The 68,317-nt window shown below is 40.4% G+C and overlaps 1 long non-coding RNA gene across 1 annotated transcript; it reads right to left on the reverse strand.

The window, feature by feature from the left end:
* Window positions 1-28,398: 28,398 nt before the first annotated feature.
* Window positions 28,399-54,230, reverse strand: LOC122457822. The gene is made up of 6 exons (XR_006277497.1): window positions 54,218-54,230; window positions 42,998-43,000; window positions 42,589-42,597; window positions 30,282-30,425; window positions 29,947-29,949; window positions 28,399-28,409 (listed from the first exon to the last, which is right to left on the reverse strand). It is a non-coding gene; the product is annotated as an uncharacterized LOC122457822 (long non-coding RNA).
* Window positions 54,231-68,317: the final 14,087 nt, after the last annotated feature.

Below are 68,317 nucleotides of genomic sequence, written 5' to 3' on the forward strand. Positions count from 1 at the left end.
GGACCAAGTCCCAGTTAAATCATCCTAGCCAGGGCTTTGTCAAGCCTGACCTTAAAAACCTCTAAGGAAGGAGATTCTACCACCTCCCTAGGTAACGCATTCCAGTGTTTCACCACCCTCTTAGTGAAAAAGTTTTTCCTAATATCCAATCTAAACCTCCCCCATTGCAACTTGAGACCATTACTCCTCGTTCTGTCATCTGCTACCATTGAGAACAGTCTAGAGCCATCCTCTTTGAAACCCCCTTTCAGGTAGTTGAAAGCAGCTATCAAATCCCCCCTCATTCTTCTCTTCTGCAGACTAAACAATCCCAGCTCCCTCAGCCTCTCCTCATAAGTCATGTGCTCTAGACCCCTAATCATTTTTGTTGCCCTTCGCTGTACTCTTTCCAATTTATCCACATCCTTCTTGTAGTGTGGGGCCCAAAACTGGACACAGTACTCCAGATGAGGCCTCACCAGTGTCGAATAGAGGGGAACGATCACGTCCCTCGATCTGCTCGCTATGCCCCTACTTATACATCCCAAAATGCCATTGGCCTTCTTGGCAACAAGGGCACACTGCTGACTCATATCCAGCTTCTCGTCCACTGTCACCCCTAGGTCCTTTTCCGCAGAACTGCTGCCGAGCCATTCGGTCCCTAGTCTGTAGCGGTGCATTGGATTCTTCCATCCTAAGTGCAGGACCCTGCACTTATCCTTATTGAACCTCATTAGATTTCTTTTGGCCCAATCTTCCAATTTGTCTAGGTCCTTCTGTATCCTATCCCTCCCCTCCAGCGTATCTACCACTCCTCCCAGTTTAGTATCATCCGCAAATTTGCTGAGAGTGCAATCCACACCATCCTCCAGATCATTTATGAAGATATTGAACAAAACGGGCCCCAGGACCGACCCCTGGGGCACTCCACTTGACACCGGCTGCCAACTAGACATGGAGCCATTGATCACTACCCGTTGAGCCCGACAATCTAGCCAGCTTTCTACCCACCTTATAGTGCATTCATCCAGCCCATACTTCCTTAACTTGCTGACAAGAATGCTGTGGGAGACCGTGTCAAAAGCTTTGCTAAAGTCAAGAAACAATACATCCACTGCTTTCCCTTCATCCACAGAACCAGTAATCTCATCATAAAAGGCGATTAGATTAGTCAGGCATGACCTTCCCTTGGTGAATCCATGCTGACTGTTCCTGATCACTTTCCTCTCCTCTAAGTGCTTCAGGATTGATTCTTTGAGGACCTGCTCCATGATTTTTCCAGGGACTGAGGTGAGGCTGACCGGCCTGTAGTTCCCAGGATCCTCCTTCTTCCCTTTTTTAAAGATGGGCACTACATTAGCCTTTTTCCAGTCATCCGGGACTTCCCCCGTTCGCCACGAGTTTTCAAAGATAATGGCCAAGGGCTCTGCAATCACAGCCGCCAATTCCCTCAGCACTCTCGGATGCAATTCGTCCGGCCCCATGGACTTGTGCACGTCCAGCTTTTCTAAATAGTCCCTAACCACCTCTATCTCTACAGAGGGCTGGCCATCTCTTCCCCATTTTGTGATGCCCAGCACAGCAGTCTGGGAGCTGACCTTGTTAGTGAAAACAGAGGCAAAAAAAGCATTGAGTACATTAGCTTTTTCCACATCCTCTGTCACTAGCTTGCCTCCCTCATTCAGTAAGGGGCCCACACTTTCCTTGGCTTTCTTCTTGTTGCCAACATACCTGAAGAAACCCTTCTTGTTACTCTTGACATCTCTTGCTAGCTGCAGCTCCAGGTGCGATTTGGCCCTCCTGATATCTTTCCTACATGCCCGAGCAATATTTTTATACTCTTCCCTGGTCATATGTCCAACCTTCCACTTCTTGTAAGCTTCTTTTTTATGTTTAAGATCCGCTAGGATTTCACCATTAAGCCAAGCTGGTCGCCTGCCATATTTACTATTCTTTCGACTCATCGGGATGGTTTGTCCCTGTAACCTCAACAGGGATTCCTTGAAATACAGCCAGCTCTCCTGGACTCCCTTCCCTTTCATGTTAGTCCCCCAGGGGATCCTGGCCATCTGTTCCCTGAGGGAGTCAAAGTCTGCTTTCCTGAAGTCCAGGGTCCGTATCCTGCTGCTTACCTTTCTTCCCTGCGTCAGGATCCTGAACTCAACCAACTCATGGTCACTGCCTCCCAGATTCCCATCCACTTTTGCTTCCCCCACTAATTCTACCCGGTTTGTGAGCAGCAGGTCAAGAAAAGCGCTCCCCCTAGTTGGCTCCCCTAGCACTTGCACCAGGAAATTGTCCCCTACGCTTTCCAAAAACTTCCTGGATTGTCTATGCACCGCTGTATTGCTCTCCCAGCAGATATCAGGAAAATTAAAGTCACCCATGAGAATCAGGGCATGCGATCTAGTAGCTTCCGTGAGTTGCCGGAAGAAAGCCTCATCCACCTCATCCCCCTGGTCCGGTGGTCTATAGCAGACTCCCACCATGACATCACTCTTGTTGCACACACTTCTAAACTTAATCCAGAGACACTCAGGTTTTTCCACAGTTTCGTACCGGAGCTCTGAGCAGTCATACTGCTCCCTTACATACAGTGCTACTCCCCCACCTTTTCTGCCCTGCCTGTCCTTCCTGAACAGTTTATAACCATGGTTATAAACCATGGTTTATAACCATCCATGACTGTACTCCAGTCATGTGAGTTATCCCACCAAGTCTCTGTTATTCCAATCACGTCATAATTCCTTGACATCACCAGGACCTCCAGTTCTCCCTGCTTGTTTCCAAGGCTTTGTGCATTTGTATATAAGCACTTGAGATAACCTGTTGATCGCCCCATAAGTGTTAGCAAAGCAGTGATATCTGACATCCTGAAACAAGGGTTCTGAGAGGTGTGAACTGAATCATGTATTACCACGTGGGATGTTAACACTAACATGGGAAGGTGGAAGGTGGCTGATACCACCCCAGTGGAAGATTTTGGGTGGCGAAGAATGTAGTGGTTCCTACCTAAACAGATACGCCCTAGTTGTTGGGATAAGTACTGGGAGCCCATCTGCTGCCATTCCTGTCTATCCAGCAGAAGGAGAGGTCCTCTGCTGTGCCAAGTGGCTTGTGACACCCTAATGCAGATATGGAGCTACAAAAATGATTTGAGGACTGGGAAAAAGACTTAAAGAGCTTCATCTATTTAGTTCATCAAAAAGAAAATTGAGGGGTGGCTTGATCCATGCAAAATACCTTCATTGGGCAAAAATACTGGTACTAAAGGGCTCTTCAGTCTAGTGGAGAAAGGAATAACAAGAACAAATAACTGGAAACCAAAGGCAGACAAATTCAAATTGAAAATAAGACCCACATTCACATTGGAACAAACTGCCAAGAGAAGTGGTGGATTTACCATTCATGGAGGTCCTCCAAGCAAGACTGAAAGATGTGCTTCAGCCAAATACAAGCTTTGGGCTCAATACAGGGGTAATTCTCTGGCTTCTGATATACAGGAGATCAGACTGGATGACCTCATGATCCCTTCTGGCCTTAAATTCCATGAATTTTATTAGTGCAACTTGTGACATGAAAACATAAGCCTTTTGCACCTGCAGCTTCAAGCAAATAGGCAAATTGTCAGTAACTGCTTCTAAACTTTACACACAACTGCTTGTTCATGCAAAATTATCATTTTCAAATGTAGCTGGTGCTAGGGTTGCCAGGCATCTGGTTTTCGATGTTGAAAAGGGACCCTGGCATCTCTGGTCAGCACTGCTGACTGGATTGTTAAAAGTCCAGTCAGTGGCATAGCGCAGCTAAGGCAGGCTCCCTGTGGCTCCCGGAATCAGCGGCATGTCCCCACTCCGGCTCCTCAGCATAGGGGCAGTAAGGGGGCTCTGCACACTGCCCCCGCCCCAACCGCCAGCTCTGCAGCTCCTATTGGCGGGGAACCATGGCTAACGGGAGCTTGGGGGTGGTTCCTGTGGATGGGGCAGCACGTAGAGCCACCTGGCCATGCTTCTGCATAGGAGCCGGAGTGGGGACATGCCGCTGCTTCTGGGAGCCTCCTGAGGTAAGCGCCACCTGGAGCCTGCACCTCTCACCCCCCTATTGTGCTCCAACCACCTGCCCCAGCCTTGATAGAATCATAGAAGATTAGGATTAGAAGAGACCTCAGGAGGTCATCTAGTCCAACCCTATGCTCAAAGCAGGACCAACCCCAACTAAATTATCCCAGGCAAGACTTTGTCAAGCTGGGCCTTAAAAACCTGTAAGGATGGAGATTCCACCACCTCCCTAGGTAACCCATTCCAGTGCTTCACCACTCTCCTTGTGAAATAGTTTTTCCTAATATCCAGCCTAGACTTTTCCCACTGCAACTTGAGATCATTGCTGCTTGTTCTGTCTTCTGCCACCACTGAGAACAGCCTAGCGCCATCCTCTTTGGAACCCCCCTGAAGGCTGATATCAAATTCCCCCTCACTCTTCTCTTCTGCAGACTAAATAAGCCTAGTTCCCTCAGCCTCTCCTTGTAAATTATGTGTCCCAGCCCCCCTAATAATTTTTCTTGCCCTCCGCTGGACTATCTCAAATTTGTCCACATCCATTCTGTAGTGGGAGGCCCAAAACTGGATGCAATACTCCAGATGTGGCTCACCAGTGCCAAATAGAGGGGAATAATCACTTCCTTCAATCTGCTGGCAGTGTTCCTACAAATGCAGCCCAATATCCCATTAGTCTTCTTGGCAACAAAGGCACAATGTTGACTCATATCCAGCTTCTTGTCCACTGTAATTCCCAGATCCTTTTCTGCAGAACTGCCACTTAGCCAGTCAGTCCCCAGCCCGTAGCAGTGCAAGAGATTCCTCCATCCTAAGTGCAGGACTCTGCACTTGTCCTTGTTCAACCTCATCAGATTTCTTTTGGCCCAATCCTCCAAATGTTTAGGTCACTCTGGATCATATCCCTACCCTCCAGCATATCTACATCTCCCCCCAGCTTAGTGTCATCCATGAACTTGCTGAGGGTGCAATCCATCTCATCACCCAGATCATTAATGAAGATATTGAACAAAACCGGCCCCAGGACCGACCTTTGGGGCACTCCGCTTGATACCAGCTGCCAACTAGACATTGAGCAGTTGTTCACTACCTGTTGAGCCTGATGATCTAGCCAGCTTTCTACCCACTTTATAGTCCATTCATCCAATCCAGACTTCTTTAACTTGCTGGCAAGAATATTGTGGGAGACCTGATCAAAAGCTTTGCTAAAGTCAAGGTATATCACATCCACCGCTTTCCCCATAGCCACAGAACCAGTTATCAGGTTGGTCAGGCATGACTTGCCCTTGGTGAATCCATGTTGACGGTTCCTGATCACCTTCCTCTCTTCCAAGTGCTTCAAAATGGAATCCCTGAGGACTTGCTCCATGATTTTTCCAGGGACTGAGGTGAGGCTGACCAGTCTGTAGTTCCCCACATTCTCCTTCTTCCTTTTTAAAAGATGGGCACTAAATTTATCTTTTCCCAATTGTCCGGGACCTCTCCTGATCGCCATGAGTTTTTAAAGATCCCCTGCCCGCCTTTTGAACCCCTTAGCTCCAGCTCGGAGCACCCTCCTGCACCCCAAAGCCCTCATCCCGAGCCCCACCATGGAACACACACTCCCAGCCCAGAGCTCGTACACCCTCCCAACCCCCTGCCTCAGCCAGGAGCTCACTCCCATACTCCAAGCCCCTCGGCTCCACCCACAGCCCAGAGCCCCCTCCTGCATCCCAAAGCCCTCATCCCCAGCCCCATCCCAGAGCCCGCACCCTCAGCTCGAACCCTCCCTCCCTCCCGCACCCCAGCCCCCTGAGCTAGCCCAGTGAAAATGAATGCGAAGAGCAAGTGACAGAGTGGGGTGGGGGGATGGAGTGAGTGGGGGCGGAACCTTGGAGAAGGGGCGGGGCAGGGGTATTCAGTTTTGGTGCGAACTCTAGCTGGTGCTCAGGTAGCTGACTCACGTGCAAATGTTGGTGTGCATGCTAGACTTAAACATAAATATATAGGAATTTGAGACAGAAAAACTGGCCAAAATCATCACTTATTAATCATAAAACAGCCAGTTAGCACATAGATCAGATATGTCCTTTAATAAGGACTTGGAATCAGCCTGTGATGTGTGCATTATGTGACTCGGACACAGTTAGTTAGAGGTTAAATACTGATTAAGTTAACCCTTCCTGCTCTTGCATCCAGAACTGGCAAATGCTACATTCTCCAGCTGAAATCACTCCTTTTCTAATAATCTCTGAAAGGCCTATATCCTGCCTTCTTCTTTACAATCATATTTGCAGTGTTGCTCCATCTCCAATTTACCATGGAAAAATCCTTTATCTGTTTTGAAATTGAAAAAAACAATGCTTGTGAACTAAGAAATTAGTATTGCCAAATAGCAGCTTTTGCAATTGAAAGTGATCTCTTGCCCTTCATTTTTAAGTAGTACTTTTGATTTTAGTCTAAAATAAAGGATAGCCTAAAATGAAATACTTCCTGTAACAGAAGAATGTAGTTATTCTTAACATAAGGAAAATGTCAGGCCTATACTCCAGTGACCTTGGGGATCACATCTAATAGATGGAAAGCGAAGTCAGTAACTCAGAAATTAGGCGGTTGTCTGAGGTAGCCATGCTCCTTGTACTATTGCAGGCCTCCTGATTCACAATGGTTTAACTGAGGGGAATTACCAGACAAGAATGATGTACTATTTTGTTCATAGCCACATAGCCAGATTCACAGGATGGTGCCCTTCTAATCTTTTTACTCCTTCGCTGTTCTTACTAGTTTTTGATTATTCCATCTTATCTGTTCATAGTCAATAGCTGAATAATATAATTGTTGTGTTAGGCATAATAGCCCTACTGGTGTGTGTGAGTGAGATAAAGGCACTTTTAAAAAGGGGTCACAACCTTCATCATGGACTGAGTCTTCTATATTTTTTCAAATTGCATTTAGTCTTGTCCTTAAACCCTTCTGGGCTGCACCCTCAACTGATATAAGTCAGTATAGTGCCATTCACTTTGGAGCTAGACTGATCTATCCCTAATGAGGATCTGTCCCTTTGTCTGAATAACAGGCTATGGGTATATCAATCAGCAGCAGTGTCTCAAAGGATACATCTTGTTTTCTTTTGGATTAGTGACACCAAGCAGTCACATTAGTTATCTGGGTTCTGTTTCCAGTTCTACCACCAAATTCCTAGTGACCTTCACAAGCCATTTAACCTCTATGACCTCACCTGGGAAATGGGGGTAACACTATATCTCTTAGAGCCATGGTGAAGGCACAGTGCATCTGCATTGAAGAGGCTGTCCATTCTGTAAATTCCTTGGTCAGTGCAAAACTCAAGAGTTGGGAGATCTCCCTTCTATAGGGAGGGCAAAACCCCATCATACTAGAAGAATATGGAGAAAATTCAGAGACTTCCACCATTGGGAAAGATATTCTGGTGGATAGAAGGAAACTGGTCCGACCATCTTTCTATCTTTGATTATAATCTTACAGTAAAGTTAGGCAAATCTCAGTCTGCTGGTAAAGAGAAGAATAGCATATCTTGACCATAAAATAAAATAAAGATAAAGCATGTGTAAAATAAGACATGCACTAATAACCCTTGTTAAAGGGGTGCTGTCCCAAATATGGGAAGCTGCAAGCAACACTCACATTAATGTACTTAAGGAAAACAGGCTAAATGTTTGGATGCAACATTTTTCAGCTGCTCAAAATATGGTCACACGTAGTCTTGACAAATAGCTCAGTGAAACTACAGGCAGTTATAACACACACAAATAGAAAATATTTACTGTGTGTGAAATTGAGATAGTGTAACTCAGTCACACTAAATGTTCTCTTTCAAGACTGTTGAGCCAATTGAGAATTTTGGATATTTTTGTGGAGACTGTATTGGAAAAGGTTTCAGAGTAGCAGCCGTGTTAGTCTGTATTCGCAAAAAGAAAAGGAGTACTTGTGGCACCTTAGAGACTAACCAATTTATTAGAGCATAAGCTTTCGTGAGCTACAGCTCACTTAAAGGATAATGGGGGTATTTGGATTTGTTCAAAAATAGAATAATCAGGCAGTCTTATATATGTCCCTTGAAGGATTTATTATCTCTGTTTTCTTTATTACAAATAAGCTCTCTGATGTGATAATTCTTAATATTAATAATTTATCAAATTTGGAAACTAACTCAGTCCTCAATTTTTTCAGCATCTTCTCATACTCTTATGAAATTCCCCTGCAGCTTACCAACCAGAAATTATTTATTTTTATAGCTATAGGTGTGCATAGTCCTTTACCAACAAACTATGGTACAGAGAGGAATGCTTCATAACATGTATGGCACATCCAAAGGAGTTATTAATTGATTTTAATGCTGCTTTACTAATGGACTCTTCAAACAGCTATCTTTTCATAATGATGGGGGGAGGGAGGGAATCAATAAAAAAATAAATAAATGGACGAGAAATAGAACAAATTAGTTTCCTCTTGCCACAAAAGGAAGCAGTGCTTCATATGTTTTCACTTGTAATAGTATACTAAAAGGCACAAAGAAAAGGAGTACTTGTGGCACCTTAGACACTAACAAATTTATTTGAGCATAAGCTTTCGTGAGCTACAGCTCACTTCATCGGATGCATTTAGTGGAAAATACAGTGGGAAGATTTATATACATAGAGAACATGAAACAATGGGTGTTACCATACACACTGTAATGAGAGTGATCACTTAAGGTGAGCTATTACCAGCAGGAGAGTGGCAGGGGGCGAGGGGGGAATCTTTTGTAGTGATAATCAAGGTGGGCCATTTCCAGCAGTTGACAAGAACGTCTGAGGAACAGTGGGGGGTGGGGGTGGGAAATAAACCTGGGGAAATAGTTTTACCTTGTGTAATGACCCATCCACTCCCAGTCTCTATTAAAGCCTAAGTTAATTGTATCCAGTTTGCAAATTAATTCCAATTCAGCAGTCTCTCGTTGGAGTCTGTTTTTGAAGTTTTTTTGTTGAAGAAGCAACTAATCGAGTGACCAAAGAGATTGAAGCGTTCTCCAACTGATTTTTGAATGTTATAATTCTTGATGTCCGATTTGTGTCCATTTATTCTTTTACATAGAGACTGTCCAGTTTGACCAATGTACATGGCAGAGGGGCATTGCTGACATATGATGGCATATATCACATTGGTAGATGTGCAGGTGAACGAGCTTCTGATAGTGTGGCTGACAATATTTCACACTAATAAATTACATTTTGGTGCTGCTGTAAAATAGAAATATTTCTGATTGTTTCAGCCTGGAATGTGCATTGTGACAGAACTGTAGCTGCTCAGAGAAAATGTTCTTTTGTACTAAAGAAACCATTTTTAACATTTCTCTTAACTTTGTTAAAAACAATAACACATCACTGTTTCTCCAAACACTGATTCATAACTTAAAGACCAACAGTGACCTCTAGTGGGATAAGTAAAATTATGTTAAGGAGGACTTGTGGCACCTTAGAGATTAACAAATTTATTTGAGCATAAGCTTTCATGAGCTACAGCTCACTTCATCGGATGCACCGGAGCTGTAGCTCACAAAAGCTTATGCTCAAATAAATTTGTTAGTTTCTAAGGTGCCACAAGTCCTCCTTTCTTTTTTGCGGATACAGACTAACACGGCTGCTACTCTGAAAACTAAAATTATGTTACTTCCCAGACAAAGAAGGTTGATGTCCTGTAGCCTTGGGAGTCACAAAAGAAACTATCCAACAAAAATTGGGTAGCACCTGTACGTTTCCAGTGCCCCCCAAAAAGGAGAGATGGCATTTAGTAATGAAGTACATTATTGAAATGTGTGTGTACATGTAAAAGACAAACAAGTCCAATTTTAATATAACTTAGTGTTTCTCCTCTAGAATGTTGTTCAAAGAGCAAAGCAGTTTCAATGCTAGAACAAGGTTTAGGCTATAAAAAGGAACTACATAATGCAGCTGAAGACAAAAGTCTTCAGAATAAGGTTTGGAAAAATGATAAACAGATATGATCAGTATATGATGAATGTTGTGTGTTTAACTTTCCCATTTGACTTACTATTGATGTGCTTACACGTAACATTCATTTAAGTGCTTTTGTTGGATTGCGGCCAGCATGAGTATTTTGCTGGATCAAGCAGGCTGGAGCAAAGACAAGCAGTGCTGCAGGTGCAGCTACATTGTGGAGCGGGGTGGGAAAGGGAGATCCAAGACCTAGCTGGAGTTACACAGTTCTACCTCTGCATGGAGGAGAATGAGAGAGTCCTTCTCTGGACACAACAGGACTCATGAGGTTCCCCCCAAGCCACATGAGCTTGGGGATAAAAATTATTGGGAGTGATCATCCAGAACTGAGCCAGCAGGAACAGAGACGGGGAACTACTACATAGACTCTTGGACACTGAGGTCATTGGACTTGACTTGAAATCAGACGAAGGTTTTTAACCATCAGAGGAGTGAAGTTTTGGAATAGCCTTCCAAGGGAAGCAGTGGGGGCAAAAGATCTATCTGGTTTTAAGATTCTACTTGATAAGTTTATGGAGGAGATGGTATGATGGGATAATGGGATTTTGATAAGTAATTGATCTTTAAATATTCAGGGTAAATAGGACTAATCCCCTGAGATGGGATATTAGATGGATGGGATCTGAGTTACCCAGGAAAGAATTTTCTGTAGTATCTGGCTGGTGAATCTTGCCCATATGCTCAGGGTTTAGCTGATCGCCATATGGTGTCGGGAAGGAATTTTTCTCCAGGGCAGATTGGAGAGGCCCTGGAGGTTTTTCGCCTTCCTCTGTAGCATGGGGCATGGGTGACTTGAGGGAGGCTTCTCTGCTCCTTGAAGTCTTTAAACCATGATTTAAGGACTTCAAAAGCTCAGACATAGGTGAGGTTTTTCGTAGGAGTGGGTGGGTGAGATTCTGTGGCCTGCGCTGTGCAGGAGGTCGGACTAGATGATCAGATGACTAGACTAGATGGTCCCTTCTGATCTTAGTATCTATGAATCTATGAATCTATGACAGCTTGAAGACAGTCTCTCCGCTGTTCATTCAGATGCCCCCCCATCCTCCTCCCACAGTCTCTTCACTTCTGTCAACCTGCCTTTTTCTTTCCCTCTCCTTTTTCCCTTCTCTCCTTTCAGCTAAATTCTTCTCAGCAAAACCCCACTCAAACAAAACAAGGAATGAGAAACTAACAAAGAAATCACAGAACTAGCGTTACTTTTGCAAACCATCACATCTGTATGTATGTTATATCCCTTCCTACCCAACCCTCTGTCTTGTCTGCTTAGACTGTAATCTCATGAGGCAGGGTCTGTCTTACGCTACCTGGATGGTGTCATGCACGGAGGAGGCCTCAGTCCTGGTTGTGGTCTCTAGTTATGTCTGTAAAACAAATAATAAAAATAGCAATTTGATACAGAAACAATTCTGATCTGACACAGCATTGCCATAATATTAAGCATTCTTGCTTTCTTTGCTATTTATTTTGGACACATTTCTGCTTGGATCCACATGACAGTTCTTAATTTTGGTATTCTGTTCCCTTTACATGCATATGAACTGTAATCGACAGCAGCAGGAGTAGGGAGCATGTAAATCTAAGCAATATGTATAGGATTCAGAGCCTACTCTACAGATCTAAGTGCTGCTCTTTATGATGAGCCAGCACAAGCACTAAGAGCAAAACTCTCCTTATGTCCTCTCAGTGAATCTTGCTGTCAGTATTATGCTCTCTAAGTGTGTGTAACTCCCATTCCCAGTTCTGCATGTGTACAAAGAGCAGGATGCTGGATTGCACATTTGCTGGGCAAGTTTTTATCTATAGTATTAAATAACTGTTTGCATTCCTCACCTGTGGTCGCAGCTAGTGTAACAGCTGCAGATTTGACTGAGACTCCATAAGATTTATCAAGACTCAAGACCATGGATTAAGGGAGTGTTTCCTCTGTGGAAAGCCTTGTGCTCCATTGACCAACCAAGATTATTTGGTATTGGCATTTACAAAGCCCAGTTAAAAGAAGTGTGTGATTTAGCTTAGGTATGTCTGACACTCCATTAATGCAGTATCTGAGAGCCTACCAGTCTTTAATGTAGTTATCCTCAACACCCTTGGGAAGTATGGTTGTTCTTGGGTCTTCCAACAGTTATTTTTAGTTAGCATGTTGGGTCTTGCAGGCCAGCACCCTAACCGCTAGACTATCCTATCCTTATGTATGACAGCTTTGCTACTGATATATTTAGACTGAAGAAGTTGCATAAAGAATATGTACAAATACCAGCTACAACTGGCTGCTATGTAAGAAAAGGAAGAAAATGAGTTCAGATGTTATTAGCTTTCTGGCTCTTAAATTCAGACATCCTTTGCTGGTCAAAGCTAATAACTGTCAAGAGAGTGAAAGTTTTCACCTGTTTAATAATGAATTAGAATCCAGATTACTAGTGTTAACATTTGAAATAAATCTATGAATGTTACCAACTTCCTGCTTTACTAATTATGGTGTAGTTTAGTGATTGCAAGACTACTTACTTATGGAAGCAACTATATATTTCACTTTGCATCACAGATGAAAGTCTGCATCATGGTATCTATATAGATAGATGTTTTGGAGGAGGTTTTTAATGTTTTTTGCCTTGTATATTGTAGTTATACTTAAATTGGTCATGAACATTTCCAGAGGTGTTAGCAAAGCTCTTTTCTCAAGTTATGCATTTGGTATGGAAACTAATTCAATGTACCTTTTCCAGAAATTGTAGCAGGTGGTCAATTACAATTTTCAACTAAAGTTCTCATGGTTAATAGAAATTTTAAGGAGAACCACTAGTGGGTAACTTACACTGTGGCAAGTACTACCTCATATGCAACCCTAATTTGTGTAACTTACATGCGCATTGCATAGCGTTATTGTATATTTAAAACCCATTTACTAAAACGAACAAATCCCATATGAAGTACTCTACATACAATACTAAATAACTTTCTCTGTAAATGAAATCCACTGTCATTTTCAACTATAAGGAAGTCTATAATAAATCCTGCCCCCCAAGAAGTCCCCAAATGTATAATTCATATGCATAAGTATCAAATAAATCAATGGGCAGAGCTGCTGGAGGAAAAGCAAGAGCTGGTTTTGCAGTGAAGACTAGGTAGGAGGCTGCAGGAATGGGAAAAGGACAACAATAGGATGGCCAGAGGAGCAGCACATGTGGAAGGAACAGCCAAAGCGAGAAAGGGGATGCTGTTGGTATACAGAAGAGTAGAAGGTGAGCCCTCCCAGGGCATGAATCTAGAGTTTATCTCTAGGTGTTACATACTTTAAAAAGGAGGGTGCGCATCTGTGTTTCAACTATGGCAATTTAATCCCAGTTAGGGAGGTTGAGTATTTTAACTGCTCAAGTTTGATACTAGTCACTAAAACAACTGGATCTGACTCTGACATCTTTATCTATCTATTCTGGATAGAGGTGTGTATGCTAATTATTATCTACACCCTATAAATACCAATACATGTAACAAAGGAAGACCTGGGCACTGTACAAAATGCCACCATTACTAAAAGTGTCTCTACAAAATGGGGAAAATTTCAGATAGTCTAAGACTCCCTTTTCCCTTCCTATGAATCCTCACTATCCCATGTTAGAGGGCTTATCCCTTCACCTTCCCATGCCCTTGGCCTTATCACATGAACAGAGAGCAGCAATTCCCAAAGTCCGAAGGTGCAAACAATTTGATGTTTATTGGGGTGAACTTCCAGCAAGCAATAATTCCAATTTCCTTCCTCAGTGTCCCCCTTCCCAGCTCTGATGCCACAGAGCCTTGCCTGTGTCCCTGTTCCCATTCCCCTACCACCTTGGCAAAACATGATTCCAATCCCCCCCCCCACCCCTTTTACTTCCTGATTGACTGCAGAATATATAGTAAAACTTGAGTTCTGCTTAGCTATACCTTAACCAATCATTTTCCTGAAATTTAGCTAACCTATTGTAACATGATTATGTAACCAATTATATCCCACCACCTTAATTGGTTTACACCCAACAAAATTAATTATACAGCAGACAGAAACAATCACAGAACCAGACAGAGATTATACAGACAAACAACAGGGAAATGGGGACTACAGTGACAGAACAACAAAGAAATGAGGATTTCACACCCCAGCTATTGATAAGTGAGTTCTTGCCAGACAGGATGCTGTCAAACTAAGTTTCCTTTTACAGGTTCTTTATCCAGTGGTGATAGGCATTATCAGGACAGGATTGTATCCTAACAGCCCAATAGCACCTGATTTCAATGTGACTAGTGTGAGGATGTGACCAGTCGCTTCCAAGCTTATGGCTGCCTCTGCTGCTTAACTTAAGAACAGGGCCTCAGACTGTCACAGCGAGAGAAGGCCCTTACATAAGCAGACAGTGATTTTGATTCTTTCTTTTATCTCTCTATAACTAGCTAAATGATAAACATATACCTAAATTCTTAAAGTATAGGCCTTTACAGGCAAGCCTGAATATCTATTTCCTAACATCCCAGTTAAAAAAACATTAAAATAATATGGTGAAGGACCCCTTCCACACCAACTACCTACACACCCTCCTACCATCCGATGAAGTGAGCTGTAGCTCACGAAAGCTTATGCTCTAATAAATTTGTTAGTCTCTAAGGTGCCACAAGTACTCCTTTTCTTTTTACCTAGACGTAGAGGCAGGTCCTCTTGTGGTATTTGCCTTTCCTTTCACTAGAGGCCATAGCCTCTGCCTCTGGCAAGAAGCCTCTTCAGAAGGCCAGATGGGTGGCCTTCAGCTATCCCTTTATTTTCTTTTCCTTCCTCCCACCCTTTTGTTGTTCAAATGGACAGAGTAATTGCGTGGCATGTGGGTGCTTTCCATTCTGCTTTTTTTCTTTATCCAGGGCCAAGATTATGAGCAGATTCCATCCACTTCCGTTTTGAGCTACCATTTGCGCTGGTTGGGTGTTGTCTGGATGGTGATATATTGTTGTGACGCTTCCCAGAGCTACCCAGCATGGGGAGGCACCTTGCCACCACCTGCGTTTAGCATGAGGAAGCCTTGTCTGTGAGTGCTGGGTATCAGCTCCCCTCTTAGCAATACAAGCACTACCCTCTTAGCCTACCCAGGTTCTCCTGTCCTTCTGCAGGTAAGTAATAGGCACACTCTGACCCCCAAGCACTCTAAGCATCACCCTGAAGTGTCCAGCTGTTCCACTGGACACTCACAGGATTCACAGATTTGCTGCTCCCAAAGGAACAGTACCCCCCAGTTGAGCAGTTACACCTTGATCATAGCCCAGCTTAACACTCAATACTTAGATGTGTTTATAGTGAAAACAAGTGAAGGTTAATTTGACAGAGTAGAGATTCTAATGAAAGGAAGTAGAACTGTTGGAAACAATATGGTTATATAAAAAACAAAATCATAAGGTTCATTCTATCACCTAGACATAATTAACAAGATACTTTCCTGTGTGACGTTTTGCTCACCCAAAGTCTTTGCAGCATTTTCCAGCCAGGTTGGCTGAGGCTCTCATTTCAAAAGATAGAACACACTGACAGTTCATCTCCTCGGTGTCCTTGGCTCCTCATTACCCTGAGTTATACCCCCAAAATCCATTCTCTTTACATGTAAACAGGATACCCCTCTGCTGTTTTTTTTTTTTACTGCAGCTCTTCTATCTTGTGATTTCACAATCTCTTGATTAATATTAGGCTCAGTGGTGCAAATAGGCCTGAATTGTGATACATACAATGCAAAGTACGCACTTGACCAGACAGAGAGAAATGAGCATCTCGTACCCCCTGCCAGAACAGAATCTATCCAAGGCCTGTCACCTCCTGGTGACCTGCTTTTAATATCAAGGCTTTAAGAACGTAATTTCCAGTATAGTTACATAATTTCTTACAAAATGTATGTATGGATAATATTTAACGACTATGTTGACCAATAAGCTACTGGCTCTCAGTAGATACCATACATACCACCTTTTGGTGAATTACCATGCATAGACTTGACCCAAGGGATTGCTGTAAAATCCTATGCATCCTTTCTGTGTCCTGAGTCTGTTGGCATCAAGAGATCCCTGGATCTCGTCTCAGTTATACTACTGTCTCCTTGGACATCCACAGCCTCTCTCACCAGGTACCCTTCCATAGAGGACAATTTTAGGCAATTGGTACAAAGTCTTTCTAGTAACATGGCCACCCTTTGAGTGTAGTCACACCAGGCATTTCCAGTCTTCTACATATGTCTTCATTTCTTAATCTATCTAGCCTTCGCCTGCCTAAGAAATGGCACAGGCACCTCATTTCATCTGTTTGCAGCTTTTGCTCAAGATGCTTTCTCAATGCCCATGTTTTGCAACTGTAAGGTAATGTCAGTACAATGAGCATTGTATGTAATCTGATTTTAGCAGTCCTGCACACCGATTTAAGTTTCCAAACATCTATAGTAAGGCATGTAAACATTCTGCTGACAGTAGTTGTCTACTTGCCAATATTACCTTCATAGAGGTTGTCATATGGTAGGACCCAAAGTAGCAGAACTGTTTACTTCTTCAATGTGTAAACTGTTAATGACTGGTTTCTTGGGATTTTTTTTTGTTACCATTAGTTTGGTCTTTTGTTCATTTATTTTTAATCGCCGTTCTCTGGCTGCTAGTTGCTGCTGCTGCTTGCTTGTATTCCTATATAGGCATTATCCATACAATATCATCTGCAAAGGCAAGGTGATTGATAATTTGTCCTGATGTCATGCAGCCCCCATCAATATTACTAAAGGAGTTGGACCAAATGTTTTCCATTGCCTGCTATTGACACATCGGTCTGGGTATGTGGCCTGCTGTCCTAGAAATGCTGTGAAATGCAGTGAGGAAAGGATTTGTCTGCTTCTTCCACCAAAGATTGAAGATGGGAGACTTGGTCAGCTGGTCAATCCAAAGAAGTCAGGATAGGCAGTGGTTACAGTAGACTGAAACAGAAGGTGAGCTCTCCCTGCACCAGCAGAGGGAGAGCTATGTGGGACCAATACTTACCCAAGCCAGGAGGTGGGTGACCAAAGCTGGTTATTACTCATAATTACAATTCTCAGGGTAAGAAATTGTGAAGAATATATCTTTCAGTTTAATATAAAATTGCAGATTCTGACACCAGTATCAACCCTCTGCTGAGCAGTAGCAGAGGTCCAGGGCTTTGCAAGTGTAATCGAAACATACCACACTGTATTTACACACATACACTGGAACAGAGGGGGTCAAACAGCATTCAGGCTATCCCTTCTTCAAGGAATCATGGCCCAACATCAATGCTTAGTACTCTGGGAGTAACTTTGCCTGAAGAATTAACTTTAATTGGAGACCAAGGCAAAGACAGCTCTCCAGCAGCTTTCAACTTCTATTCCCAGCTCAGCCATTGGCCTGCTGGATGACATTAGACAGGTAACATCTTTGTGCCTCAGATTCCTCATCTATAAAATGGAAGTAATGATACGGACTGCCTTTTGTGAAGCACATTAAGATCTATGTAATTATGAAAAGCACTGTAGAAGAACTATTATTTATTACAGAAAACCTTGCATAGCAACTAACACAGCATCTTTGGCTATGACTGAACACTTGCTCACACACTAAGAAAAAACTTGGACGACTGTAACTGATGATCCCTGCCATCACAATACCACACATGTTGTAACTTATGGTGTGCACATGTGCCTACCTATATATTAGGGATGGATTAACCTTGTGTTGGTCTAAGTGGGTCTACACTTAGTTCAGATCTCTAACCCTTTTATAATGTAGCCTATCTTTGAAGGATGGTTTGGCCTACAAAATCCCTGTTAAGGGTTAAACACTGTACTGGTATCCTTGCTTCAGGGGAATCTTCCTGTAGCTTTTGTCAAGTATGATGCCATTTCTCACAGGCATCTGTGGGAGAACTTCCCTTCTTTCCACTGTAACAGAGCCCATTGCCGTGTATGCAGTGTTTGGCTGCCTATATTATATGTATATATTTGCCCAGACAGATGCCAGACTAATGTGTGAATTCCACATAATTATATCCTTAATGGAATTTTAAACACTACAAGATTTACAAAACTGTCTGAAAACAAATATGCACAATATGTTCCACAAATAGAGCAATCTCCCTGATAAACCTTTACAGCAACTTTTGCCTGCCTAATTGACACAAACTTAGGGAGAGAATTCTAACATTGCCAGAAAACCTTTGAAATACGCTTTTTTTTTCTTTGCTTTAACGGGTTGGTAGAGATGTTACAGTTAATGGTTCCTGAGTGTGTTTGAAAATTTCCAGTCATTCCATTTACACTATAAACATAGCAAGGATTGCATGTTTACATTAAAATATTATATCTGGGCCAGTTGTGATTATAGTTAAGAGGCTGTCAGCATTTCCATTATAAACCCAATTTAAATTTCCTGGCCTCTGTCAGTTTAAAGAATGTCATTAAGGGTACTACTTAAATATAACCTGCCATAATTAAATACAAAAACTAACTTGAAACCTAACTGGCAATTGCTTTTTTTAATACTTTCCCCAAAATATCTAACTTCCCCACTTATGCACATACTCCTGTTTTGGACTATCCATGTATTCTGAAGACTCTCTTTAATTTGGTGTCAGAAGTAATAGTTTAAGTAGTTTTTTGGGGGCGGGGGGTTATACTTTAAGAAGAGGACAAACTCATATGATCAATGCACCCATCCAAACACTGTCAATTCCAATCTCACCTTCCTTTAGCACTTGGCCTTCTCTCCTGAAGCAAGTTGAGATAAATGATTTATATAACTTGTTTAAATTCAGTTGTCTTAATGCCTGTTCTTGGAAAAGTCACAAGATCTTCTCTGCTCTTCTGTGTGGTATAGCACTGCTAGCCATGGATATCATGGTAACTCCATCTAATTACTTGTAGCTCTAGGCCTACAGCATGCTGAGATTGGCTGCTCAGCAATGCACACCGGAAGTAGCCAGCAAATTGCTTTGCAGCAGACAGGCAACCTGATAAGATTTCCACCAAAATGGTGGAATATAAAGGTAGTCCCCAGCAGTAATCCTTGAAGGTAAATTGAAGAGTATGTCTACACAGCAACTGGACACCTGCAGCTGACCTGTGCGAGCCAACTTGGGCTTGTGGGGCTTGGGCTGTGGGTCTGTTCCATTGCTGTGTAGACATACTCTAGGACCCTGTGTGTGGGAGGGTCCTGGAGCTTGGGCTCCAGCCCAAGCCTTGAAGTCCACATAGCAATGGAACAGCCCCACAGCCCGAGCCCCATGAACCCAAGTTGGCTGGCATGGGCCAGCAGCAGGTGTCTAGTTCCTGTGTAGATATACCGTAAGTGGACAGACTCCTCCTCCACTTGTCCAATCAAACCAGATGAGTGGATGGCATTTTACAATGACTGCTCCATAAAGGGTCTCTTCCTCTACATCCAAGATTTTTCTTAAATAACTTGTGTTGGTTGTCCACAAGGAGTGGGGGGTTTTAATGCTGATGCTCAGCATTTTCTGAAAATCTGGACTCTCTAAGGTGTCACAAGTTGGGCACCAAAAATTACTTAAAATCTTGGTCTGCCAGCTCAGCCATGGAGCAAGAGACACAAGCTCGCAACCCACTTATGTAGAAGAGAGGTTGGGGAAGGTTGCAAATAGTTCTGGCTGTGGGAGCGAAAGGGGTAAGGGTGATAGAAGAAACTGGTCAGTTATGGCTGAGGCTTGGTTCATTCAAACCCCCAAATCAAAGCCAAACTTGAGCAGTCCAATTGTGTGCAAAAAACTAATGTTCTCATAGCTGTACTCCCAGCCCCCAGGTGGGAGGGTGCATAGCTGTCCTGGGCCTGGGGCAAAGATTGATTAGACTAGTGTAAGGTTGCCCCTTAGACTCGTGTTCTGTAAATAACCCCTCTAAAATCTCATTATACACTCTCTTCCAACACACATTTCATTGTAACATGTAAAATAGATTGTAAAGTGACTTGTATTTTTTTAAGAACCTAAAGACACTAGTCTTTAGTATATTGACTGTGAAATTACAGTTTAAGCAGCAGAACCTCTTTAAAGTTAGGACTGTAAAGAAGCAGCCAAACAAATAGGTTTTTATTTCTTAGGAAACAGTAAAAACAGCTGAAATTTTCTTTCAAATTTTGACCAGCATTTAGACTAAAGACCCAAAGGAGTAAATCAGATTATCAATTCCTGACAAAGATTACAGTGATGTATCCATGCTGATCCCAAGATATTAGAGAGAATACAATGCTTACTTATAATATTGTTTCTGCAACTTTAGATAGAGAATTTGCTATCACTAATTTTAAAAGGCTTCAGTATTTATGCTGTAATCTTTTTTTTAGCAAGAGAAGGTGGGTGAGGTAATATCTTTACTGGACCAACTTCTGCTGGTGAAAGAGACATGCTTTGCTTTGGACAGGTAGCTATACACATATAGTTCAAAAGCTTGTTTCATTCACCAACAGACGTTGATCCAGTAAAAGATATTATCTCACCCACCTTCTATCTCTACTCACTGGCTAGATTTAGAGCTTACAGTCATAGCCCCTTACTTTCTTTTGGGGTTTACTTCAACCTAAAATTGTAAAGTGAAATAAATAAAGACACTCAAAATCCCTTGATGAGTTTCTTGATTTTTTTCAATATAAAACTAACTAAATTTCCTTCTTTCACACAACCCACCTTTTCTACTTTTTTTGTATATTTTTGGGATCCACTACTAATAAGCAAAGTAGGAAGGAAGCCTGCTCCCTTAAAGACCTTTTACCTTAGATTTGAGATTACCAGCCTTCTTGATTCCCTCCTCACCCCACCCACCACCTTCCCATGGGAAATGAAGGCCAGTTTAGCTACTCACTGAAATCCAGGAGGAGGGATTTTCAAGTCACAGAGGCCTCCTTTTCTCAGAAAACATGACTGATAAATGTGTGGCAGTAGAAGCTGAGGACAGCTAGGGTAGAGGAAGATTGAATGGAAAAGGCGGGAACAGTCCCAGTTGACCCAAAGCCCGGTGACGTCTATAGAACTAAAGTGGTATTATGGAACCCCAGTTATGGATCAGGACCTCATTGTGCTAGGCAGAGCTGGGGGAGCAGGGAGGGAAACCAGATTTTTCACTTTGATTTTTGAACTAACAACATTCTCCACAATCAATAAATGAAAATTTCCTCAAAAATAAATCCCCGAAACAATTTCATTTTGGGTCTGACAGTGCTTTTTGTTCTGATTTTTGTTTTAATTTATTTTAAGTTACATTACAAAAAGTTGTTTCAAAATGGAAAATCAAAACATTCCATTCCAAAAAGGACGTTTTAACCTTTTCAACTTTTTTTTTTCCAATTTTTCTTTTGAAACAAACTATAGTCAAAGTAGACTTGTTTCCACAAAATGTATTGCTTCCGTTGAGTTGCCGTTTTCCAATTGAGGAAAAACATTGTTGGAGAAATGTCTTACCAGCTTACGTGCTAGGCTCTATACGGACAAGTAACAACAACGTATTACAAAACAAAACAGGCTTTTCAGTAACAGAAAACCAGACTAGGAGAATGTCACATGGATTGTGGTCTTCTTCTGAACGTTTCATACAGGTTCACTACGGTCAAGGCTCATTCAGCTGCACTATGCACAATGCTGCAGTCAGCTATTGCTTGTTTGCCTCTTTTCTTTTTTTGTCTCTATTTGGTCTCCTCATTATAGAATCCATTGTTAATTATTTGTATTACAGTTGTTCCCATTATGAAGGGCCTGTCTGCTGCACAAGGTACAAATATCAAATAAGACATCCTTTATCACAAAGACTAAGTCCAGGAGACAGCAGGAGGGAGAAGGGGAACAAACTCTGAGGGTAACCCTAGGACTACATGTTTATCTGAGCTTTTTAGTGCCCAGCATAATTTCTGATCCAACTGAAACCTTTTCATTTCAACTTAAATTAAACCCATTTCATTTAAATTTACCTCAGCCTGTTTCCAATGGCTTTTTTTAACCAGTTTTTTCCCCCTAGTGCACTACTGCCTGTGAAGGATAAAAAAAGCATCCGATGAAGTGTGCTGTAGCTCACGAAAGCTTATGCTCAAATAAATTTGTTAGTCTCTAAGGTGCCACAAGTACTCCTTTTCTTTTTGCAAAAAGCAAAATTTTTTCTTTTGCCAAAGACATGTTCATGGCAGGGTGGTTTCTGGCTCCCTGAATGTGAGGATAAGCCCCAGTTCTGGTGCTACAGAGGGTATGCCTACACTGCAGTCGAAGGTGTAATTGTAGCACATGTAGACCCGAGCTAGCTTCAATCTAGTAAGCACTAGTACCAATAGCAGTGAAGCTGTGGTAGCACAGGCTGTCAATGCCCGCCCTGGGTATTTGGACAGCTAGCCTATACTGAAGTCCATGATGCTTCAGCTTCACTGCTTTTGGTACTAGTGCAAGCCAGATTACACGCGCTGCATTCACACCTGCATTTGTAGGGTAGCTATACCCTTAGATCTGTTTCTGGGCAGTCAAGGCATGTCAAATGTGTGAACACTATGCCGGGTTTTTCTAGAAGCTGATGTGTAAAGTGTCTGCCCATTAATTTTTAGGGACATTTAGAAGAATTTGAGGCTTTTTAAGTATCAGAGCATTATAGAAAGTAAAACTATCTGTTCAGAAAAAAAGCCTAGATTGATCAACTAATTGATCACTGAGAATGATTGGTAATAAGCAATTCAAAACACAAGTTATTCCAAAGATGAGAGTTATTACTGGTTTTACTCTAGACTTTGATAACTTTACTGTTCTCCTTAATCAGTTACTGAATCTGTACAGAAAGAAAAAACTTACAGACTGCAGCATGAAGAAAAGGAGTACTTGTGGCACCTTAGAGACTAACAAATTTATTAGAGCATAAGCTTTCGTGAGCTACAGCTCACTTCATTGGATGCATTTGGTGGAAAAAACAGAGGAGAGATTTATATACACACACAGAGAACATGAAACAATGGGTTTATCATACACACTTGTAAGGAGAGTGATCACTTAAGATAAGCCATCACCAACAGCCGGGGGGGGGGGGGGAGGAAAACCTTTCATGGTGACAAGCAAGGTAGGCTAATTCCAGCAGTTAACAAGAATATCAGAGGAACAGTGGGGGGTGGGGTGGGAGGGAGAAATACCATGGGGAAATAGTTTTACTTTGTGTAATGACTCATCCATTCCCAGTCTCTATTCAAGCCTAAGTTAATTGTATCCAGTTTGCAAATTAATTCCAATTCAGCAGTCTCTCGTTGGAGTCTGTTTTTGAAGCTTTTTTGTTGAAGTATAGCCACTCTTAGGTCTGTGATCGAGTGACCAGAGAGATTGAAGTGTTCTCCAACTGGTTTTTGAATGTTATAATTCTTGACGTCTGATTTGTGTCCATTCATTCTTTTACGTAGAGACTGTCCAGTTTGGCCAATGTACATGGCAGAGGGGCATTGCTGGCACATGATGGCATATATCACATTGGTAGATGCGCAGGTGAACGAGCCTCTGATAGTGTGGCTGATGTGATTAGGCCCTATGATGGTATCCCCTGAATAGATATGTGGACAGAGTTGGCAACGGGCTTTGTTGCAAGGATAGGTTCCTGGGTTAGTGGTTCTGTTGTGTGGTGTGTGGTTGCTGGTGAGTATTTGCTTCAGATTGGGGGGCTGTCTGTAAGCAAGGACTGGTCTGTCTCCCAAGATCTGTGAGAGCGATGGCTCGTCCTTCAGGATAGGTTGTAGATCCTTGATGATGCGTTGGAGAGGTTTTAGTTGGGGGCTGAAGGTGATGGCTAGTGGCGTTCCGTTGTTTTCTTTGTTGGGCCTGTCCTGTAGTAGGTGACTTCTGGGTACTCTTCTGGCTCTGTCAATCTGCAATATGTATGTGATAAGGTCCTTGAAGTGAATGGCTGAAGTTTGTGTTCAGTCAGTGGCTATGTCTACACCAGAGATGGAAAGTGTAATTTCCAGTGTCAATAGAAGTGCATAGAATAGAAGTGTAGATGTGATGGCTCAAGCAGCAGGATGAGCTAACTGCCTGAGTATGTACCTAGAGTCTTGGACTTGAGACAGCTAGCCTGTCCCACCACTTGGGCCATCATGTCTACACTTCTACTCAAGCTGGAAATCTCACCTGACATGTTAAGTGCAGACATAGCCACTCATTGAATGTGAATTGACGACTGGTTGAAGTCTGTCCATACTGGACATGATCTTCAACTTGAGTAGATGTGTATAGAATGGAAGTGAAGTTGTGGTGGCCCAAGCAGTGGGATGGGTTAGCTGCCCCAAGTATGATCCCATCTGAGGCCCTATGTATGTATTCAGGTGGCTAGCCTGTCAGACTGCTCGCACTGCTCTGGCTACATTTCAGCTAGTATGGACATGGCTCCTCGAATTGGAATTTACTCCTTCCAGCTCCAGATATACCCTTATATTCCATAGGGTTCTTGACAAAAACCTTTAGGAACATCGAAGTCCAAAAAGAAATGGATAGTGTGGTTTTTTCATGTCAGTCATGGATCATAAGCATTAGAATGATCGATCACAAACAGTGTTTTTAAATAAGAGCTAATAACATCCAGATAAGCTATCACTAAAAAGTCCCTTCTGGCCTGAAACTCTGACATTTGTCATGCTTTCCTTTTTCAAACTGGCCAGAGGGAAAGTTTGAATGACAGAGGTATGAGTTTTCATGATAAAAATGAAATATTTAATTGTTTTTCTACAGAATAAAAACAGTGGCAGCCGACTTTAGTCCACCTTAACATAAAGACAAGTGTTTCTGTCTTCATTTGTACAAATGGTGATTTCTATTGCATACACAAGAATTATTCCCATTCAGCAAAAGCGTTACCCAATATCATAGAATCATAGAAATGGAAGGGACCTCAAGAGGTAATCTAGTCCAGTCCACTGCCTTCAAGGCAGGACTAATTATTATCTAGACCATCCCTGACAGGTGTTTGTCCAGTCTGCTCTTAAATATCCCCAATGATGGAGATTTCACAGTCTCCCTAGGCAATTTATTACAGTGCTTAACTACTCTGATACGAAGTTTTTCCTAATGTCCAACCTAAACCATCTTTCCTACAATTTAAGCCCATTGTTTCTTGTCCTATCCTCAGAGGTTAAGAAGAACAATTTTTCTCCCTCCTCCTTGTAGCAACGTTTTATGTACTTGAAAATTGTTATCATGTCCCCTCTCAGTCTTCAATTCTCCAGACTAAACAAACCCATTTTTTTTCAATCTTCCCTCATAAGTCATGTTTTTTAGACCTTTAATTATTTTCAGAGGTAGGAGAAAAGGAATTCTGATTTTATTTTTAAAAAAGAAATGGGCTTGACCATATGTGGGGGACAGGGCAGTGCTTATACTTGGTGAAGTGCTTAAGGTAATCAAGGAACAGTTGATGCTGTTTGGAATTAACTGGGTTTTTTAAAGCAGATTTTCTAGTAAATTGCAACCTCTGTGTGGCCTTCAGGAGATGTAAAAGGGCCAAAATCTGGCCATAAGTGCCCAGCAGAGAATTCCCCAGACACAGGGAAATTTCCTGCTGGTACAACTGAGTCACTGCTGGAATCTCTGTGGTTCTCACCAAATTGCGGACTTGTTTTATCTCTATTTGTTTAAAGAACCCTTCCTATGTATATGTCACAGATAAGACATCTCTCAGATAGAATTGGTATGCCTATCCCAAAAGGAGGTCTGCTGCACTTTAATGATTTACGGAAGTGGCATCACACTCTCTGTAGCAGGGGACTGACTTCCTTATTTAATTATGGGCTGTGTGTCAGGGTATACATTTAGGACAACATAATACACTCAGACCACTGTCAATCTCTCACAGTCAATGGGAGGCTTGCACAAAACATCAAGGGTAGAATACGGCCTCCTTTATAGTAAAAAACCACTTAAATCCTGAGGTTGTCTAAATGGCAGAGCGCCACTAACTTGAAGAATTATCATTTGTGCCGAACTTTGTCTCACTCAGCAGTCCCCCAAAGGAAAATATGCTTGACTTCTGGACCATCAATATTTTTCTCCCCTGTGTTTGTTCCTTCACCTATTTTCCTTTTTCTTTTGCTCCCTCTTCCCATCCACGTGCTTCTCTTTATACTTTCTTTCCTGTAGCAACACTCAGTTCCCAGTCAGTGTGCTTTACTCTCACCCCTACCCTATTCCATCTGCCAAAATGAAAAACTATGAAACAACTTATGATGACATCTCAATAATGACCTTTTAATTTTCAGGGGCAATCCCCCCTGCCCCCCAAAAATTGCAAATGCAAATGGTAGTTGACTTGCAGAGAAAAATTACTCTGTTGGGGTCCAGCTAAGAGTGAGATTTTCAGAGTAGTGCAGAGTATTTTGGCAATTAATGGAAGAGGTGTGGCTCAATCCCTTGCACTGCTCTGAAAATCTCAACCTCAGCCCTTAAACGCTTTCGAATAAGACATGCCACTTACAATAACACATGAGGATCCATCTGTCCTCTGCTACTGTTACCACACTTCCAACATACCCACTGCTGTAATGAATGCTTCATCTACTAGCTGAAATGTCCCAGAGAGGAATTTCCAATCTGTTTCTGCTCACCTTCTTACTTCTGTATAAGGATTAGTTTCCAAATGCATTCAGGTACCACATCAAAGAAATAAATCTTTCAGTGTGCCCTAAAGGTGATAAGAATTGCTCACCAGTGGCAGCCCTTAACAGAGCTGTGGCCCAAATGTCCCCAGGGGTCTTTCAACCTGTGTGTCATAACATTGCTATTCTGGAGCACACAATAAGATGTGGTCCATGAGACAGCCAGGTTCTTGCCAATTAAGGAGGCTTGTAAACCGGAACTAATACCCTGAAATGAATTCAGTAGTGGATCATGAATCACTGTAGAGGTCCAATCACTAATGTGATATATACAACACTCTCTCTTGCTCATTAGGGAGGCTGTAGCTTTAACTTTGAGTATGTTCCTTATGAGTTTCAGAGTGGTAGCCATGTTAGTCTGTATCAGCAAAAAGAATGAGGACTACTTGTTAGTCTTTAAGGTGCCACAGGTACTCCTCCTTCTTTTTCCTTATGAGTGCTACAATCTAGTCTGGAGCTGGCAAAATCATTATGGCTAGATCTTAATCTGATAGAAAACAAGGCAATGTTGTGTCCATCCATAGATGAATGAGGCCTCTAGAGCTATCTCTGGATCCAGAGACAGTAGTCCAGAATAACTCAGAGTCTGCTCTGCACCTTTGCAAGTGGAGGACAACTTTAGAAAGATCTTATGATTTTTCCTAGGATCCAATGACTGCAGAATTCATTAAACTGGGGTAATTCCTGAACTTTCCTTTCACATTTTGCCTTGACATGTCATCAATCAGACTCAATGCTTCCCCACCACCACCCGACAACCTCACACCTGGTAGTGCTCATCTAGTATCTAAAATAGAGATAACTTTCCTGAAAATCAGCATATTTCAAACCTGTATAGCTTCGTCTCGATTCATTTCTTTCCAAACACTATTTTGATTTTACTGCACTCAAATTCCAGACAGAATTCACTTTTCAACAATAACCACTGCTTAAATCATCCAATCAAAATTTGAATGGCAACTCCAATTTTTCAGATTTTGGAGAAAGTATCGTTGATCAGCAGGAAGCATTCTTCCATTCGAGTCAATATTGGACAAATATCCCGGCAAGTTGTTAGGGGCTGTTGTGAACACTCTGTTTAGGATGAGACGTAATACTGTGTTCCTGACCTCTTTTGGTTTTTAAAGGTGCTAGGAAATTCTCTGGCCCTGGTTTTAGCTCAAATTCCAACTGGAGTAATTTCTTCTACATATAACTTCCCTTTGTATTTTCAGTTGTTTATGGGGTTTCTTTTATTCATGTCCAAAATTGATATGATATACTATTGACAAGCGCTGTTAAATAGTTTTCATCCTGGATATGACTGTCTTTCAGTAGTGGGTGAATGGGTCCTTATATAGCCCAAACTTTCTTTGCCTGTGAGTTGAGAACTGATTAGTATGATCATAATCGTATGAGATCCTTGGATGAAATATACTATCTACGTGCAAATTATTATCGGAATCTAAAGAAGTACTAGCACGCTTCACACTTTCTTGATCTGCTGCTTTCATTGCAGGATGAGCTTCTCCCTTGAAGTCCACCTAGACTTGAACATGAAACAATGGGTGTTACCATACAGACTGTAACAAGAATGACCAGGAAAGGTGAGCTATTACCAGTGGGAGAGCGGGGCAGGGGGGAAACCTTTTGTAGTGATAATCAAGGTGGGCCATTTCCAGCAATTTACAAGAACAGTAGGAGGGGAAATAAACAAGGGGAAATAGTTTTACTTTGTGTAATGACACATCCACTCCCAGTCTTTATTCAAGCCTAAGTTAATTGTATCGAGTTTGCAAATTAATTCCAATTCAGCAGTTTCTCATTGGAGTCTGTTTTTGACATTTTTTTGTTGAAGAATTGCCACTTTTAGTTCTGTAATCGAGTGACTTTGTCCTAACCCATAACTATTTCACATTTGGGGACAATGTATACCTTCAAATCAGTGGCACTGCTATGGGTACCTGCATGGCCCTACAGTATGCCAACATTTTTATGGCTGACTTAGAACAACGCTTTCTCAGCTCTCGTCCCATAATGCCCCTACTCTACTTGCAGTACATTGATGACATCTTCATCATCTAGACCCATGGAAAAGAAGCCCTTGAGGAATTCCACCATGATTTCCACAATTTCCATCCCACCATCACCTCAGCCTGGACCATTCCACACAAGAAATCCACTTCCTGGACACTACGGTGCTAATAAGCGATGGTCACATAAACACCACCATATACCGGAAACCTACTGACCGCTATTCCTACCTACATGCCTCCAGCTTTCATCCAGATCACACCACACAATCCATTGACTGCAGCCAAGCTCTACGATACAACCGCATTTGCTCCAACCCCTCAGACAGAGACAAACACCTACAAGATCTCTATCAAGCGTTCTTACAACTACAATACCCACCTGCTGAAGTGAAGAAACAGATTGACAGAGCCAGAAGAGTACCCAGAAGTTACCTACTACAGGACAGGCCCAACAAAGAAAATAACAGAACGCCACTAGCCATCACCTTCAGCCCCCAACTAAAACCTCTCCAATGCATCATCAAGGATCTACAACCTATCCTGAAGGACGACCCATCACTCTCACAGATCTTGGGCAGGCCAATCCTTGCTTACAGACAGCCCCCCAACCTGAAGCAAATACTCACCAGCAACCACACACCACACAACAAAAACACTAACCCAGGAACCTGTCCTTGCAACAAAGCCCGTTGCCAACTCTGTCCACATATGTACATCATAGGGCCTAATCACATCAGCCACACTATCAGAGGCTCATTCACCTGCTCATCTACCAATGTGATATATGCCATCATGTGCCAGCAATGCCCCTCTGCTATGTAGATTGGCCAAACTGGACAGTCTCTGCGTAAAAGAATGAATGGACACAAATCAGACGTCAAGAATTGTAACATTCAAAAACCAGTCGGAGAACGCTTCAATCTCTTTGGTCACTCAATTACAGACCTAAAAGTGGCAATTCTTCAACAAAAAAACCTCAGAAACAGACTCCAACGAGAGACTGCTGAATTGGAATTAATTTGCAAACTCGATACAATTAATTTAGGCTTGAATAAAGACTGGGAGTGGATGTGTCATTATACAAAGTAAAACTATTTCTCCTTGTTCATTTCCCCTTCTGCTGTTCTTGTAAAGTGCTGGAAATGGCCCACCTTGATTATCACTACAAAAGGTTCCTCCCCTGCCCCGCTCTCCCGCTGGTAATAGCTCACCATTCCTGGTTACTCTTGTTACAGTCTGTATGGTAACACCCATTTTTTCATGTTCTCTGTGTGTATAAAATCTCTCCACTATATTTTCCACTGTATACATCCGATAAAGTGAGCTGTAGCTCATGAAGGCTTATGCTCTAATAAATTTGTTAGTCTCTAAGGTGCCACAAGTACTCCTTTTCTTTTTTCTTTAACAAGGTAACTGTCAAGGTGGATAGTGGGAAGCAGTAGAAGTGATCTATCTGGACTTCAGTAAGGCTTTTGACCTAGTCCCACATGACCTTCTCATAAGCACAGAAAGTGTGGTCTAGATGAAATTACTATAAGGTGGGTGCACAACTGGTTGAAAGACCTTACTCAGAGTAGTTGTCCATGTTTCACTGTCAAATTAGAAGGCAGTATCAAATGGTGTCCCACAGCGTCCTGTCCTAGATCTGGTACTAGTCAAATTTTTCATTAATGACTTGGATAATGAATTGGAGAGTATTCTTATAAAATCTGCTGCAGAGATTAAACCAAGGAGAAAGGGGAGTTCAAGCACTTTGGAGGACAGAATTAGAATTCAAAATTATCTCAATTAACTGGAGAGCTAGTCTGAACTCAACAAGATGAAATTCATAAAGACAAGTACAAAGGACTTCACTTGGGAAGGAAAAATCCCAGGAACAAATATAAGGTGGGGGAATAACTGTCTAGGTGATAGTACTGCTGGCAAGGGTCTAGAGAATATAGTGGATGACAAATCCCATAAATCAACAGTGTGATGCTGTTGCAAAAAAGGTAAATGTCATTCTGGAGTGTTCAAGCCATCTGCACACAGGCTGCCTTCCTGGTACCTTCTGCAACCTGTGTTCCTCCTTCCAAGTTCTGGATAGGTCGCTACAAACTATAAGTGTGAATAATTCTCCCTAGTGCAGAGGGACACCTTAAGGCCTAGACATTACTTAAAGAACTTCAGAGGTGCATTGGTCTCCTGCAGGCCTTCTGTGAAAAATTCATTTCTGAGCAAAGTGAAGATGGACATTGCATTTTCCCTCCTCTGCCTTCCCCCCACCCCCAGGAGAACCTTCTCACTCTCTGTACCCAACCCACTTTGGAACAAGCTTTTGAGCTTTGCTCCTAATCCCTGAGGCATCTCAGCAGACATTCTCTTGCATTTCTTCACTTGAGGCAAGGCAACACATTGCCAAAGGGAATCATAATAGATCTCATTTGTCAGTTTGCAATGACCTACCTAGGATTATTTTCACACACTAAGGATCTATGAAAACAGTGTCACTGCTTTTCCAGAATAAAAGTTTACATACATAATACAACAACTGTAAACCTCAGAGCCATTAAATCACTTTCTCTTCTTTCACCAAGTATTGTTTCATAGCAAATGTGCTACACTGCAAAATCCATTCTCTTTTAAAATACTATATTTGTTATGATCATATGAAAAAACGTGCTACAATTTAACATAGATTAATCAGCTTTAGGTTGCTTGCCTGTATCTTGAAATATTCAGTTATATTGTATTAAACTACACCAAATAATATTTAACTACATCAAAAACACTTAAGCACTCTGTAAAACAAACAGCTAGTATATTTACATTCACTGACTCATATGGGGGCTTGGGACCCCAATGCAGGTGTCTTTATTGGTAGGGTTAGGACTACTCTGTCAGTAAATAGTCACTGTTGGAAGGAGCTAGGGCCAGAGCCAATGCAGCTGCTTCAATTTACATCAGCTGGTTTGGCCCTTAATCATCCATTATTGATAGCTGCACCAATATTTCTGAAAGCTATGTCAGTATTTTTAGGAAAAAGAAAAGGAGTACTTGTGGCACCTTAGAGACTAACAAATTTATTAGAGCATAAGCTTTCGTGAGCTACAGCTCACTTCATCGGATGCACTGATTTTTGGTAAGGGCAAGTATGGCAATGATAATGGGCAAACCTCACTTCCCCACTCTCAAAGCCTACCGTACCTTTGTGCTTTCAGAGGCATGGGCTGGGCCTCTTACAGTGCTCTGTTTGGATCATAGCCACCCCCCTCTGCAATAAGAATCAAGTCATAGAGTTGATATTATGGAAATGTCACTTGAGGTTCCATAGCTAAATGTAAATATCATCTCAGCCTTAAAGCAGACATCCTCAACCTTTTGGTTACAGATTAATACAATGTATCTTCCCTAGAATTACAGCACGTTGACTATAGAATTTAATTTACGAGTACATCAGTTAATTAGTTTGAGTTAAAAATGGATTTTATAAGAAATTTAGTACCCTATGTCAGAGCATGATCATATCATCAGTGATCTCAGTGATGAAATCACAGACTCTCTACTTTCTATATACTCTAAACTGAAGTCTCGTGAGCATGCTAAAATTGATTAAATTATTCTAGCATTAATTGTAGTTCGCCCCCACTATTCTTCATAACTGAAAGTGTGTGAGAGACTGGTGAGAGATTGTATGTGCTGACTGCTGGGAAAGTCTCTGAGAGACTGTGCGCTGTCTCTTTAAGGCACTCACTCACCTTCAGAAGACTCATTCAGACCACAGCAGCTCTCCTGCTCCTGAGCCATGCCCCCTCTCCCCTGCTCAATGGAGATGGAGTACATGGATGGGGGGAGGGGCCATCCTGACACTGCACAGTAAGCAGCAGGGTCCTAGGAGCAGCTGGCCAGGGTCTCCAAAACAGAGGGCTGGAGCAAAGTGGGTGGAAAGCAGTAGGGAGAAGGACACTTGAACACATGCTGCCAGATGTGCATGGCTCTGCTAATGAAGTGTGCAGCACTTGATCCATTCCTGGGCGGCCACGTGACCATGCAGCTTAGAGGGAACACAGGACCTCTCTTATATCCCCCCTTAATCGCCTCTTCTCAAAGTTGAAAAAGTCCCAGTCTTACTAATCTCTCCTCATATGAAAACTGTTCAATACCCCAATCATTTTTGTTGCCCTTTTCTGAAACTTTTTCAATTCCAATGTATCTTTTTTTTGAGGTAGGGTGACCCCATCTGCACACAGTATTCAAGATGTGGGTGTACCATGTGTTTATATAGAAGCAATATGATATTTTCTGTCTTATTATCCATCCCTTTCTTAATGATTCCCAGCATTCGGTTAGCTATTTCTGCAGCTTAGAGTTCCAGTTATTTCTCTTTACAGGTTAGACCCCGTCTCAGCCTGGACTCAGCCCTTGCTTTTCCCAGCTTAGTTCCTTTATTTCTTCAGGTGTTTTTAGCAGTCTTCATTCTTGGGCAGGAAGGCAAAGGAGAAGATTGACTTGATTGATTCACTTCCCAGCCTTAAGTAGGACTTACATGAAGCGGGAATCCTTTGTTTCCAGTGGAAAAATACCAGCAGTGTCCAAGGTGGTACTCTGTATCAGGTGACATCATCACATGACCCTCCAGTGTCAAAGCAACATCCCAGGAAGCTTCTCAGAAAGGTGGGAGATTGGTATCTTCAAAGTTCTATTGTCCTTCTTAAATGGCCCATGTAGGCTGATTGCCTACTGTCTGGTGGGCATTTTCCCAAGTACAAACACAGTGGTAATTGTTACATAGTCAATATTCCTAAATTCAGATACAGAAATTATACATGTATACAAATATGATAATCATATTCAGTAAAACATAACCTTTCCAATGATACCTCTCATGACCCATCTTGCATAAAACATCTTAGTTATGCCATATTCATATTGTAACAATATTTTCTATGAAGAATAGGGGGTGTAGCATCATAATCATGTAATTAAAAACTGTATCACAATGAATATGCACTTGGGAGCAGAACTAGGTTGTACAGGCAATTTTCATTCTCACATTTCCTAACCTGAGTGCTTGACTTTGCAATCTTAATTTCTTTATGTAATATATTCAATGGAACTTCTTCCATCCTCATCGATGAGAAACTGCAGTGCCATTTATTAAACTTTTGATTTTTTTTATTAGTAATCAAAATGCTGATAAAACTCAGGAGCTGCCTCCTATACATGTATTGGAGGAAGTTTTAAATCTATGCTATTATGGATTGATGTTTGCAGAATGACTATTGGGTAGCGGTGCTGGTCCACCACAACACACCCAATTTTAACTTTGTCTCATTACTGAGAGTTTGCAGCAGTGATGTGTTCCCGCATTTTAGTCCTTGGGAGCATATTCTTGCCCACAGCACAACTGTCACCAGCACTGAAGCAGAACCTAATTGGTTCTGCTTAAGTAAACTGCTAATCCAAAAATCCATTATCTTTGTGGATTTGCAACTTCTTAGTTTTCTAAAGTGAAGTTCAATGAGGTAAGTATTAATGTAAGAGATTATTCAGGGTTCATCTTATTGACTAAATATATGTCCTACTTGGGTATCTTGAATCAAACTTCAAACAATTGGCCTATGGAGAACCCTACTTAAAGTGTGAACAATGTGTGCAAAGGGAAATCAAATTATGCTGTAATTTACATACTTTCCTCCTCCCTCTAACTTTCTTACCCCTTTCCTATGCCATTTATACCATTGCTACTTTCCTATCAACCTTCTCAGTACTTTTAGAAGGAGCAACTATTGTTGGTGTTAGAGAGTTACACACTACATTAGACACTATTGGTATAATAGCAATTTTCATGTCTAACATTAATTGCTAATAGTGATCCTGGCTGCTACGCCATTCTGACTCAAGTGGGAGTAATGTGATAAGAGCTGCAGGCAGGAGCTGGAAAAAATTCTGTTTGTTTTATGTGGGATTGTCCTTTCACATAAATCTTGCAGAAATTACAATCCTAATAATGTGTTATAGTCTCATGCACATAAGCATTATCTGTTACTTTAGCTATGGAACTGAATAAAGTAAAGTTATCTCAATTCCAAGATCTGCAAGAATAATTCCAATGTACTAAAAGCTTTTACAAGGACCTGATCCTCAGTAAACCCTGATGTAAACAAAAAAATCCATTGAAATCACAGGGGTTGCAACTGTGCAAATCAGGAGGGTCACATCCATTCTCTCTCCCTTAAGATGATGGAACTGGGGGAGGGGGAAATATTATAAACCTGTAACTGTAATATCCTGTCTTATGCCTGGTATAATTACCAATTAGACTTTTTATTCTCACCAGCATAAAATATTTACATTGAATAAAATAATTTGAATAACAGTCAAATCAAGACAGCAAGTTTTGAATGTGCATAAACTGAAAATTGGTTGTCTTTTTTAAAACATTGTTCTTGATCAAGAAAGGCTAATTATTGCCATGTTGCCTCAGTGAGTAACTGGTATATCAGTTCATAGGAACAAATGCTTAGAATGAAATTTTGCAGCCGGCATCTAATGTGCTTTGGAAAAATGGTGAAATAACATTATGGATGACTCAGTTTAAAAGACCGTGCAAGTCTTGTGTTTTTCTTCACTGACATACAGGTTAATTTCTTTTAAAAACAAACAAAAAAAGTCCACTAAAATGGCTGGAAAATATTCTGCAATGACCCTCAGATGTTATGGTACTTAACTGAAACTTGACTAACACAAAACAGAGGAAGAGTGTCAGACAGTGTTTTATGTTCGTTGATTTTGGAGAGTAAATCAAATCTGTCATTTGTATAATGGGAGGTTTCTTTAATGCAATGTAGCCAAATAAATATATCCACAGGTATAAGAAGAATCCATGTCAGGTAGGCAAAACAAATATATTCTCATGTATTTATTCTGTTATGTTAATACCTGCTAACAAATTTATTCAAATTATATAATTCATTATATTTATTCAAAATATATAATTATCAAACTGAAGGAATCTTCAGTGTGTCTCATGGCTGGGCCCAAAATCTGCCCTTCTCTCTTAGGCTTCTATAAAGCATCTGATACCAGTAGTTACATTTCAGATTCTTGTTGGCCATCATGATGTCCTTTTGTCATGCAGCAATAGTGTTGTACCTAATGATATACTGGGAGGAAGAGAACAAAACAAGGAATGTACTTGAAGGTAGAGCTGGTTGGGGAATGGTGTTCCCATCCTGCAAAAACTTTTGAGACTTCAAAAATTTTCCTTCAAATTACAGTAATACTGGGGTACGAAATATATAGGAATGACAGAGTAAGTCATGCTAGTAGGGGAGTGGCTCTATAAGTGAAAGAAAGCATAGAGTTAAATATAGTAAAAATCTTAAATGATTTCAACTGTACCATACAACCTCTTTAGATAGAAATTCCAACCATCTGACCAGGATGATTCTGGTGATTGGGAAATTCCCAGAGGCTACAAACACAGAAAACTCAATAATAATGGGGAATTTCAGTTATCCCCATGATGAGATTCAGAGATAAGGTTTCTAGACACCGTTATGACTACTTCTTGGAGCAGCTAGTCCTGGAACCTGTAAGGGGAGAGGCGATTCTTGATTTAGTCCTAAATGACACACGGGATCATCAAGAAGTGAATATAGCTGAACCTCTTGGTACTAGCAACCATAATGTAATTAAATTTAACATCCTTGGGCGGGGGGGGGGGGGGGAATACCAAAGAAATGCACCTCAGTAGCATTTAACTTCAAAAAGGGGAGCTAGACAAAAAGCGGCTAGTTTAAAGGAAATTAAAAGGAAAAGTCACAAGAGTGAAATACCTTCAAGTTGTATGGAAACTTTTAAAAAACACCATAAAGACGCTCAAATTACATGGCTATTTCTTTCTGGTTGGGGTAAGAGGGCCAAAAAAAATGCCACCATGGCTAAACAGAGTAAAAGATGTGATTACAGGCAAAAAGGCATCCTTTAAAAATTGAAAGTCAAATCCTACCAAGGAAAATAGAATGATGCATAAACTCTGGCAAGTCAATTGTAAAAGTACAATTAGGCAGGCCAAAAATGAATTTACAGAACAACTAGCAAAAGATACAAAAAACAATACTTTTTTTTGTTGGATGTATCAGAAGCAGGAAGCCTGCCAAACAATCAGTGGGGCCGCTGAATGATCAAGGTGCCGAGTAACACTCAAAGAAGACAAGGTAATTACAGAGAAGCTAAATGAATTCTTTGCATCAGTCTTCACTGCAGAGGATGTGAGGGAGAGTCCCACATGTGAGTCATTCTTCTGAGGTGACAAATCTGAGAAACTATCCCAGATTAAGGTGTCAATAGAGGCAGTTTTGGAACAAATTGATAAACAGTAATAAGTCACCAGGACCAGATGGTATTCATCCAAGAGTTCTGAAGGAACTCAAATATGAAATTGCAGAACTACTGACTGTGCTATGTAAACTATCCCTTAAATCAGCCTCTACCAGATGACTAGATAAGAGCTAATGTGATGCTGATTTTAAAAAAAGGCTTCAGAGGTGATGCTGGCAGTTATAGGCCTATAAATCTAACTTTCGTACCAGGCTCATTGGGGACCCCGGGCAGGCAGCAAGGTGCCAGGGAAGGATTGGGGGACCACGGAGGCCAGGGGCTATGGGGAGGGGTGAGGGTCTGCGGGGACACAGTGGGGGCCAGGATGCTAGGATACAAGTTCTCCCAGGGCACCATTTTCCCTAAGGCCAACCCTGGCAGGGCCAGCCTTAAAGGGTGGGCAACATGGGCAACCACCAGGGGCGGCCCGTCCATATAGGAGAACTAGGTGGTCGCCTACGGTGCCAAGGTAACTGGGGTGCCAAATTCAAGGGAAAAAATCAAATAAAAAAAATGAAAAAGATGAAAAAAATACAAATAAAATAATGAAGATGTCATTATTCTAATTCCTGTGTGCATACAGAGGGAATATGAATTATAATTAATTTCTCTACATTTCTGAGAATTTATTAATATGTCAAATCTTTTATTTACTGCACAAATAAATAATATTTTAGCAACATTTTTTTTCAGTTTGTGACGTAGAGTCAAGATGACCCACTCCACAATTTTGATAAGCAATTATTCAGCCACAATGAAACCTCCAGTGGCAAGAGCTGCAATGCTAGTGACACCTAACTCGAATATACATCAAGGTCGCATAGCCGGAAATTCATGTAGAGTGAAGATATCACGAGCTGATACATGTCAAACGGTCATTTTAACACGTCGCAGGTAGATGGTTAAGAATCAAATGAATACTGTGGAAAATTGTGTTTCTTGGTGCCAAAGAATAAAGTATAACATCTTTCAGCATTATAAATCCAAAATGTGAGTATCTTTAAGCATTATTAAACCTTAGCATTATTATTGGGCTGTATAATGATGAACTTTTCTTTGTTATAACTGATTCACATGTAATAAATAAGGTCCATAAAAGAAAAGTAACAGCATTAACACTTAATAGACTACGAAGTGATGACATCACACTCCAAGTGGGTAACTGTGAGGAAGGGGATTACTTTCCAAACAACCGGAGTTGGGTTATACCATCGAAAATGGTCATTTTGTTTCCATGTAAATGCTGTAACTAACTGTTTTAATAGGTAAGTGAGTGTATGTTACTAATCATTGAACCTTTAAGCAGTGAAATGACATATTGGGATGGCTGCAATGTGGTTTAAATTGCCAGCCATGTGGTGGGTGTGTCAGCCATCCTTAATGCTATAATGCTTGCAGTTGGGAGCACAGTACATAACAATATTCAAATGCCCCATCGCAGAAAAAGGAAAAATAAAACCCTCAGGAGCTGAGTATTGTAAATGAAAGGCTGAAAAGGAAACGGACCAAGCAAAACAGCAGGGATCCTTCCTGAAATATCTTCCCTTTAATCCAAATAAAGATGGAAGCAGTTCACAGCATCCAGATGAGAGAATTTTACTTGGAGAGGAGGTTAGCTCACGTCCACATGGAAGCAGACTGGAACATCAAGATGAAGTTATATTACTTCGTGCTGAGGGTAGCTCACATCCACAAAAAAGCAGTGTGGAAACTCAAGATGATGGAAGCTTACTTCTAGGTGAAGGCAGCTCACAACATCAGACTGATATGGAAGTGGAGAAAATTTATTCACCTTCAGAGACACATGCAGAAATTGAAGTAAATGAAGTAGAAGGAAGAAAGGAAGTTACAAACAAGTTACAGTATGGGGATCCAGCTTCATGGCCCAGATATGATGACAGTGTGAGGCAAATTGTCATGGAACATGGACCCAAACAAGTTCATGAATTTCCCTTCCCAAAGGATGGAAATAAAAGAAAATTCTCTGCTCAGCAGTACAAGAGGAAACTCATTAATGGGGAAGAAATTCATCAAAACTGGTTACAATATTCAGTGTCGAAGGACTCTGTGTTTTGCTTTTGCTGCAAGTTGTTTAGAAATCAACAACTGGTACACCACTTGCTGAAAATGGTTCGAAGGACTGGAAAAACATATCTTCAATTCTCTCTTCACATGAAAGAAGTACAGAGCATTTGGAAAGTTTTCAAAATTGGAAAGAAATTGAATTATGATTGAAAAAGGAAAAACGATAGATGAAGAAAATTTATGTGTGATCAAGGAAAAAGAAGAATATTGGCAACAAATATTAGAGCATTTGATTGCTTTAGTGAGAATTCTCAGTGGGCAACATTTAGCATTCCGTGGCTGCGGTAGAAATGAAAAATTATACACACCGGGTAATGGAAACTTTTTGAAATTTGTTGACTACCTAGCTTTGTTTGATCCAGTCGTGAAGGAGCATCTATGTAAAATAACTGACCATGAAACACAGGTTCGTTACTTAGGAAAAAATATGCAGAATGAACTGATTCAAATCCTACCAAATGCCATTAAAAAGAATATTGTAAAAGCTGCCCATTCTGCAAAATACTTTTCAATAATACTGGACTGTACACCAGATGTGAGTCATGTTGAACAAATAATGATGATCGTTCGTTTTGTGGATATGGAAAAGTCTGCAGATGAACATAATGTTGAAGTGCTCATAAAGGAACATTTTTTGGGTTTCGTACCACTAAAGGAGATGACTGGAGCATCTATGACTGAAACTATTCTACAAGAGCTTGAAACAATGTCATTATCTGTTGAAAACTTACGTAGCCAAGGCTATGATAATGGGAGTAATATGAAGGGTAAAGACAATGATGTGCAAAGGAGAATGATGGAAATCAATCCTAAGGCCTTTTTCATTCCTTGTAGTGCACATTCTCTGAATTTGGTTGTCAGAGATGCTGCTAGATGCTGTTTGGAGGCAAGCAGTTTCTTTGACCTGATGTAACATGTTTATGTGTTTTTCTCAGGCCCAACACGCCATTGGGAGATTCTGACTTGCCATTCTCTAACTGAATTCTCTAACTGTGAAACCACTTAGTCAGACCAAGAGTCACATTGAATCTTTGAAGCCTCTTCGGTATGAACTTGGAAACATTTATGATGCCCTAATTGAAATTTCTGACGATACTACTATACTGGATCATCTGACAATATAGCACATTCAGATGCAGAAGCTCTTGCAAATGGCTTTTCCAAGTTCAAATTTGTGACTTCACTCATTTTGTGGTATAATATCCTTTTCAAGCTTAACCTCACTAGTAAGCAGCTTCAGGAAAAGAACTGGAACATACATTCTGCTATTCAAAAACTGCAGCAAACTAAAAATATTCTGGAGGAATTCAAAAGTGATGAAGTGTTCGAAAGAACACTGGTCGATTCTCTCGAGCTTGCTGAAGAAAGAGATTTTCTGACAGAATTTGAACCAGAGCCAGTTGGCATTCAACCAAAGAAACAGCAGTTTTCATATGAAGGACGAGATACACCCATTCAGAACCCAAAACAAATGTTCAAACTGAATTTCTACTTCGCAGTTCTTGATACTGCTATTCACTCAGTTGATGAAAGATTTCAACAGATGCAGCAGCTAGAGTCAGTATTTGGCTTTCTAAATGATATCTACAGCTTGCAAAAGAAAACTTCAAAACAGATAAGAGAATTTTGTATAAAACTGGAGTGGGCATTGACTCATGAAAATTCAAAAGACATTGATGCTACAGATTTGTGTAGTGAGTTTCAGGCTTTTTCAAGACGACTTAAGAAACATTCCACTCCTGAAGAAGTACTGGAGTTTGTTTGTGAAAATAAACTCTCAGACAGTTTTCCAAACATTTGTATAGCTCTACGCATTCTTTTAACGTTGCCAGTTTCCATAGATAGTGGGGAATGTAGCATCTCAAAGTTAAAATTGATAAAAATATATCTGCGTTCAATAATGGTACAAGAGAGACTTGTTGGACTTGCCACAATGTCAGTAGAGCATGAAATATCTGGAAAACTGGATCTAAAAGAACTAGTGACTGAATTTTCAAAACTTAAAGCAAGAAAAGTCATGTTTTAAGAGCTCAGAATGTTTTTTATTCAGAGTGTTTTTTAAATACAGGTTAAAGTTCATTGAAGAGTTTTCTTATTTCTTTCTATATTGGATGTGGTGGTAATGGCAGTTAAAGCACGATAGCATAATGGATGATTTTGGATTTGTAATAATAAAAATTTTAATTAACATTTTTAATGCATTTTTATTTGAAATCAGACTGAAATATCGTCTAGCTGTTGTGTACAAATCTATTCTGAAAATTTTGTGTCTCTATTTTATCTTACCTCAGAAACATTGGTTGGACAGACAGACGGACAAACGGAATAATTAAGCCTCTGTTTAAAAAAAAACGCTTAAAAACATTATAAGGAAAAAAGGGGCAAAATGTTTCCCAATTTACCAAAAACCTCAGCCTAGATAAGCCTTTGGTGTTTGAGGCACCGATTGCATGGTTTGCCTAGGGTGCCAGTTGCTGGCAGCTAGTCTAGGGCCACCCCTAGCGACCACCCTGGGTGCCGTGGTCAGGGGTGCACCATAGTCAAGAGGGTGTTGCTGGAGGATGCCTGGGCAATCACCAGGAAGTTGACCATAGTGGGGGATGGGGCTGCTATTGTGTCCCCACCTCCCCACACTCTCAGTAGTTACCAGTGGCCTATGCCAATATGACCATTCTTATGTTCCTGTTCTGCATCAGTACAAAATGAGACCTTTTTTTTGAAATTCACCAAAAAAGGGAGTGTGTAACCCATTCCCCTGCCACCCCAATAGCTCAGGGCACTTAGTTGAGATGTGGGAGATGCAGGTTCAAGTCCCCACTTTGCGATTCAGAGCAGGAACTTGAACCTTGGTCTCCTACATCCCAGCTGAGTGCCCTCACCACTGAGGTACTGGATGGATGGACACACACACCCTACCCCTGACTAAAATGTTGTTGAAACTGAAACATGCCTGTGAAAAGTTTTAGGTTCTTGTGATCTGGTATTTTTTATTTTACAATATCAATAGTGTGGTGAGCATACCATGTCTCAGAGCAGGTCTGTAGCTCACTAAAAAAAATCATGAATGTGAAAATATATGGTTTTCCCATCCCCATAAATGTCATCCTATAGGTCTGACAGATAAAGACTCTGTTCTTGTATAAAATGGGAAGTCTAGGGCAGGTATTCCTTTAAATACTTTGTATTATCCAGTGGAATTTCTTGCAACTCAAGACTCAACATTTCAGACGAAAATAACTAAATAAAATCACCCTGTAAATTTCCATGGTATTTAACTATGCTTTGCCAGTAGCAAATTATGTTTTACTTAAAAAAACACACACCCTGCATCACACCCACCAGGTTGCAGATTTCCATTCCCCATCAGATTCACATTAAACCCTATGTAAAAGCTTGCCACTTAAAACAATTTAAAAAAAAAGAAACCAAATCAGCCTACCTTTTCTCAAGCATATAAATATACTGACTTCTGTGCTCATCTCCCATGCCCAGCCAGCACACTAAAATCTCCTCCCCCTGTACTTTGACCTGTAAATCTAAGATTAATGTGTCTTTCTTACATGACAGAGTTAGCTAAAAGGGTTGGAAAAGGTATTGGGAGAGCACCAAGCAAAGAGAGTCTGTACTAGGATTAGCTGGTGGCATGAAAAAGGAAGAGAAGCATAAGTGGGAGAAAGAGAGAAAGAAAGCCTTAAGGAGAATGGAACAGATAGACATGAGGAGACAAGTTGCCTGGAAGCCGATATTAATAGTATTGCATCTAGACATTGTGGAGAGGATAGATCGGTGGGTGGCAATGGAGAGATTTACACTGACTGCCTACGTCCGTTTGCACCCACTTTACTTGTGGGTAAGGGAATTTAATTTACTGTAACTTGCACACCATGAACCTGATTAATTGTTGCCCAACACCTTGTAGTTATGTACACCAGTGCAAAGTGGAAGCAAAATGATATCATTCTGGCTTGGTGTAAATACTCTTTGCACTGGGTGATCAATACAGAAGGTGCAGGGCAACAATGGCTTTGGCGCTCAGGAACCACAAGAATGTGTAAAACATTATGCAAAATAGTGAGGAAGCTGATCAGGCTTATTCTTTTTCCTGGCTCACTAACCTTGAAGCTACATGAACATAGACTCTGTTAAACATCAGTAACTGAGTGTTAAGGAGTCTAAAAATAAGAGGCTCTAACTTGTGCCACCTCACACAGCATTTCTGAATATGGCCCAGGGTCCTCAGTGCTCTGAATCAAATCCGGATCCTGTGTTGCCTGATAACCCTGCCACCATCTTGAATCTATGCTTGAAGATGATGGACCAGAGTTTTCAGCTGGCATGAACTGGTATAGTGCCATTGACTTTAATGGAGCTACACGAACTTACACCAGCTTTGGTTCTGGTCCTATATTTTTAAAATCTCTTTTGTCCGAATCAAATAATATTTGTATGCTTTGTGCAGGATAAAATTTATGGACAAAATAACTTGTGCACTGTTATACTAAAACTGGATCGTTTGAGTAACCCCTATTTTTACAACATATGACTTATCAAGAGACACTGATGAGGAATTTTATTTATTCACTGAGTGAACTTACTTATTATACTGCTTTAGAGCATGGCATTCCCAAAACTGTAATAAAAGGTTTGTCATGCCATCTATTTGCCTCGTAGGTCTAACATTTCAAATGCACAAATACTATATTTTTTATAACTAAATATCTTAGATTCCAGCAAGATATGAGGGTTACAGATAGTGGGCCAGGCTGTGCGATAATCTACAACCCATGGGGATGGCCCATTGGGCAGTAGACTAGTTTAGTCTTAAAAAAGCTTCTCACAACTTTTCAAAGAGTTCTGAGGGGCTCTGAGCAAGAATGATTAACTCAGGTTTCACTCTAAATTGATTCTCAGTATGAATGCCAGACCCCCATTGTACTAGGTACCAAACACACACAAATGGTCCCTGTCCCAGCAAGTTTATGTATCAATCTTTTCTAAGACTTTAACAAGAATCTTGTTACAAATTACACCTAAACTTTTGTGGAGGAAAATCTTACAATGCAGTTACACAGTAACATTTAAAAATAATATTAATTCAACTGAATTGTGAACACTTAAGGATATAAACCCAAAAAACTCTGGATAAAATAGTCAAGTGTATCTAAGTAACGTGGGTGCCTAATCCCATTAACTTTCAATGGGATTTAGATTCCAAAGTGCCTAAGTCATTTTTCAAAATGGAATCTGCTGCTTTTGAAAATTTTACTCCTCACCTACAATAAGTGCACACAAACTTGAGGATTTTTCCCATTTAAAAATCAATGTTAAGAAGTACAAAAGCCTACAGAGACAATAAAATTAGTCCACAAACAATCCAGAGTAGATAGATTAGAATGTGATCAGTGCCACATTTTCTCTACCAGATACTACCCAATTTTTATTGCAATCTTTCTAGGGTTGTTTTATTAAAAGGCAAACTCTAAAAGAAAGACATTTACAGGTCCCAAATTCCTGATGCTTTGTCCTCTTGGCAACACAATTTTCCAAAACCAGAGGGACACCCATCTGTTGCTGTCAGCCTGAGTCTTTTTGAGTGTTTATGGCTGCAACTAAAATAATTCCCGCCTGTCCAATTCTCCAGCTGCAGCCCCAAACTGTATGATTAAAATCAATTCACTGTAGCTCTAGAGTGAACAACTCTTTAACATCCCTACAGTGGCTTCTCCCTATTCCTCCTCTCCCAAAGGCACAGATGAACTCTAGATAACTCGGATTCCTTCCTCTTGTACCAAGCTTCACCATTGTAACAAATTGATTCTGGTGTCCTTTTCTAGCTAAAAAGCTTTGAAATTTTGTTAACCAACTCTGCAGGAGAACAGCAAAAAATCACATATTCAGTTTGAATTTTCATGCAAATGGTCATTTGTCAAGAGACCTTGAATTTCACCAGCTTTGCAAACACTTGGTTGTGCAAATGCTAGTGCACAATAACTAATGTGACTGTAAAATAACAGTGGAGCAAATCTGCCACATTTTTCATGAAAATAGTTGTGAAACTTTGTTTTTATTGAGCTCTCTTTACAATAACAATTTATTATGATCTAATTCCTGTTTCTCTTTAGAGGAAAGACCATGATTTTTGTGTACATTTTCTGCACTGACAGAAAATACTCCTGTTTCTGCACACTTATGCTCAGTACTGATATAGTCTATTCCTTATAAAATGCTGGGTGACTAGTTATCCTAGTATTTAATACTAAAAACACTAAAACATAGCGAGATAATCCCTCTGAATTGAATTTCACTTAAGATAAGCATATACTAATAATGTACAAATACTTTTGGCTGCCAACTTTTTGATGTTTGTATGCACAATACATTTACTCGTGGTGTACAGATTCTGTTCCTCTTTTCTGGCATTGTCTACGGTCACTTTAAATGATTAAAAACCTCCTGCAGTTCAGACTCTCCTTGTACTGAGTGCCACTGAGAGGGCTGAACACACATGTACAGCTTTGCATTGACTCTCAGTTACACTAATTTTTTTTAAATCTGCTGTTGCAAGCAGGATAAGTATGATAATCGGTTGCCATTGCTCTGAGAATGTGTATCTGAGGTATCCACTGGCTCTATTATGTAGACTTGAACTAAATGTGACTGTCTTCGTCTTAGTGTATTCACAACACACCCCAGGGGGCACATGACCAGGATTCATCACCAAATTTGGTCTCCTGGTTGAATCATTAGCTTCCTGGGCTGGGTACTGATGGGGAGCATGACATGAACAATGATGCATGCCCCCCAATGTGAGTGAAAGAGCTTAAATGTCTGCCTTATCCTGTTGTTACTTCTAGATTTGAAATATCGGGACTTACACAATAGTCTATAATTTATATGCCTCCTATACTTCTCTCTCCCTTTTTCACATCCTGATTAATGTGGTCGGTGCAAGAGACATTGTCTCTTCTAAAGAAGTTTACCAACTCTCTAGATCCAGGCTATATGAAACAGGAGTTCTAATTTAATTTAGTTATCAACTTTTGGCCATTTCAGACCCAACTGTACTTTTTGATTATAACATTCTATCATTATGTATTTAAGCAAATGTCATTGCAAATATTAAGGCTGGCAGATTTTTATCTGTCTAATGATTTTGGTTGGTTGCTGGAAAAGTTCATTCAGAAGAACCTGGGGATTAACAAAATATATTGTGAGGACAAGCTGTCTGATCAAATGAAAAACTAGATATTGAATTCAAAAGCTCTTCCTTGTCACAACACAATGACTTTCTCTTGATTGTTACCCATTCATTTGAACAAATGGAAAATCCTAATTTTGTCTGTCTATTGTGACTTAGATTATATATTATAGCATTTGGGCTCAGTTTTCGATGTCAATTAATTAGTCGTCTTAAAAATGTCCCACTCTTAGAAAACATTTTTTTTCTTATTGAAATAGCTTGGGGTTTTGTAGTCAGGTTCTTCTTAAGCCTATTGATGGGGAGTAAGTAATTAAGAAAAAAGAAATGAGAGAGACTATTACAAACAGAATAGTTTGAAAATTCTACCATATTGTATCAAGTTTGGGGCTTAAAAAAAACTCAACATTTTTCATGAAAAGCCCCTTTTTCTCACATTTTCTTTAGTGCAAATATTGGTGTTTAGCAGAACAATATTACTGAAACGTGTTTCTAGATTGTGGCGAAATGATAGCCAAAGATGTGTGGTAATCTGCAGGTTCTTCAGGTGGGTTGGAGATGGCTGAAAGAAGCAAGTGTTTCATATCATAGTTTCAAGGTAGCTGCACCTCTGGCTTCACCCAATGTGGTCTGCTTAAAGAACGCTCCTCAGACCTCTAGACGTTACCTCCCTCTGGGCAGGGACCCATGTCCAACTCCCTTCTTACTGGAATTTTTGGATGTAATCCCCTTGATCTCACTGTGATTCTCAGCAAACAGGTCTAACAAACATCCAATGCCCTGCTCTTTAGTTTCCATCCAAGGACAATAACAGCTTTCTTACCAGTGACCTGATAGCCTCCATAAGCAGGGTACATTTATTCAAGGTTAAAAAGTGAACAAAGAACATATAAAAACAATAAAAGGATTCAGAGTAGCAGCCATGTTAGTCTGTATTCGCAAAAAGAAAAGGAGTACTTGTGGCACCTTAGAGACTAACAAATTTATTTGAGCATGAAAGCTTATGCTCAAATAAATTTGTTAGTCTCTAAGGTGCCACAAGTACTCCTTTTCTTTTTGCGAATAAAAGGATTGACACACATAATAAACATACCAGAAGTCACCCATAAATCCTATGGGGACCTTGGTAGGCTCCTGTCTTTCCAACCCTTAAACAGAGTGGCTTGTCCTTGGCAAAAGTCATGTCCACTTATTGAATCAAAACAAAGCTTCCCTCTGTCAGGTTAAACTTCACCTTTTAAACTAAAAGCCCATTCTTTGGCCTTCCATCTTGGAAACCTCCCAAGATCAGCTTCTCTTGTGAGACTTCTGCAATCTTGCCTAAAGGCAAAATCTCCAGAAAAGCTGTTGTCTCAAGATTTCTACCATTGTGGGCTATATTTTTTGCACGAATGACTGCTCTTACAACACTTCATTCACAAGTGACTCGCAACCAAAATCAGAAACTTTTAAACCATTCATAAATCTGAAGGGTTTGAAGGTTTCATTTCTATACTTCTAATTCGAGGAAACCTTCTATCCTGCAGCTAACCCATTATTTTGAAGTCTGTGTTCATTATCTTGTTTGGAGGATGAATCTGGATTTTTTTGAACACTTCCCCCTGCCCTTTAGATTGGTTGAGGAAATCAAAACAGCTTCCATTCACAACCACACCTTCCATTACTCTGGAGTGGAGCGCTGCCAAGTTGGCCATTTCACCACAGCATAGAATCCTCCACATTCATCGTATCCTGAGCACCTGGTCCATCCTAGGGAGTACATGTGGCCTAGTGGATAGAGCACAGGACTGGGTCTTGGGAGTCCTGGATGCTATTCCTGGTTTGAGGAAAAGGAGTACTTGTGGCACCTTAGAGACTAACAAGTTTATTTGGTTTGGCCACTGTCCTGCTGGGTGACCTTCAGTGAGTCACTTCACTTCCCTGTGCCTCAGTTTCCCTATATGTAAGATGGGGAGGAGGAGGATGAGTCTTACCTTCCTTGTAAAGCACTTGGAGATCTGCTGATGAAAAACTCTATATAAGAACTAGGTATAATTTATTTCTTTACCAACAATTCACTTTAAATCAGTTTACGGGAAGCTGAGTCGTCTTGTCACTCCTCAAGTAGCCGGCACCCTACTAGAGAACCATGACTGCTAATTAGACTGACCACTCTGCCCAAATACCTCCCAGAACTTCTACTCCCATGGCATAGGTGCACACCCTAATGAACTCATAGAGACTGTAAATTGTTCCCAGAACCCAACACTTCTTGCGCTGAGGTGCTGTCATATTTCAATAAGGAGAACGCTAAATGGAGTGAACAATGTTCCCTTTCCTGCATTTGGTCCATTCCTATAAGTAGTAATGGAAGCACCGATGGACACCAGAATAATCATCTGTGACTCTGACCCCTGCCCTTTCAGGATGGTAAAAGAATAAATATCTAAGACAGTTACTAACATATTGCCCATTGCTCCTTCAATGAAGAGAATCTTTCAGGCATCCTAAATGACTAGTGCTAAGTAAATCATCTGACAAATGACTATTGCTAAGTAAATCATTGCCTGATGCTAGAGGTGAGGAAGGCTCGTGGAAAAAGGGAAATGCTTTTATTAGTTTTAATTGTGGAAGTCAGAGGCATGTTAAATATCTTTTATGAAATTGTTAGTACATCCATTCCTGTGCTTTCTCTCCTGTGAAGACTTTGTTGCAATAATCCCAGCTTTTTTCTTTTAATTGCATAGGATTGTAAACGACACTACTTATCTTCTAAAGGTTTTGAAAAAAAAATCTATAAATATATTTATAAATGGAAAAATAATTGAAACAATTGTGTTCTTGATGGAATTGTTCAGTTTTGTTTTCATTTCACTAGACAACCTCTGCATCTTTGCTTTACTAGGTCTATTCCACTAGTAGAGTAAGATCTTTTGTTTGAGAACGTGCTTGACTTGATATTAATGTAAAAAGAAGTCTAAAAATAATCTTATGAAATGCTTACAGAAGAATAAATTCACCAGGCAGGTTTTTTAAAAAAATTCTCAACTGCAGAGAGGTGAGTTCAGTAAGATTTTTTTTTATTATTTTAAATATGACCTGTTATACCTAAAAATCAACTGGGCATGCTAGGAATACTGACACTTACATATGTTCCTCTGGGTTAGTTTGAAGAACAGTCATCAAATAGAACTGCCACTTGACAGATCTCTATTCTCAATACCCAGGTAAAATAGCATATAGTATTATATTTGAAGAACAGAATGTAGGCACTAGAAAACAAGGAATAAAGAAAGGAACAGTTTCCTTGACAAGACAAAGGTCAGGAGGAATTTTTCAGGTTAAAATAACTGTCATATGAACTCAAAACTTTTTAGAAGCTAAAGTGATGGAAGAATAAAAACAATGTAATGATAGCATTCCAATTCTTAGAGTTTAAGGCCAAAAGGGACCATTACATAATTTTGTTTGACTGCCTGTGTCCTGTTCCTCACACACCATTACATTCCCCCCTGGTTACTCCTGTATTGAGCCCAAATAACTTTGTATTAAACCAAAGTATAGCTTGTGTTTGGCCAAAGCATGTCTTCCAGAAAGGAATCCACTCTTATTTTAAGACTTCAAGAGATGGAGAATCCACTCCATTCCCTTTGTAGCTTGTTCTGATGGTTAATCATTACTGTTATAAACACATGCATAACTTTTAACTTGAATTTGTGTAGCTTCAGCTTCCAGTCACTGGTTCTTGTTCTGCTTTTTTTCTCCACTAAATTAAAGAATACTTTAGTATATGGTATTTTCTTCCCATGAAGGTACTTATACACTGTGATAATGACACTTCTTGATCTTTTTGATAACCTGAACAGATTGAACCCTTTAAGCCTTTAAGGCACTTTCTTCAGCCCTTGAATCTCTTCTGTGGCTCTTGTTTGTACCCTTTCCAATTTTTCAATATCAAGCAGTTACTGACCCTTTAGTGTCTTCTTAATTGTCAGCTAAGGTTAGTTGTTGGGGCCTGTATGCCACTGTGCCAAGGTGTATATGGTTTCATTCAGAGTGGGGAATGAATATCAGGCCTTGGACTTGAGAGAAATGCTTTCTAAAAAGGGGGGTTTGAGGCCCTGAGTGGAGTAGTCCTCTACATACCAAACTGCAGGCCAGCAGAATAGAATTGGATAAGAATTACTGCTCCACTGTGATAACATAGGAATGTATATTTCAAAACAAACTCAATTCATAATACAGTATACTTTAACTGTATAAAACTGCCTTAATACACATGCCATTATATGTTACATGATAAAGGAATATCTGAATCATAAAAATCATGCTTTAAGTAATCAGGATACTTCTGGGGAGGGCTGTTACAGTTTTTCTGGGATTTTTAAACAGTAATCAGCTTTCGGGGGAAGTGTTGAGCCTAGAAACAAGACAGGAATTAGAAATTGACAGCCCTCTTTTCCCTGTTGGGAAAGCCAGGTGTCCTCATTGATCTTCAGTATCTTTGTTGGTTAAGGAAATGAAGCTTGGTTTAAGAGTTCTGCAGATTTAAATGGGTATCCATGTTTTGCTGAAGGCTAGTATGTCTACATGATTCTGCTGATTAGTTTAATCAAGAGTTAGACACTAGTGAGCACTTACTCAAATTGTTTAGTTTCTTTTACAAATGTGTTCCCATTGTTCCTGCTGCTGCCCCTATTCCTGTTCTAAAGGCATGGAGTTTAGGTGGAATACAGTACACAACAGAGTGAAGTATGGACTGGTTTTGAGCTGTGCTGTGACCTGAGACATGCTTCATAGCTAGATCTGATTGGGACTCCTTTGACAAAATGCTTTTAATCAAAACTGAAACTTTTCATGGGGAAAAGGCTGCTTTTAACCAATTTCTTGACTAGAAAATTAAAAAAAAATTTTTTTTTAAATTGTCAAAATCAAAGTTATGTTTTAATTGACCTGAACCATTTGGGGGGGGGATGGGGGGGAAGGCAGAGAGGGAGCCCTCTTTGTTCTAGTCCCATTTCAAAGAGGACCAAATAAAATGCATTAACAAATTAGTCTGTGGTAGATTCACATGCCACCCCAAACTAAATGTTCATGTAGACAAGTTCTGTTACCAACTGTCAGTATGTGACTTTTAAAAATGCATTAACAAATTAGTCTGTGGTAGATTCACATGCCACCCCAACTAAATGTTCATGTAGACAAGTTCTGTTACCAACTGTCAGTATGTTTTTAAAAATAAAGTTCATGCAACTTTTATAATGAACTTTTGCTCTTATTCAAATGTTGGCCATCATTTCTATTTTTACAGGCTGCCCTCAGTCAAGATGGCCCCATTTCTACACAGCCTTTGCAGGTGTCCTTAGTGATGGTGCCCCTGGTGAAGGTGGTTATTGGTCCCAGTGAGACTGAAGGCATATTGTCCTCTGTGAAAGTGGCCAGCCTCTGTGTTCTGTGGTTAGGAAACTAGGTTGAAAACTGAGGTAATGAGGAAAATCGGGGATGTAGTGGGAATACAGAGAAATATGGGATGCAGAGGTGTAATGGGGGTAGGGTATGTAGAAAATTGGAGGGGGATCAGAGACTGAAGAAGCCTGGACAGAGAGAGAATAAATGAGGTGGAGTGATAGAATGACAACTTCCCCATCTGAGAACGGAAGTAGAGCCCCACTCCACGTAGCCAGCAGGGAGGCTTGCATTTTTGTTAGTGCATTTAAAATAGTATTCTGAACCTGAGGGGATGTGTTTCTAGTCGGGGAATGGTTCTTGGCCCTATGCTATTTAACATTTTTATTTGTGAAATGGAAGAAAACACAATCATCACTAATTAAGTTTATAAATGACACAAAAAATAGGACATGGTAAATAATTGAAGGAGACAGATCCCAGATTCAGAGTGATCTGGATAACTTGGTAAACTGGGCACAAGCACACTATGCATTTTAATACAACAAAAGGTAACGGTAAATATCTAGGAACAAAGAACATAGGCTATACTTACAGGATGGAGGACTCTATCCTGGAAAGCAGTGATTCTGAGAGAGATTTGCGGTCATGGTGGATAATCAGCTGAACATGGGCTCCCATGTGACCAAAAGAGTTTGGATGCATGAACAGGAGAATCTTGAGTAGGAGTAGAGAGGTTATTTCACCTCCATATTTGTCACTGATGCAGCCACTGCTGGAATACTGTGTCCAAGTCTGGTGCCCACAATTCAAGAAGGAAGTTAATAAACTGAAGAGGGTTCAAAGAAGAGTCAAGAGAATGATTAAAGGATTAGAAAACATGTCTTAGTAATAAAGTCAAGGGACTCAGTCTATTTAGCTCAACAAAGAGATGGTTAAGGGGTGACTTGATTGCAGTCTATTAGTATCTACATGGGGAACAAATATTTAACAATGGACACTTAAGTCTATATAAGTTATAACATTATCCAATGACTGCAAGTTGAAGCTACACAAATTCAGACTGGAAATCAGGTATACATGGAGGGTGAGTAACCATTGGAACAACAAAAACAATGAGGTGTCACTAAAGTAGATCTGAAGACAGAGTAGGCAATGGGGTTTGTTATAGGGATTGGTTCCTAGGTTAGTGTTTCTGTGGTATGGTGTATAGTTGCTGCACATCACCTGCACATCTACTAATGTGATATATGCCATCATGTGACAGCAATGCCCCTCTGCCATGTACATTGGCCAAACTGGACAGTCTCTATGTAAAAGAATAAATGGACACAAATCAGACATCAGGAATGGTAATATACAAAAGCCAGTAGGGGAACATTTCAATCTCCCTGGACATTCAATAACAGATTTAAAAGTAGCCATCCTTCAACAAAAAAACTTCAAAAACAGACTTCAAAGAGAAACTGCAGAGCTACAACTCATTTGCAAACTTAACACCATTAATTTGGGCTTAAATAGGGACTGGGAATGGCTGGCTCACTACAAAAACAATTTTCCCTCTCTCGGTATTGACACCTCCTCATCAATTATTGGGAGTAGACCACATCCACCCTGACTGAATTGGCCTTCTCAACACTGGTTCTCCACTTGTAGAGAAGGTAACTCCCTTCTCTTCATGTGCCTGTATATCTGTGCCAGTATCTGTAATTTTCACTCCATGCATCTGAAGAAGTGGGTTTTTTAAGCCACGAAAGCTTATGCCCAAATAAATCTGTTAGTCTTTAAGGTGCCACCAGACTCCTCATTGTATTTGTGGATACAGACTAACATGGCTACCCATCTGATACATTGGAACAACTTATTAAGGGTTGTGGTGGATTCTCTATGACAATTTTTAAATCAAAATGGGAAGTTTTTCTAAAAGATACACTGTAGGAATTATGTTGGGGAAGTTCTAGGGCCTGTGCTATACAGGAGGTCAGACTAGGTGATCACAAAGCTCCCCTCTGCCCTTGGAATCTATGAACTGGGAGAGGGTGCTTCCTCCGTAAAGATAGCAAAGAACAATGTATTTTATTGGGTTTTTTAAATCTCATAATTAAGTCAATGCCACAATATTTTGAGGCTAGAGTTATGATTTAACAAGGCTTCCAGCTGCCAATACCGCTGTCCTGCCACACCTAAAGGACTCCTGTGTGTAGCTACTCCCTACATACCCACCAATCTACCTGCTGACTCACTTCCCATTGGTTCTGCATCTTGTCTCTGGCTTCCAGCCTGAAAGATATGCTGAGTGAATGGTGTGGAGATCCTAGAGTGACAGACTTCCAGTCATGGAGCCCAGAGACGCCCATTGCTGAGGAAGGCAGCTAACAGCAGGGATAAACTGGGCAGGGAACAGGGCAACTTCTCCCTGCTTGGATGAAGGAGTTGATTCTAGGGCTGAGGCAGGAAAGGGACATTATAAACAGCTGGGGGGAGACGGAAGGGAGGAGGGAATATGAACTGGAGTCAGAAGAGAGGAAGACAGTTGAGCACTGAGTTAACTTGGCTCCCATCCCTCACTTTAGTCCCCCTAAAGATGAATACATTCCAGAGTTCCAAAGGCTGGGAAATTAAAGGTGGAGTTTTTGGCAAAGGCAAAAAAGAAATTGTCTTCCCCCTTCATAAATGGAATGACTGAATGTGAAAAGTTTCAGAGTAGCAGCCGTGTTAGTCTGTATTCGCAAAAAGAAAAGGAGTACTTGTGGCACCTTAGAGACTAACAAATGTATTAGAGCATAAGCTTTTGTGAGCTACAGCTCACTTCATCGGATGCATTTGGTGGAAAAAACAGAGGGGAGATTGATATACACACACAGAGAACATGAAACAATGGGTTTATCATACACACTGTAAGGAGAGTGATCACTTAAGATGAGCCATCACCAGCAGCAGGGGGGGAAAGGAGGAAAACCTTTCATGATGACAAGCAAGGTAAGCTTTTCAGGCCAAGATTTTCAAGAATAGGAGCTTAAATTAGGCTGTTTTATTTAGGCATCTGATTTTCAAATGTGCTGAGTACCCAAAAGCTCCCATTGGCTTTAATCCCTTTATTTTTCTTCATTGCCTTATAAAGGACAGAACTTAGTCCCCGATATATTTCAATAACTGCTTTAGGTCCTGATCCCAACGGTACTGAATGCTTTCTACGTTAATTGCATTCAGAAGGGGCTCTAGGGACATGGAGTCTCCCGGTATCTGTCCCTTTAGAGTGGAGAGCCTAAAGTGAACTTAGAGAGGATCTACTTTCTGATTACTGTGGAGGAAGAAGTGTGCAATGGCTATTAATCACCACTGCATTCTAATAAAATGAGGAATCTGTGTCTTATTGGTGGTACAGTGACTTATGCTTCGTGGAAGATGGACAATTGATTTTCTGCAATGGTATACTCTACAGGACGTCAGAGTATCCTCATATCAATCAGTGTCCATACGTTAGAACAGAAAAATTAATCAGATATTATTTCTTAATCACAAATGGAGCTTCAACTAAAGAGTCATTAATCCAGAATTAAATGCAATTTTCTGTGTAACATTTCTGTTCTGTCTTCTTCCAAGAAGAGAGTGCCTCACATAATAATGTGTGTCTCTGAGATAAATGAATGCATTAAAGCTCTTAACTGCTCTTTGATGGACTACAAATAGACACCATACAGGACAATATTTGAACAGTAATGATTTGTGCTTTCTTCTTCAAGTGTAAGTTGATTGCAAAGCCTTCTAGACCACAGAGTAAATAGCTAAAGGGGGCATGAATCTTAATAGCTTCCAAATCAGAAAGATCTGCAACTTATATGCTCTGACTGGAATGTGTATGGAATGTATAAATATTAATAGGTCTCGCAAGGACTCTGAAGACAAGCTGTCTAAAATTTCACAGTGGGAAGATTGGAGTCACAGCGTACAGAGCGGTCGAGAAGCTCCCACCTGGAAATGAACTGTGATCATGTGTGTAAATACATTTTTCCTGAAGCAATATTTAACATTCTGAGCTGCCCTGGCACATTGGAATGCTCTGCATAGATATCTAACTCCAGCCCCTTATTTAATATGATGAACATGCACACTGGGTTGATTGCCAGTATTCAGTAAGGTGAAGTACACTGTGTGCCACATACCCAAATGTTCCTTTGGCTGTTATTCTATTAAGCAAAATTTTTGGTTAACTTCTCAGTGACTGATTTATGTGGATACCTTCATGGAATCTATATCTATGACTCAGTTTAAAAAAAAATCTAGATTAAGATAATGTTGCAGAGGCTAAGTGCTGAAATGTCAGGAATGCCAACATTAAGGTTGCTGACCCACTCTTAACTCTACTCATTTGTATGTATGCATTACAACTACTAGAGCTTAACTTCCATGTTTCACCTATGACTTATTTCTTTCATTTATTGTAAAATAAAGGATATTTATTGGACTCCTCATAATTTCCTATGATGAGCCACTTAATTTATTAAAATAGTCTGCCATGACTTTTCCTTTTTCTAATTAAAATAATGAAACTTACATTTTAAGCCATGACAAAAGAGTTAATTTGCAGTGTGTAGCTGTATTACTCCCAGGATATGTGAGATACAAGTTGAGTGAGGTAATATCTCTTATTGGACCAACTTCTCAGGATGAAAGAGACTAGGACCCAAAGAAGAGCTCTATGGAGCTCAAAAGTTTCTCTCTTTCACCAACAGAAGTTGCTCCAATAAAACATGTTGCCTCACTGTGACATTCCCCCCTCGTGTTATCTGGATTGGTGATCTGCTAGGTCAATCCAATTCTTGACTCTACGAACCAAGCTTACCCTGCTCCGCTGTGAGAACCCCATTCCTCGACTATTCATTCACAGCCTCTGGCATGTGAGCTGCTCCCAACTACTCGCAACCGAATGATACTAGCCAATATCTCTGGCCCCAGACACAACCCTAGGAACTTCCATTTTGCAGTGTCCAGTTATGCCTGCTAGATGCTGCAAGCTCATATGAGTTCATCAGTTTAACAAAGAAATTGATATGTACCAGGCTTGTTATCCGAAGGGGAGTCTCTGACATGCTTCAAACCAAAATCACTGCTTCGGGTAGAATAAACAAACAAATTTATTAACTACAAAGATAAATTTTAAGTGATTATGAGTCAAAGCATAACAAGTCAGATTGGGTCAAATGAAATAAAAGCAAAATGCATTCAATGCTGTTCTTAAACTTTCAATGTTCTTACAAACTCAGATGCTTCTCACCACAGGAGGGCTCGTTGCTCTTCAGCAAGGCTCTTCCCCTTGATCAGTGCTTCAGTCACTTGGTGTGGTGTCTGTAGATGTAGGTGGGAGAGAGAGGGAGAGCATGGCAAATGTCTCTCCCTTTTATCATGTTCTTTCTTCCATCTTGGGTTTGCCCCCCTCCCTTCAGAGTCAGGTAAGCATTACCTCATCGCAGTCCCAAACTGGCAAAGGAAAGGAGCATGACTCACTCAAGAGTCCAACAGATCCTTTTGTTGCTGCCCAGGCCAGCGTCCTTTGTTCCTGTGAGGCTGGGCTGGATTTGTCCCATACCTGCCCTGATGAGATGAGAACTGCCTCTCTGCTCTTGGAGAGTTTTTGCCTGGGCTTATTTTAAGCCATGAGGATACTTCAGTCTCATAACTACATACATTAAATTATAACCTATAATATTACTATAACATTAGTGTAACAACAATGATCAGTGCATCATGAGCCTTCCGAAGACACCTGGCATGACAAAATTTGCATTGGATACCACACAGTCATTTTACAAGGATGAACATGGGGGTGCTGGCTGTTCCCCTAAGGTACAGAGCATTACACTCACCCACATTGTCTCTACAGACACAGGCAGAATTAACGTTTTACAGACAGCTTTAATTCTGGCACTTCCTAGCACTTGGTTGCTTTAATGTTCAATTTAAACATCTCAGAATTGTTTATAGAATTTGACATCTTTCTTGAATACATACCATTTAATATATCTGACTGTGTTGGCATATGCCTTTGAGTATCTGCATAATCTTATTATTGTATCCACTGGTTATTCTCATCCATCCCCACCCTATTGTCTTGTGTCAAAAGGATCAGTTTGCAGCTGTTTAAAGTCAGGCACACAGTGGGCACAAGGACCTTCTCCTCCACCCCCAGTGGTACATCATGAGCACAGAGGGGAGAGGGGAGAGGGAATTTCCATTCCACAGGAAATTCCAACATAATTAGAACTAAATTTCCTGCAGAACAAATTCTGAATAATTTCCATTGGGACCAAAAAACATGTTTTGTTTCAATAATGTTGAAACTTGAATATAAAGTCAAAAATAAATTAATCAAAATGAGAAAGTTCAAACAAATTCTTCTGACTTTTTCCATCAAATTTCATCAAAACTGGCACTTCCCAAGAAATGTTTTTAATTTGACAAAACTGCATTTTTGGACAGAATTTTGTTCCATCACATTTTTTTACAACCTCTGCTCAGTGGCCTGGTAAGAGCTAACAGAATTAAGTAAATAAGAAAAGGAGTCCTTGTGGCATCTTAGAGACTAACAAATTTATTTGAGCATAAGCTTTCGTGAGCTACAGCTCACTTCATCGGATGCAGTGAGCTGTAGCTCATGAAAGCTTATGCTCAAATAAATTTGTTAGTCTCTACAGTGCCACAAGTACTCCTTTTCTTTTTTGCGAATACAGACTAACACGGCTGCTACTCCATAACTAAGTAGACTCTGCTCCCTCCAAACTCCCACTGAGGCACAATACCCCAAAGGGTGTTGAAAGGATTGAAAGAAGATGCAGGCCATGGCTCTGCATCCGCACATGCAGCAGTATTGGCGTGCAAGGGGAAGAGTGCGGCACCCCATACAGGGATGTAGCTGCAGGTGCTCCTGCTTTCACATGAAGGAGCTATGGGATTCCAAAGATGTGTCTTAAAAGGGCAGGGATTCTATTCTGCTTATTTGTACTATCAGGTATTTAGCCAATGTTGTGACACTATTAAAATAAATAGTGATTCTAATGATAAATGTTTTCTTAAAATAGAAAATTAATTTTGTATTTTGGAATTAGCTGGCTAGACACTACTAGGGAGTGCTGTCCTGAACAAGGTGTACTTGGTAAAGCATGGCTTCTCTGTTTGCTTAAATTTAGCAAAACAAATAAGGGAAATGCTTATTCAGATTTAATTTATGCCCTGTTTATATTCTGTGATTAGCAGAGAACAGAGATAGAAATACTAGGTGGGCAGTTATTCTTGTTTGGTTTTTGGATTGTTTTGTTCTCCCCATCTGAAACAAAGGGCCAATGTAAATACCCCAAAGGATATTGTTCTAAGTTTTTTACAAAAAAAAAAAAAAAAAAAAAAAAGCAAGATAAACTTTGGGCAAGCAACCAAAGGACCCAAATTGTCAGACCTCCTTAAGATGCACCCATCAGGTTATAGGGAAACCAAACGCAACCTTTCTGAAAACATGCATCCCCTGTTAAACATAGCTTTTTGTGTTGATTTGTGAGCGATTTACTTTAAATGTCACCTTTTGTAGCCTGCTTATTAAAAACATTACTTTTCATTGTATATTTATTTCTATCTTTTGCTAATTGAAGCTAACATCTGAGGATGCGGCTATGCAGCTAGGAGTGTAATTTGCCCCTCTTCTAGGTGTATCTGCACTAGCCTTAATCTAGCTATCTTGCCAAAAATAGTAGTGAGGACACAGTGGGACAAACTGCAGTGCGGGCTGCACAAGTGAGTATGTAACCAAGACAGTCAGTCAGGCTTGTGTAGCCCAGGTTGCCAGATCCTGGCTGTTATTTTCAGAAAGCTCGCTAGATTAAAGGTAGCCCAGGTACATCTGTGTGAGTTGCAAATCACACCGCCAACTCCAGTATAGACATACCCAAAGCAGCTTTTAAACAGGAGAGTAGGATTAGGATCCTTCTTTTAATTTTTACTGAAATTACAGTAGTACAATGGACAGATCTATCTTCTCCTTAGCTATTTACTGCTCCAATGTCTCCAGAAATCTTTGCAATATTATATTCAAGACAAGTTTGTCTGCTAAATGTTCATTTTTGTTAAAGAGACACTACATGTAGCTAAAATTAAAAACTGTAAAACTTTATACATTTCATGGAATTAGATAACACTTTTAGTCTCTCTTGCTCTGTCAAATTTTTGTTTTGTTTTTAATGTTGGGGGGCACTTCAAATTGTTTACTCATTGTGGATGAAATTTACTCCTCTTTGTATAGAGTCAGCTCAATGTTGTTGTAACTAAAATTCTGTAGAAGAAAATCAGTCTGTGCCCTCCAGTCCAGAGCATTAGATGGGCACTCATTGATGTGGAGTTTGTTTTAGACTGAAATCCAAGGTACTACTACTTTGTGGAGCTGGCTGGAAAATGGAAAGTATTTTACATGAGAAATTTTCAAAAACTCTTTCTTTCCTTCACTTTTAATGGAAAGATTTTGTTTTTTACTTAAGAAACTGGATAATTTCCAAATGTGAAATCCTCCATCTTTTTTGTTTAGAAAAAAAAGCAATTTTCTGACAAAAAAAAAGACTTTCTACAGGCTGTACTATTTTTGTAAATGAGAAGAGAAATCTATTTGAACAGGTAACATTATTTGCATAACTTGGATATTCTGAACTTGGTAATAATAGTAATATTCTCAGAGTTTCTGTATTGAACATGATCCTTAAAACTTACTAACCATTCATGGAACCTTTGGTTTCCATAATACTGTTTAGAGGGTTAAAGGTTTATTAGAGGATCTCATTCTGCACCATGGAAATCAATAAGAGTCTTGCCATTAACTTCATCAGGAACAGTATATATTTGTGTCTTGCTTCTTCTTCTTCTTTTCTTTTGTTTTTTTTTGTTTTGTTTTGGTTTTTGTTTTTTTGTTGAATGATCATATGAAAAGAGACTCTCTGTTTTAAATTATTCTTTTCCTGCTATTGTTTCCCCTCTGGAAGTCATAATCCCTCTGCTTGTAACATGATTGGTTGCTGTACCAAGAAATGACCTGACAAATAGAAATATGAGTCACAATTTATAGTAAACTATAGAAGAACCAAAATGGAATTTTTTTTCAAAAAATCCCAGGGCAGCTTCTCTGACAGGGAGCCCAGAAGGCTGGCAGAAAGCCAGCCAGGCAGAACATTTTGATTTTTGTGAAATCAGCATTTTCCAGTGGAAAACTCTTCCACTGGGATCCTTTCAACTGGCTCTAGTATGTTGAATTGGGGACTGTGACTTCAAGGGCCAAGCTTCCCAGACAGAGAGTATGTAGGGTTCAGGGGGGCACTGTGAAGCTTTTGTTATGTGTAGCCAGGTGGAACCAGATACAGAATAAAGTAGATCTTTTGCAAGCACCTAAAGCACTAAGTGAGCACTGAACACCATATAATGCACACAAAAGGCAGACTCTGCTCCCAGATGGAGTACAAACTGCAGGAGCAGCAGAACTCTAAGAAGCACAGACCCTGCTTTCATACAAATGATGCCCCTTGCTTGAAAAAAGGGCACAAATGACACATAGCAGAATTATTTCTATTACTAAATAGAGTAAAATATAGAGCATTCCAAGATATCAGGTGCTGTTAAAGCCTAGAAAGCATTTAGATGGGCACTCCTTGGTGCAGAGTTTGTTTTAGATTGAAATCTAAGTTGCTGCTATTTTGTGTAGCTGCTCAAAAACGGTAAGTATTTTCCAGGAGAAATGTTGAAAAACTCTTTCTTTCCGCAACTTTTCATGGAAAGATTTTGGTTTTTACTTAAGAAACTAGATAATTTCCAAATGTGAATTTTCCACAAACACTCTTGTTTAGAAAAAAAGACCAACCAACGCTATAAGCCTGCACATTAGGGGAATTTATTGTTATTGTAGGGAGGGTGCTAATGGAGATGAGGACATCCCCTTAACAATGGTGTTGTAAATGGCAAGGCTGCATGTCACCAATACCTGTAATTCACAAGTACAGCCACAACATTCTGAAAATACTGAAATTGGAAACTAAGAGTCTGATTGGTTTAATCCATCCCTGAGTTTAGTGGAAGCACAATCTGGGGCACATCATAGCATAGGGCCTCCCTGAGGTCCCTGGAAACCTCAGCCTGCCACCCCCATGGCCCTGCCACTGTACCCGAGTCCCACCTCCCATTTAGATGGCAAGTCAGTCTCCCCTTCCAGAGAACTGCAGGCTGTGCCATGAAGTCCCACTTTTCCTTTCCAAGGAATAACAGAACAATGACACCCCCCACTCACCCCCACAATCCTGAGAGCAACAGGGGAGGCAATACTTATCCCCAATAGACAAATTGTATCAGATTGGGTGGGCTAGACACACCGCACTCTCCAGATCATACTTCATTGGGATGCATGGTCTCTGACCCATTGTTTCAGACTCTTGGCAGACTCTGGCAGACTTCACTGCTCTGAGCATGCTTTTCTTTGCCACAATGAAGGCTAGAAACTTTTTTGTTTAATTTAAAGCAGAGACTCTGATGCAATCAGATGACTAGCGACTGTGGATCTCGGCATGAGTTTATAGCTTCTATAGCTTAATCCATCCCGGGTTAAAGTCTGGGCAGATCCATGTTTACTTTAGTGGTGGTCTCTATGGGTTCAGAGCTCCTTGCAGAACTGTGGCTTTCTCATTCAAGGAAAACCACTTACCCTGACATTATTAGCAATAAAACAATAATATGCTGCAGCTTCCTTAAGCACAGGGCTTACAAGAGTAAGGGCACAAAAACTCAATAAGCCAAATTCTTCCTTGAGCGTGGGGGGAGGAGTCACTTCATTGTGGGCTTCTGCAGAATTACACCAGGACTTCATTAGTCCCATTTCATATTTCTAACAGTGCTCAAATGTTTAGCTTTTTTTCATGCAAGGCAATCTGCCACCCTGGGCAGTAGCAGTTGGTCATATGAAAGAATTTAGGCTTTTATCAGTGGTAGCACAGGCACATCTTGAGAATTAAACCACAGGCAGTCTTCTGTAATAACTTTTATATCCTTTCTTACTATGAATGCATGGTCAAGAAATGCAAAAAGAAAGGGGCATGGGTGAGATCCACTGCCTGTCAGTCTAGGTGTGTTACAGCACCAGTATTTTCTGATGTTCTTTGGATGAATGTCAGATAAAGATAGGTTTCTAGTTAGTTTCGGAAAGATTTCATGCCTTTGTCAGTGTGACTTGTAGACTCCTGGCAGTGTGAAAAATTATACCATACATGGCAGCTTTAGCATTCTAGCATTGCTCAGTCTCTATGTAATGGGGAGCTGGCCTGCATCCCCTTCCTTATGATTATGCACAGGAAGTACTAGTAACGGGAACTAATTTATGGTATAAAATGAAGGAACAAAGCAGAACTTTCTCAGAAGCTCTAAAGGGCACTCAGTAATCAGGTGGAGTGCTGTGAAACCTGCTCCTCCTCTTTACACCTCCCTGCCGCAGGATGTATAATTCAGCCATAGTAAAGCACAGCTGTAGCACTGCATAGTGTCAAAAATCCACAAAAGCAGTCTCCGAGGAGATGTGTAAGATTCTGATTCATGCTGTGTCTCTTTTAAATGCTGATTCTACAATGCATTCTTCTATTTCTATACCTCCCGCAACACTGCTGACAGTATCAGACCTGCCCTCCCCTGCAACCATACTCTTTCTTCAGTAACAAGAAGACTGGAATGTTGTTTTTCAAAGCTGTCCTGCAGTCTGACACTATTTCAGTTACAGGGCTTAGCAGGTCATTCTTGTAATCATGCAAATTTGCTGTAATTGTGGTGTAATTAAAAGGCTTTATTTTAGGGTTTGAATAGCTAATGAGAATTCATAGATTCATAGATACTAAGGTCAGAAGGGACCATTCTGATCATCTAGTCCGACCTCCTGCACAGCGCAGGCCACAGAATCTCACCCACCCACTCCTACAAAAAACCTCACCTATGTCTGAGCTATTGAAGTCCTTAAATCATGGTTTAAAGACACCCACTCAAGTCACCCATGCCCCATGTTACAGAGGAAGGCGAAAAACCTCCAGGGCCTCTCCAATCTGCCTTGGAGGAAAATTCCTTCCCTACCCCAAATATGGCGATCAGCTAAACCCTGAGCATATGGGCAAGATTCACCAGCCAGAAACCCAGGAAAGAATTTTCTATAGTAACTCAGATCCCATCCATCTAATATCCCATCTCAGGGGATTAGTCTTATTTACCCTGAATATTTAAAGATCAATTACTTACCAAAATCCCATTATCCCATCATACCATCTCCTCCATAAACTTATCAAGTAGAATCTTAAAACCAGATAGATCTTTGGCCCCCCCACCGCTTCCCTTGGAAGGCTATTCCAAAACTTCACTCCTCTGATGGTTAGAAACCTTCGTCTAATTTCAAGTCTAAACTTCCTGGTGGCCAGTTTATACCCATTTGTTCTTGTGTCCACATTGGTGCTGAGCTGAAATAATTCCTCTCCCTCTCCTGTATTTATCCCTCTGATATATTTATAGAGAGCAATCATATCTCCCCTCAACCTTCTTTTAGTTAGGCTAAATAAGCCAAGCTCCTTAAGTCTCCTTTCATAAGACAAGTTTTCCATTCCTCGGATCATCCTAGTAGCCCTTCTCTGTACCTGCTCCAGATTGAATTCATCTTTTTTAAACCCAGGAGACCAGAACTGCACACAGTATTCTAGGTCAGGTCTCACCAGTGCCTTGTATAATGGTACTAAAACCTCCTTATCCCTACTGGAAATGCCTCTCCTGATGCATCCCAAAACCGCATTAGCTTTTTTCACAGCCATATCAATTAAAACAGGTTCAAGTATTTTCTAATGTGCCATAAGAGGAGGGAAAAAGGATTCAAAGTGCATTCAGTGCTGGACTTCTCTCTTCCAAAAATATTTTTATTTTGTGGTAATTCACAAGATAATTGAGCCAGAAAGTGCCTATAGGATATGCAGCCAACATTTAACAAGTGGTAATAAGACAAAGTTACAGTATTTTAGGCTGAATTGTGTAAATGTAGTTCTTTAAGTTACTACATCCTTGAAATAGCCAATGAGACAGACATCTAAACAGAATCATCCAAAAGGTACAGGTATAGAGGCTTTTTCAGTTAAGCATCTTAAGGAAGATTTGCATTTTAAATTAATCCATTTAGCTTTAAAACCACTCCATATGCCTACTTTGTGTTTCAGGCTCCCCAAGCAGAAAACCTCAGATATGATAAACCATCTGGAGACAGAACATTAGAAAATCATTACTCTGATCTCATTTACACCAGTTTCAGAGTAGCAGCTGTGTTAGTCTGTATTCACAAAAAGAAAAGGAGTACTTGTGGCATCTTAGAGACTAACAAATTTATTAAAGCATAAGCTTTCGTGAGCTACAACTCACTTCATCAGATGATTTCAGTGGAGTTTAAAGAATGCCATAATTGATACTATCCTCATTTTTCTTGATGACAGGAGCCTGATGTTCTCATTTTCCCTTTGTGATTTTTTGTCCTGTCAGTTTGAATATGTGAGTAATATCAAGCTGGTGCACACCTGAATCTTCTGAGGACCCATTTCTATGGATGCTAGCATGAAAGCTTTTCTGACCAAATTATTGAAAAGTGAATCTTGGAAGTATATAGCAGGCAATAGGGCTAGTCAGAAATTTTCTGACTGAACAGTTTCATTAGAAAATGCAAGTTCATCAGACTTGAAATGTCTTGCAAAAGCTAGTCAGTCGTTTGTCAAATCACAGACCAGGGTCCTGACCAAGCCCTGTCTGCCAGGCAGGTTTTTAGTGAAAACCTACCTGGTTCTGTGCCAGCTCTCCTGGTGGACTACTGGGGACCCCAGGGCATCCATCCCATCATGTGGACTGCTTCTGGGCAGAGAACCCCAAGTTTCCAGAGTTGGTGGCTCTGAGGCAGCTAATGCAGTGGTAAAACTGACAATGTCAGTTTCTTATATGCAGTGTTATAGTGGTGATGGGCCACTCAACCTTGTATGGTCCCTTAGGAAATATTCTAACTACCTATGCTCAGGGATGCTGGAACTAGGGGTCCTGGGGCTGTGGCAGCACCCTCTGGCTTGAAGTGGTTTCCATGATATACAGGGTTTACGGTTTAGTTCAATGGCTTTCAGCTCCCCCACTATACAAATTGTCCCAAAGCCGCTGCCTATGCTAAACAATCTGTTCCACCTTGCATTTAGTTATGATACTCAAAGTATCTTTCCCAGACTTGAAGGAGAGCCTTGTGTAGCTCGAAAGCTTGTCTCTCTCACCAATGGAAGTTGGTCTAATGAAAGACATTACTTCATCTCTCTAATGTAAATCTCAGTCATCAGCTGCTGGTCCCAGGGACCTCCATTTATTGGTGTTTCCAGAACACTTTTTTCTGCCTGGAATTTCCAATTAATGAGAAAAAATTTAAAAATTGGTTTTATGCTAAATTAGACCAAAACCAAATTTAGAGAACTTGAAATTTTTTGTGAACCAAAAGGCCTTGTGTTTCAGCCAGTTCTAGTAGGCAGGTGAGAGTTATGGTTATCAACCCTGATCTGGACATAGTAAAACTTGGCACACAATGAAAGATGGTAATGGTAAAAGTTTGTGAGATTTATTTCCCTGGTGATATTTCCATGAAAAATTTCTTAAGGCCAAAGATAGCTGGTTTGTCTCTTCTAAAAGAATACTGGTCAACACCTTAAGTAAATGTATAAAGCATTTCAGAAAAATAGCAGTTGGCACCATGTTATATCAATTTGGTGAGCAATAGTCGTTTAATCTCCACTTATAGTGCAAGAGACTGAAAATCAGTATATTGAGGCATTTTGCAGAAGAACCCATAAAGATAGGCTGTTTCTACTCAGCCTTGCTTCCATATAAAGGTACTTGACAGGAGAAACATAACCATGCCAGAAATGCAGCGGGTGTAAATCAGCACAGCTCCATTAAAGCCTTGTCATTTATACATCCACTGAAGATCTGACTCTCTGCCTTGTATTGTACATAGCATTTGTTAAAGGGGTATAAATTCAGTTTTCTATCAGTTCATTGTTTGCCTTGAGTTGTTATCTAAAACTTCATCCATCAGTAAGAGAGAGTGGAAAGTTGAAAGTTCAAGATCTAGTTTATACAAGAGAATATCATTAACATAAACAGAGACTTTTAGAATGTGATGTTTCAAATGCAATATTTGTTATATTCGTATTTTTTCCAGTACCAATCACCAATCTAGAGTGAGAATCAATAATAAAGGGGGAAAAGGATATTGTTTCTCCTTCCACTATATATAGGCTTGGCAAAATTAAAACTTTTTTTTTATAATTTCAATGGATAATATCTATTTAAGTATTATTTTAGATTTTTATCAATTTAAAAGTTAACAGCTGGGGAAATTAAGGGGTGGTCAGACATGTATTTAATGACATTGAAATTCAAAAAGTTAATGCTTTATAAACTGTTAAAACACAAATAGTCAACATCACATGTCAAAATATACAAAGTATCTTTAAATCAACAAATCATACCTGCTTTTACTAATTCATTCACTAGTGCATTTTTAACAAGCCTAAATCAATAATGCTAATTTTGACTCTAAATTCTTTATCAACATTTTTCTTACTTTGCCTATCTGTAAATTTCAGGTATCAACACAAATATTTTTTCATTGGTTTTTGGGTGTGTGGTGAAACTGACATTTACCAATCTAATCTTGCCAAGTTTACCTATATATGGGAAATAGAGAAAGGGAAAGGAGCATAGTACACAATTTGCACATTTTCCCAGATGAGGATTAGAGCATAGGAAGAAAATTGATTTAATGAAACTTGAATCTAACTATTGAGGCATGATGGATATATGTACTCCAAAGAAATCTTTTTTCCTCCAGTTATAACACAGCTCTTGACTGCCACTGACTTTTGCAGTGACTTGGATAGGAACAGGTAAATTCATCTTGTTGTTAGAACCATTTAATCATAAATCTCAAAACTTCATCCTGTAGCAATGCAACATGACAAACAGCATTTAGTTCAAGCCTTTAAATGAAGTTAAGCCTTTGCTCAGTATCCTGGATAAGCAGTGGTACCTTGCCAAACGCACCCAACATGAGCCCTCATGAGGAATTATGACTGACTTTTGGGGAAATGGAAGAAGTAATTTGTCACCTGCTTATCAGGGGCAGACTACTCTCCCCCCAGCTTGCCAGAGCAGGGGACAAACTGGATCTTTGACTACCCATTTCCTGTGTGTTTCCCATTCCCCTTGGTGGAGAATACTGAATCCACAGTCCCTCCTTCTCCTCAAATTCCATCTGAGATACAGGGAATGCAAATATGGCCAATGGCCATTTGTTGTGCGGGATTGGTTTTACCTTTCCATTACATGTGCTGTTGCAAGAGGCTGGTTCACAATCTGCCTCTTTTATTTTTCCCCTTACATTCCTTTAGATTTATTGCAACTTAGTCTCTACTGATTGTTCCTTGTGGATAAATCCCCAAAATACAAAAAATGTAGTGATTGATTTGAAAATGA

This window comes from Dermochelys coriacea, chromosome 1 (assembly GCF_009764565.3).
Source record: "Dermochelys coriacea isolate rDerCor1 chromosome 1, rDerCor1.pri.v4, whole genome shotgun sequence".
Lineage (NCBI taxonomy): Eukaryota > Metazoa > Chordata > Testudines > Dermochelyidae > Dermochelys > Dermochelys coriacea.